The following is a 69,882-nucleotide window of genomic DNA, read 5'->3' on the forward strand; positions in this document are numbered from 1 at the left end:
CTCTAATAATTAGTGATGTTGAGAATCTTTTCATGTGCCTCTTGGCCATCTGTATGTCTTCCTTGGTGAAATGTCTATTTAGGTCTTCCACCCATTTTTTAACTATATTGTTTGTTTTTTTGATATTGAGCTCCATGAGTTGTTTGTATATTTTGGAGATTAATCCTTTGTCTGTTGTTTCATTTGCAAATATTTTCTCCCATTCTGAGGGCTGTCTTTTTGTCTTGTTTATGGTTTCTTTTGCTGTGCAAAAGCTTTTAAGTTTAATTAAGTCCCATTTATTTATTTTTGTTTTTATTTCCATTACTCTAGGAGGTGGGTCAAAAATATCTTGCTGTTGGGACTTCCCTGGTGGTGCAGTGGTTGAGAGTCTGCTTGCCGATGCAGGGGACACAGGTTCGTGCCCAGGTCCAGGAGGATCCCACATGCCACGGAGCAGCTGGGCCCGTGAGCCATGGCCACTGAGCCTGCACGTCCGGAGCCTGTGCTCCTCAACGGGAGAGGCCACAACAGTGAGAGGCCTGCGTACTGCAAAAAAAAAAAAAAAAAAATCTTGCTGTGATTTATATAAAAGAGTGTTTTCCTATGTTTTCCTCTAAGAGTTTTATAGTGTCTGGTATTACATTTAAGTCTAATCCATTTGGAGTTTATTTTTGTTTATAGTGTTAGGTAGTGCTCTAATTTTATTCTTTTACATGTGGCTGTCCAGTTTTCCCAGCACCACTTATTGAAGAGGTTGTCTTTTCTCCATTTTATGTTCTTGCCTCCTTTGTCATAAATTAGGTGCCCATATATGCGTAGGTTTATCTCTGGGCATTCTATCCTGTACCATTAATCTATATTTCTGTTTTTGTGCCAGTACCATATGGTCTTGATTATTGTAGCTTTGTGGTATAGTTTGAAGTCAGGGAGCCTGATTGCTCCAACTCCATTTTTCTTTCTCAAGATTGCTTTGGCTATTCGGGGTCTTTTGTGTTTCCATACAAATTGTAAAATTTTTTGTTCTAATTCTGTGAAGAATGCCATTGGTAGTTTGACAGGGATTGCACTGAATCTGTAGACTGCTTTGGGTAGTATAGTCATTTTCACAATATTGATGCTTCCAATCCAAGAACATGGTATATTTCTCCATCTGTTTATGTCATCTTTGATTTCTCTCATCAGTGTTTCATAGTTTTCTGAGTACAAGTCTTTCGCCTCCTTAGGCAGGTTTATTCCTAGGTATTTTATTCTTTTTGTTGTAGTGGTAGATGGGAGTGTTTCCTTAATTTCTCTTTCTGATTTTTCGTTGTTGGTGTATGGGAATGCCAGAGATTTCTGTGCATTAATTTTGTATCCTGCAACCTTACCAAATTCATTGATTAGTTCTAGTAGTTTTCTTTTAATTAATTAGTTTATTTATATTTGGTGTGTTGGGTCTTCATTGCTGCACGTGGGCTTTCTCTAGTTGTGGCGAGCAGGGGCTATTCGTTGCAGTGTGCAGGCTGCTTATTGCAGTGACTTCTCTTGTTGCTAGAGCACAAGCTCTAGGTGTGTGGGCTTCAGTAGTTGTGGCTCACAGGCTCAGTAGTTGTGGCACATGGGCTTCCACAGCATGTAGGATCTTCCCAGACCAGGGTTTGAACCCGTGTCCCCTGAACTGGCAGGCAGATTCTTAACCACTGAGCCACCAGGGAAGCCCAGTTCTAGTAGTTTTCTGGTGGCATCTTTAGGATTTTCTATGTATAACATCCTGTCATTGGCAAACAGTGACAGTTTTACTTCTTTTCCAATCTGTATTCCTTTTATTTCTTTTTCTTCTCTGATTGCTGTGGCTAGGACTTCCAAAACTATGTTGAGTAAGAGTGGCTAGAGTGGACGTCCTTGTCTTGTTCCTGATCTAGTGGAAATGCTTTCAGGTATTCACCACTGAGTATCATGCTTGCTGTGGGTTTGCCATATATGGCCTTTATTATGTTGAGGTAGGTTCCCTCTATGCCCATATTCTGGAGAGTTTTTGTCATAAATCGGTGTTGAATTTTGTCAAAATCTTTTTCTGCATCTATTGAGATGATCATATGGTTTTTATTCCTTAATTTGTTAATGTGGTGTATTACATTGATTGATTTGCATATATTGAAGAATCCTTGCATCCCTGGGATAAATCCCACTTGATCATGGTGTTTGATCCTTTTAATGTGCTGCTGGATTCTGTTTGCTAGTATTTTGTTCAGGATTTTTGCATCTATGTTCATCAGTGATATTGGTCTATAATTTTCTTTTTTTGTGATATCTTTTTCTGGTTTTGGTATAAGGATGATGGTGGCTTCATAGAATGATTTCAGGAGTGTCTCTCCCTCTGCAAGTTTTTGGAAGAGTTTGAGAAGGATTGGTGTTAGCTCTTCTCTAAATGTTTGATAGAATTCACCTGTGACGCCATCTGGTCCTAGGCTTTCGTTTGTTGGAAGATTTTTAATTCCAGTTTCAACTTCATTACTAGTGATAGGTTTGTTTATATTTTCTAATTCTCCCTGGTTCAGTCTTCGAAAATTGTACCTTTCCAAGAATTTTTTCATCTCTTTACGGTTGTTCATTTTACTGGCATATAGTTGTTTGTAGTAGTCTCCTGTAATCCTTTGTACTTCTGTGGTGTCAGTTGTGATTTCTCCTTTTTCATTTCTAATTTTATTGATTTGTGTCCTCTCCCTTTTTTTCTTGATGAGTCTGGCTGAGGGTTTATCAATTTTGTTTATCTTCTCAAAGAACCAGCTTTTAGTTTTATTGATCTTTGCTATTGTTTTCTTCGTTTCTATTTCATTTATTTCTGCTCTGATCTTTATGATTTCTTTCCTTCTACTGACTTTGGGTTTTCTTTGCCCTTCTGTCTCTAGTTGTTTTACGTGTAGGGTTAGATTTTTTATTTGAGACTTTTCTTTTTCTTGAGGTGAAGTTGAAGTGCTATAAACTTCCCTCTTAGAACCGCTTTTGCTGTGACCCATAGGTTTTGGGTCGTCGTGTTTTTGTTGTCATTTATTTCTATGTATTGTTTAATTTCTTCTTTGATTTCTTCAGTGATCTCTTGGTTATTAGTAGCGCACTGTTTAGCCTCCATGTATTTGTGTTTTTTACAGTTTTTTTTCCTGTAATTGATTTCCAATTTCATAGCATTGTGGTCAGAAAAGATGCTTGATATGATTTCAATTTTCTTAAATTTTCTGAGGCTTGATTTGTGACCAAGATGTGATCTATAGAATGTTCCGTGTGCACTTGAGAGGAAAGTGTATTCTGCCACTTTTGGGTGGAATGTTCTATAAATATCAATTAAACCTCTCTGGTCTATTGTGTCATTTAAAGCTTGTGTTTCCTTATTTATTTTCTGTTTGGATGATCTGTCCATTGGTGTAAGTGGGGTGTTAAAGTCCCCTACTATTATTGTGTTAGTCCATTTCTCCTTTCATGGTTGTTAGCATTTGCCTTATGTATTGATGTACTCCTATGTTGGGTGCATAAACATTTATAATTGTTATATCTTCTTCGATTGATTCTTTGATCATTATGTAGTGTCCCTCCTTATCTCTTGTAACAGTCTTTATTTTAAAGTCTATTTTATCTGATACGAGTATTGCTACTCCATCTTTCTTTTGATTTCCATTTGCATGGAATATCTTTTTCCCACTTCAGACCTAGGGACACATACAGACTGAAAGTGAAGGGATGGTAAAAGGTATTCTATGTCATGTGTTTTTTACCACAACTTTTTTAAAAGTGATTCCTATGGTGAAGAGGCTGATCCTTAGCCTTGGTTAACCCAACCTTCCCCACACCTGAACTCCAAAGGGGATCCCACCCTGTTTTGCTCCAGGCTACGCATGGTACCCTTGGCAGCAGCAGGTGCATGGTGAAAGCAGCCAGAGGCAAATCCAAGAAAAAAGGGAGTGACTGCTCTGGGGTTAAGATGCGGGTGCAGCCCCAGGCCTTCCCCAGTCATTGCAGAATTAAGTTGGTGTGGATCTAGTACCTTTCTCCACAAGCAAAGGGCACTTCCATTCTTGAGCTCTTACATGGCTCCAGGCTCTCAGCCCGCTCTCCTGAATCCCACCATCCTCTTATCCCATGTCTCTGCTGATGCCAAGTCATGTGCCTGGACCACTGTGAACACAGCGGTGCTGCTCAGCAAGCTCACCCCTTCAGAACCTGTTGGGAGCTTGGCTTAGAGATGGCAGTGAACTTGTGTCTGTTAATCGGATCCCAGAGGAACTGGGTTTATGTGGCTCTAAAGTAACTCTCAGTTCATCCCCTGTGCTTTTGCAGCTGGAAGGAATGCTCCTCCAGGAAGTACACAGTGAAGAAATGCAAGCATCCTTATCTCCAATTGACAATTGACCACACAGAGGCCCAGAGAGGTTGGCAACTTGCCCAAGGTCACGTAGCTAGTTAGCCGCAGAGCTGGGACCAACTTCAGCAGGTCTGGCTCCAGGCCTGGTGTCCTTTCAGGTGCATGCACACAAATCACCATCACTAGCCTCCACCCAGTTGATTCTCCATAATAAGCACCCACAGGCTCTGGGGCCTAGTGCTCATGAGCTTTGCAAAGGCCCAAGAAAATGTGTTGGTTCCTAAATTCAAAAAGAAAATACCAAAATCAGTAAATGTTGGAAATCCCCTGGTGGTCCAGTGGTTAGGACTCCGTGCTTTCACTGCCGAGGGCCCAGGTTCAATCCCTAGTGGGGGAATGAAGGTCCCACAAGCCACATGGCACGGCCAAAAAAATAAAAAATAAAAAAATAAAAGTAAATGTTTTCAAACTGTGACACTGTCACCTATTCAATTGCAATTGAGCTCAACTATTTTTTGTTACTTTTCCATTAAGTGGAATGAGGCATGTAGGTACATTTTAATGTCTTTGCTGTGGTATGCAGTGGAGCCTCCAAAATCAGAGTGCTGGGCCTCTCATAGGTCTTCACACAGACACATGGTGGTAGAACGCTGTAGGGCACAGGCCTGGGTGCGCCAGCTCCAATGTCCTGCCTCTAAGATAACTGTATTATTTGGTAAAATGACACCAGGAAGCCAGACAAGAGAGCACTTGGCAGAAACTCCTCCTGTCTCCAGTGAGCCCTGGGGCCACAATCCCACTTAGAAACACTCATCAACTCCATCTTCTAGGTTTACTTAAGCAGCTATTTAGAATCAGACACTCCAACTGACTCAGGTAAGACCCAATCAGACAATGCTTGTGAAATGGAAGGGCTGGGGGGGTGGGGGGAGTGTGTGTGTGGCATGTCTAACATTACCTCTGGAAGAAGAAGAAGATCTGCAACACTGGATGCTATTGGAAGATAGCCTGAGGATGAAGCTCCACAGATGGGAGCAGATCCCAGAGAGAATCACAGAGAAATAGGGGCAGAGGCCTGATGGAACCATGCCTGAAACCCATCTTCTCTTGATCTCTCAGCTACAAGAGCCAACAAATCCCTTTTGTTGCTAAGCTAGTGTGGCTTGGGTTTTATTACCTGAAATCAAAATCATCCTGACTGATGTAGACCTCCCAGCTTTTTCATCCATCTGATCTCGGAGAGACGGCAGTGGGCAGTCCTGAAGAGAGATCTCAATTCCCTGCCCAGGAATTGAACCTGGCTAGCCTGGATGAAAACCAGGACTCCTAGCCACTAGACCACCAGGCACTAGAGGCTAGAAGCAAAGTAGCTCTGGCTCTTTCCTCGGTTTGAAAGAATGTTGCAAGGAGGCAAAAAAAATGTAAAAAACAGGTACAAAGTTTATTATTAGACACAGCACAAAGTATGGGAGAGCACACAGAGAAGCAGTTTATTTATTTAAGTCAGAAGCTAGGCAGAAATACACACCCAGAGAAGAGTGCAGGAGTCCTGAATGAGTGCAGTAAAGGGGTGATTTAAATCACTTATACAGGGCAGTCCTTCTGGTCTTTGTTTACTTTTGGCCAATTATCTTGTTTCTTTTTTCACGCCTGACCTGTCCTAGGACTCTCCCCAACATGCGTGCGCAACTTTTCGCTAAGATGGATCCCACTGCAGAGGCCTGTGGGGGGTACGTCCACACTTATTATGGGGTGGTGCCCCACCCCTTTTTGACCCCCAAGGAGCCTTCCTGTGCATGTGCAGACAGGGAAGTTTTCCTTGACCTCAAGAGTGGTCACTTTATCTCTTTATTCCAGCAGAGCGCAGCTTCTGCCACTAGCTTTGTCCTTAGAGTGTCTGGGTGAGAACAAACTTAAGTTTTACTCCACTTGACAAACACCAGCTGTCCAGCCCAGGGGCGCATCTATATCCTACCTACCAGGTATAACCTCAGAAGCCTCCAGAGTGTTTTTCCCTGGAGTACTTTCATAGGGGCTGGCCAAGAGGCAACTGTACTCATGCCCTCTGATCTTACACTAACAGTGACAAGAGCCTATCTGAAATCTGGGAACTTTTCAGAAACATCCCTTTCCTTAGATGTGGCAGAGAGTATCAGCGTGTCCAGGAAGCTGGGCTTGGGGTGGGAGTGTTTGTGCTGCTGGACCCAGCATTTTTGTTCTTCCCTCTCATGCCCTCCATACCCTCCTAGGGATAACCTGGGTAAGCAGACAGAATTCCCAAACTCCATTCACCTGTTCCATAAGCACTTACTAAACCTCTGGGTGAGACACCCCATGATGGACCCTGGACAAACAGAGTGGAGTGACGAGCAGAGAACGAGTTGGAGCAGAGGGATGAGTGATCTGGGCAGTGGAAGGGGGATGAGGAGCGGTTAAGAGTGTGGGCTCTGGGAGTTCCCTGGCGGTCCCGTGGTTAAGACTCGGCACTTTCACTGCTGGGGCCTGAGTTCAATCCCTGGTCGGGGAACTAAGATCCTGCAAGTTGTGTGGCCCAAAAAAATTTTTTTAAAGAGTATGGGCTCTGGATCCTAACTGCAGGTGTCCTTGGGCAAGTTACTATGTAGTTCGGTGCCTCAGTTTTCTCATCTGGCAAATGGCATGCCTGGCATATCTAGTAAGGGCTCAAAAGTATTAGCTTTTATTATTAAGTATTTGTTTTTATTATTGAGCATTAATTTTTATTATTATTGGATTCATTTTAAGAAAGGGAATTGACTTTAACCCACCTGGCTGGGTGGAGCTTGGGCCTGAGGACCCCTTACCTTGGAACACAGGAGTTTTCAGCTAAAGGGCTTCAGGCAGGGACGTCCCTGGTGGTCCAGTGGTTAGGACTCCGCACTTACACTACAGGGGGGCACGGGTTTGATCCCTGGGGAACTAAGATCTTGCATGCCTCGCGGAGCAGCCAAAATAAAAAGAGGGAGGGTGGGTTCAGGCAAATTCCAGAGACCCATTTCAATTCCACCTCTGAGGTTCCCATTGTGGGCTCCTAAGGAGAAAATGCAGGAGGGGTCCTCCCTAACCCTTAGTTAAATGCAAAGAACCATGTCTGAGGGAATGAAGGACGCTCCTGGGGCAAGGATTCCTCCTTTTCACAACAATTCAACTACATCCAACCAGAGTTTGCACTGAGCACCTGCAGTTTGCCAGAGCACGGGCCTGTATACCAGGAGCACAGAAGAAACAAAGTTCTTGTGTCCACTGAGCCCTCGGTCTCCCAGTGGCCATGGAGGGATGGTGATGCAATGGCACAAGTGCCTACTGTCACTCAGTAAAAGCTGAAGGGACCAATGTCAGAGGAAGAAAGAGATTAGCTCCGAATCCTGGAAGACTCCTCGGCAGAAGCAGGATTTGGACTGGTGTTAGGAGGAAGGGTAGGTCTTTCATAACTCGAAGGGCACAGCTTTGGGAGGAAAGACGTAAGCAAAGGCACAGAGGTGGGGCCCACACAGGACCTGTGGGGCACTGCAGGGACGGGTGTGGATGAGGCAGAGAGCTGATGGGATCTGCAGGAGGGACGCCAGCAGGGACTGAGACCTCTCTCTCGCATCCTCAGCCTGCTCTGCCAGCTGTCAGGCAACTGTGCCTGGCACGCAGGGCAGCTGCTGGTAGCAAATGCTGTGAAAGGTTAGTAAAGCTCAGAAAGACAAGAGTGAGGGACTTCCCTGGCGGTCCAGTGGTTAAGACTCTACACTTCCCCTGCAAGGGGAACTGGTTCGATCCCTGGTCGGGGAACTAGTATCCTGCATGCCACAAGGCGTGGCCAAAATAAAAAAAGAAGAAACACAAGGGTGAACCAGATTGGGGGGTCCGGGGCAAGGACCCTTGACGGCCCCTCCACAGGTGCCTAATTGGTTTGATAACAGCTCCCCTTTCCCTCTGACTCTTGGATAGAAACACAGGGCATCTGGAATCTGCTCTGATCAGTTCTGAGCAATGTTTCAACAGGCCCCATTCCACAGCTGCTAATTGCTGCTTGCTTGCCCCGGGGCCCCACAGGGAGGTGACATCTGGGCTCAGTGCAGCCCTTGCAGCCAGCAGGTATGGCAGGCAAGGTGGTCATTACAGACATTCACAGGGAACGTTGTCAGACACGGCTGGAGCTCCTGAGGGCAGACACGGAGTCCCACTTGTCACTGTATTGCCACGGCTCAGCCCAGTACTGAAAGCATAAGTGAATTGTTCAGTTGTTTCCTTTAGTCATTCTCTACAAGGCAAGGGGTGTGTGTGTGTGTATGTGATTTTCATGTGTGTGTGTGTAATTTTCATGTACATATGTGCTGAATTTTTCATAAATGTAGTTTTGATCATGGACAGCTCTTTATTTTCTCCTTTCTCCTTCTTCTCTGTCCCTTTCTCTGCAGGCTTTACCACCTCTGCTTTGCCCAGAAAGCGGTGACCACTGCTTAGCATATAGTCCTCCATCTTTTTCACACTCACATATCCATGTGCAAACACTGCCACTGGGATTTAATCTTGGAAAGCAGAGGAACATAATTAGAGAATGCTGTCTTGGGGGTCAGAAGGCCTAGGTTCTGGTCCTTGACTCAGCCACAAACTTTCTGTGAAACCCTGAGTCAGGCCCCTCCTCTCTTGAGGTCTCAGTCTCTTCATCTAGGGCCTGGCCCAAAGCCGGCATTTTAAAATGTTGCTTGAGTGGCTGAATGAAAGTATTAGGTAGTCTCAAAACCAACTTCCTGGCTTGAAAATTCTGTGATCCATGAAGGAATTAGTTGCCCTTTAGGTGATTTAAAAGGTAAATTGACTGGAAAATGTGTTGCAAGTGACAGAATATGTGTCTTCCTCTGAATGTGAGCGGCAGAGGCCGTTCTAACCATAGTACAGGGCAGGGGCTGGAGAGGAGGAGATGTCTCCCCAGAGGAAAATCTGGATCTAGTACTCGGGGTGGGGGTGGGGTGGGGGGTGGATGTGAGGAAGTAGGTGTGGCTCTTCGAGAAATCACCAATTCCAGAAAACGCAAAATTTCTGGATTCTTGTCTCTACCACCACATACACATCCACAGTACTGAAAGGACAGTTGGACAGATGAGCAAGTTGGAAAAAAATTAGAGCTGCTGAATTCCAGCTAGTGATTCCAAAGAATTACAAAAGGCAGGGATGTTTGAAAGGGGGACACCTCATTGTGGTTTTGATTTGCATTTCTCTAATGATTAGTGATGTTGAGCATCTTTTCATGTATTTGTTGGCCATCTGTATGTCTTCCTTGGAGAAATGTCTGTTTAGGTCTTCTGCCCATTTTTGGATTGAGTTGTTTGTTTTTTTGATATTGAGCGGCATGAGCTGCTTGCATATTTTGGAGATTAATCCTTTGTCAGTTGCTTCATTTGCAAATACTTTCTCCCATTTTGAGGGTTGTCTTTGCATCTTGTTTATGGTTTCCTTTGCTGTGCAAAAGCTTTTAAGTTTCATTAGGTCCCATTTGTTTATTTTTGTTTTTATTTCCATTTCTCTAGGAGGTGGGTCAAAAAGGATCTTGCTGTGATTTATGTCATAGAGTGTTCTGCCTATGTTTTCCTCTAAGAGTTTTATAGTGTCTGGCCTTACATTTAGGTCTTTGGTCCATTTTGAGTTTATTTTTGTGTATGGTGTTAGGAAGTGTTCTAATTTCATCCTTTTATTTATTTATTTATTTATTTTTTATAAATTTATTTTATCTATTTTTGGCTGCTTTGGGCCTTTGTTGCTGTGTGCGGGTTTTCTCTAGTTGCGGCGAGCAAGGGCTACTCTTCATTGCGATGCACGGGCTTCTCATTGCGGTGGCTTCTCTTGTTGCAGAGCACGGGCTCTAGGTACGTAGGCTTCAGTAGTTGTGGCACACAGGCTCAATAGTTGTGGCTCACAGGTTTAGTTGCTCTGCGGCATGTGGGATCTTCCTGGACCAGGGCTCAAACCTGTGTCCCCTGCATTGGCAGGCGGATTCTTAACCACTGTGCCACCAGGGAAGCCCCTAACTTCATCTTTTTACATGTAGCTGTCCAGTTTTCCCAGCATCACTTATTGAAGAGGCTGTCTTTTCTCCATTGTAGACTCTTGCCTCCTTTATCAAAGATAAGGTAACCATATGTGCGTGGGTTTATCTTTGGGCTTTCTATCCTGTTCCATTGATCTATGTTTCTGTTTTTGTGCCAGTACCATACTGTCTTGATTACTGTAGCTTTGTAGTATAGTCTGAAGCCCAGGAACATGATTCCTCCAGCTCTGTTTTTCTTTCTCAAGATTGCTTTGGCTTTTCCGGGTCTTCCATACAAAATTGCGTGGCACATTTTTTAGTAGAGAGAATCTATCCTTCTACTCTTCCTCCCTGGCCCCTTGTGACCTCCCACAAGTTCCTCCAGTCAAGGAAACACTCTGTGGCCACCGACGCAGGCAAAGGGAACCGGTCAGCAGAGCAGGGAGCCTGTGACCATGGCGTCACTATTTCCATTGCCCAGCTGGTCACAGACTGCTCTGCCTTGTAGTGTTCTCAGTGTCCTCAGACCCCAGAGAAGCTCAAGTATTCTGTCTTCCTCGTGGGGAGTAGGAAGAGCTAGTCTTACCTAAGTAAAGATGGAAAAAGCAAACCTATGAGGCAAGGGGTGGGGAGGCCTATCCATCAATAACAGGAAAGGTGAGTAAGAGCTGGACTCTTAAATTAATCCAACACACAGTTCTCAGTAGTCTGGGAGCCTGGTGCTTTTTGGGTACCGAGGTGGGGAAGGGGAGGCACTGCCAAGGTCAATAGGGCAGGAGCTCCCCTTCCGGTGCGGGAGGTGGGTACAGAACAAGTCACTACAGTACTTGTGGCCACAGAGAAATGTTCAGAGCACTGGAGCGCACAAAGAATGGAAATTCTCACCTCTGCAGGGGGAGGTGAGGGAAGCCTCACAGAGGATATGTGAGCTGGGTGTCGAAGGCTGGGTTGTTTTCAGGCAGAAAAGTCAGGGCAGTTCGTGCAGAGGGACCAGATGTACCAAGTCCAAGGGGACCGCCACTGGGCTGCGGGGAATAGCTGAAGAGGAGGCCCAGGAGGAGAGTGGCTGGCAGATGAGCAGGGCCTCTCACTGCATGGTAGACTGGACTTTTATCCCAAAGGCAGAGGAGAGCCTGGGAGGAGTTTTAAGCGGAGGAGTGAAGTGCTTATCTTTGCATTTCATAAAGCTGGGACAGGCAGAAAAGAGACTACAATCGTCCCTCCATATCTGTGGGTTCCATGTCCACAGATTCAACCAACTGGATTGAAAATACTAAAAAAAAAAAAAAAAAAATCTAGAAAGTTCTGAAAAGCAAAATGAATTTGTCGTGTGCCTGGCATATTTACATAGCATTTACATTGTATTAGGTATTATAAGTAAGCTAGAGACAATTTAAAGAATACAGGAGGATGTGCATAGGTTATATGCAAATACTACACTGTTTTATACAAGGGACTGGAGCATCCTCAGATTTTGGTACCCACAGGGGTTCTGGAACCATGGTAGTTAGAGAAGGGCCAGGCTGCAACTGGTAGTGCAGGGAGGAAATACAGGGCCAGGGACACTGGTAACAGCCAAAGGTTGACCAGGGCCTCTTCCACGATAACGGTGAGGTCTTTTGGGTCCTGACCCTCTCCTGGAACACTCAGGACTCCCCTCTGCTGGCCACTGGGCCCCATCTGCTTGCTCAGCCAGAAAAACTAGCTTGCCTGGAGCGCACGCACCTATGGACCTTCCTGGGAAAGCCAGAGAGTCACTCACTCCCGCTACATTCTACTGCCTCCCACCTTGGTTAGCCCCCAGCTGCCCTCCACTTCAGCCTCCCCTCTGCCCCGGGCCGCTGGCCTCTCAGATTCCTAACAAGCTTCTGTGTCCTGTCCCCCACTCCCCCACCCCCGGCTCAGTGCAGCCTGAAATTCAAGCTTCTGCCTCAATCCTCAACTTCCCCCAGCAGACGTGGGAGTGTGCTCATGCAGCCTCCCCTGGGTGTGGGTGAAATGCGCATCCACATGGTGAGAGCAGAGGCAGACACCAGTGTCTACTTCCTGGCTTCCCAGCTCGGCCAACGCAAGCACACTACTCTACTCATTCCCCTTCTCCTAGGCTGCCCTTTGCTGAGCCAGGCCTCTCCTGATTTGGCCAGGGTGGGCATGGCTGAGCCTGGACTGGGTGACGTGGGCATGCCGTGTGGCTGGGTACCAGCTCATGGGGTGCAACATGAATCGTGGTGACAAGGGCACCCAAAGTGTGTGTGTGGGGACACCCAGGGTAGCATGGGGGAGGACTAGCTCCAGAGACCGTAAATAAATATAAGAATCAAAGTTCAGAAAGGCCAGGTGACCTCATTGAAGCTTCCAGAATGTGGGCACATAACCAGGGGGTCCTTTGGAAGGATATAGCAAGAGACAATCAAAGGCCAGATCCTTACTTCCAGAGGCCTACAGTCTGAAGGCAGAGATTAGGTATTATTCCACTGGGCCTGATGATTCCAGAGGAGGGCCCTAGGGCTGTAAACTGCTAGAACCAGAAGGGCCCCGGATTGTGCTAGGGTCTGGTGACACAGGTTAAAATGGAGCTCAAAGTCCAGGGGGAAGGCAGACAAGCAAACAACAGCAAGGGTCCATGAGATAAAGTCTCTGGCAGAGGTGCGGTGTGCTGGGCTCTCCCGGAGGGAACTCCCATGGATGTGGTAAGGCCTGAGTTGCCTTAAAAAGTGGGCCTTCTTGGCTTCCCTCGTGGTACAGTGGTCAGGAGTCCGCCTGCCAGTGAAGGGGACACAGGTTCAAGCCCTGGTCCGGGAAGATCCCACATGCCACAGAGCAACTAAGCCTGTGCGCCACAACTACTGAGCCTGCGTGCCACAACTACTGAAGCCTGTGTGCCTAGAGCCCGTGCTCTGCAACAAGAGAATCCACCGCAATGAGAAGCCCACGCGCTGCAATGAAGAGTAGCCCCTGCTCGCCGCAACTAGAGAAAATCTGCGCGCAGCAACGAAGACCCAATGCATCCAAAAGCTAAATAAATAAATAAATAAATAAATAAATAAATAAATAAATAAATAAATTTAAAAAGTGGGCGTTCCATTCTCAGTTATCCTCAAACATCCCAGGTCATGGCTCTTGACCTTAACCTCCCGGAAAAGGGGAAACCTGAGTACCTAGACTGCTGGGTTTTCAAGAAATGCCTTAAGGACAAGCTCTCTGAATTATGGCTGCATCATCTAGAAACGCACCCAAATCTGATTCAGTATTATTTTTTCCAATTTCTGAACTCTGATTTCCTGCACACTTCACTTTACTTAACTTCAGGGAAAACCCCAGACACTTAAAACACCAGCTCTTCACTTAACCCATTCTCTCCCAATCCTCCTCTATGCTTCCAGCCTGGTGATTCTTCTTCATTGTCATCAGCTCTGAATGAATTATTTTGGGCTCTGCTTTTTCATATAACATCATTTCATATACACTTTCCAGCAACAAATTTATCCATTTTAACGACCCCACACCGTATGCCCTCATGTGCCTTGTCCTTCATTTTCAGCTTGTGTTTCTGCCAGTGATGATGGCCTTAGGCAAGCCCTGGCCTTCTACGGGCCTCTCACCTCTTTATCTGTAAAATACAGTGATTTGGAAACTCTGAAGTTCTTTCTGAGCCTTAACATTCCAGGGCCTATGATTTTCCAGCTGTGGAATCATAACCCCATAGCAACAATCCCTAGAAAGGAAAGAGAGACCCAGCATCTGTTGAGAACTCACTGTGAGGCAGGAAAGCACTGAGGAAGAAACAGGCACAGAAAAAAAGAAAAGGGAATTCCCTGGTGGTCCAGTGGTTAGGACTCTGCGCTTTCACTGCCGAGGGCATGGGTTCAGTCCCTGGGCAGGCAACTAAGATCCTGCAAGCCGAGCAGCGAGGCCAAAAAAAAAAAAAAGAAAAGAAGAAAAGAAAAAAATATTAAAAAAAAGAAAAACAAATAAACAAACAAAAAAGAAACGGGTGTGTGAAAAGTGACACCTTCCCTTTCCTGCAGAAACACTATCTGAGGCCTGGGTGGGTGAACTAGATCCCTTTGTTCCAGGTCCAGCCAGGACACCCGGACACACTACCAAATGTGGCTTACCCTATAGTAAAGCCCTCCAACGTTCCCCTCCCCCGGATGACAGAGCACTTTTGGAGGCCAAGCCCAACCCCTCCAGCCCAGCAGAATGCTGAGTCACGGTGGGGCAGCAGTTCTCCATCCCATCCCCCACCTCTGCCCCCTCCCGGGTGAGCTGGATTCCTCCAGAAACCACAGGCCTGGCTCTTCCCTAGCCTGAGGCTCCTCCCGCAGAGGCAGCTGTCCCCAGGGAGGCCAGCCAAGCTCCCCACCTTCTCAGAGGAGCCGGGGCTGGAGGGGAGGGAGGCAGAATCCTGGTCAACAAAGGTCCAAAGACCAGGCCAGGGCTTCGGAAGAATCTAGAGGCTTGGAGATGGCAGTTCGGACACCCCAGCGTTCCCAGAAGGTGTGGAACAGGCCCAAGCACACACACACACACACACACACACACACACACACACCCCAGCACAAGATTGCCCTTTCATTTTTCCCAGCCGCCCTCCCCCAGTGGCCTTCTACATCCCAAGCTGACCCCCTCAGTTTTGCCGTGATGGTCACTGCAGCTGCATGTGTTTTAACCAAGCACGGAGCCAAGAAACCTCCTTTCTGCCCCAGAACAACTTCCTTCCGGTGAGTCCAACTTCATGTTGGCTCTGTCCACCTGGGTGTCCTGGAGGCCCTGAAACTCAGCAAATCCAGTGCAAAACCAAGCTGGCCTCCTTCAGCAAACTTCCCCCCAAACTGCATTTCCTTCTGTGCCCCCATCCTCAGTGAACGGCAGCAGCAACTCAGCTGCCCGGGCCAAAAAGCTGGGGGCTCTCTTGCCCACCTGCCACCCCCCCGTACCACCCCCCTCCACAGCTATCCGATCAGTTACCTCATCCTGTCTGTTCTGTCTTCTCCATATCTCTCAAATCTGCTTTCTGTCTCTTCTACTCACTGAGAACTAGGGCTGTTACCTCCCAACAGGTACCCAGCCCTCTTGTCTGACTTTAAACTATCCTCCACATTCAATCATGCATCCATCCATTCATTCAACAAATACGGAGGACCAAGTTACAAGTATCTGGCAAAATGCTTGAAGTGCAAGATGGAGACTACAGAACTAATGCCTGCCCACCAGGAGCTTACAGTATACAGCAGCAGGGAAGACAATATGTCTACAATATACGGTTATACATACGAATATATATTGTAGAGTATGGTTATTAATTTTCACTACTTAGCAAGCTACAAATGCTAACTTAATTGTCATTTATATTTTAACTTTGTTTACGGCATCTTTTGTCTTACAGCTTTTCATTTTTGTTGTATGATTCCATCCATATGAAATTCTAGAACATGCAAAGTTAGTTAATCAATATCAGAAGAGTGCTTTTCTTGAGGGGTATGGGGGAAACCTACTGGAAAGGGGTACAAAGAAACTTTCTGGGATAATGGAAATGTTCTGCATCTTGTTTCAGCTGTATTCAAGTGTCAAAACACATTTAATGAAACACCTGAGATTCTGCATTTTATTTATGTTAGTTACACCTTTATTTTAAAAAATTAAATCACTCATTTTTGCAAAGAAAAGAACAATTTTGTTGGCTTTTTACCTACTTGATACCAGTTAGCTTCATATTCCAATAACTACATTCACAATATTTTTCTAGATATGCCTCTCTCAAAGATTTAACTCCATGTATTTTGAATTCATCAAGCTCTGGTGGGACCACACCCTTTGCTCTTCCCCCCGCCTCCCAGCGCTTGATCCAACTGAAAGGACTTCCTAGAAACTACCTTAATCCATTCAAAAATTTTAACAAACTGTGTGACAGCCATGCCCTTGATTTGGTCATTACCCTGAGGATTCATCTTAATCAGCCTTTGTTACTCAAAGCATTTCTTGGTTTCATGTTTTACTGGTTGAAAAAGACAAAGAGTTCTAACTTCAATACTACAAGTCCCAGAAATTTTGGATTCCCTATTTTCCTCTTCACCCCCACTGCCAAAGGGGCCAGTTCTGTTCTAAATTTATCTTTCCTGTAATCAAATGCACCTGACCTGATAACCAAGGCACTCTAGTAACATTCTGTTTTGCAATCTTGTTTCGTTTTGGAGCTCTTTCAGGAACTGTTAGTGTCATCGATTTTCTCTGCTTTGGCATATACTCTTTGTTTTCTGAAGACTTGGACTTCACTTTTTCTTTGGCGTAGTTCAAGAGTTGGTCCTTCTTGCTCTCCCATCGTCCAGATTTTCAAGTAGTCATATCTGCCAGCTGGCTTCCTTTTTTAAGGCAGCCTCAGAAGAACACTCCCTACCCCCAAACTCTAAAAGATAATTTTCTATATATTCTTCTAATGACTTTATAGGTTGTTTTTTTTTTTTAAGGCAGCCTCAGAAGAACACTCCCTACCCCCAAATTCTAAAAGATAATTTTCTATATATTCTTCTAATGACTTCATAGGGGTTTTTTTGTTTTGTTTTTTTGTTTTTTAAGGCTTGGATCTTTAATCCATCTGGAACGTATTTTTGAAATGCTGAGTCATTTTTCACCACATGACTATTGTTTCACAATCATTTGTTGAACCCATTCTTTCTCTCCTAATTGAAATGCCACTTTAGCATGTACCAAGTTCCCATTCATATGGGGGTAAAACTGTTTAGTTGCATTGATCTACTAACCTTTTCCTGTGCCAGTACCAACTGCTTTATAATATTATATTTATACTTTTTTTTTTATATCAGGGAGGACAAATCTAACCTCATAACATTTTTTTCCCCCAAATGCTTGTCAGCTTTTCTACACACTCTTCCAAATGAACTTTAGAATCATTTTGTCAAGGTTCCAAAAGACCACTGAGTTTTACAGAAATTGCACTGAATTTATAAGTTAATTTGGGGAGAATTGACATCTTTGCAAAACTGAGGTTGGCTATGTAGAAACATGGTGTCTCTTCATTTATGCAAGTTTTCTTTTCTGTCCAGCAGTAAACATTTATAGTTTTCTTCACACATTTGGTAACTTTATTCCTAGATACTTTAAGCTTTTGTTGCCATTGTAAATGAAGAAATTTTTTCTTTCACTTCATTGTCTAACTGGTTACTGACACATAGGAAAACTTTGCATCTGGTAACTTTGCCATACTCTTACCCTAATAGTTTTTCTGTTGATTCAGTGTAAGATTTCTAGAAACAAAACTAACGTCGTTATTTCTCTGGCTAGAAATCCTTAAGGGTCTCCATGTCCTCCAGGATAAGATTTAACCCCTTTTTACCACACACAACCCTTCCTGACCTTGCCCCTATACTACCCTTCCAGGCTTCACAAACATGGACTCTACTTTCAGGCCAACACATTTTCTTAAGGTGCCTTGGATAGGCCATGCATTTCCACACCTTATACCTTTACATATGCTGCTCTCTCTGCTTGGAATTCCCTCATCTCCTTCCTCCCTTTCACCTTTCTTTTACTTTTCCTTCTTTTACTTTTCCTTGAACTAAGTGACACTTAGTTCAAGTGTCACTTTTTCTTTTTCAATATTTATTTTCCTTTTTTTTTTGGCTGCATCGTGTCTTAGTTGAGGCACACAGGATCTTTGTTGAGGCATATGGAATCTTTTCATTATGGCCCTCAGTCTGCTTGGGTTTCTCTCTAGTTGCGGCTGTCGGGCTTCTCTCTAGTTTTGGCAAGTGGGTTTTCTCTTCTCTAGTTGTGGTGTGCGGGCTCCAAAGAGAGTGTGCTCTGTAGTTTGTGGCATGCGAGCTCAACAGTTGTGGCACGCGGGCTTAGTTGCCCTGCAGCATGTGGGATCTTAGTCCCCTGAACAGGAATGGAACCCACATCCCCCGCATTGGAAGGTGGCTTCTTTACCACTGGACCACCAGGGAAGTCCCCCTCAAGTGTCACTTTGTTAGGGAAGCTTTCCCTGACTTCCTATCCCAGACTGGGTAAGGCACTCCTTGTCTGTATTCTCCCACCATCCTTCTGCTTATTTTATCATATGTAGCTCTAGCCCCACTAAAAATTTTTTTCCTTAAAGTAACACATGTTCATTTTGAAATGAGTAACAGATGCAAGAGAGAAACTGCCATAATTCCATCAGCAACTTAATATTTGAGTAAAGTTCCTTTTTTAAAGTTTTTTAAATTGAAATAGTTGATTTACAATGTTGTTAATTTCTGCTGTACAGCAAAGTGATTCAGTTATAGAGACATACATTCTTTTTTTTTCATTCTTTCTTTTTTTAATTGAAATTTTAAAAAAATGTTTTTTAAAGGTTTGGAAGTCCAGCTTCCAGTTGCATGTTTGTGAACGTCCTGAAAAGGTACTTGGGTAGGTCTCCCACCCATGTGTTGAAGAACCTGGCTAAGAATAGTGACCCTGAGGAGAGCAGGCTGGGGCGCAGGCGCTCGGCCTAGCTCCGTCCAGTTCTGCCATCCACGAATTCACACCCATTCAGTGCTGGGGACACTGCTGCAAGACACACGCAGTGCCCCTGTGTCCCCACCCCCCCAAGGTCCCTGGCATCTGTCGCACACATTCATTCAGCGCCATTAGCTTCTCTCCAAGGACAACCTGGGGGTGGCTCCCTGTAGGGCCTGCTCAGCCCGAGGCTCCTGGGACTGGGGCCAATAAAAGAGGCCTTTTCAAAATGGCCTCGCGGCATTGGCATCCTTTCCAGACCCAAGCGGCTTCTTCTCTATTTTCTAACCCCTAGTCTCTGAGCTTTAAGCTACCAGCGATTTCCTCAGAATTTAATGGCTCATCCCCACGGTTCCCTCGGGAAGGCGGTCTCCGCAGTCTCTTGGGAAACACGGCTCGCCCAGCCTTTGTTGTATCAAATGCACGAGGAGCCATGTTTGCTTTCAGCAAACGGCGGACCGGGTCGCCGGAGCCGGAAGAGGGGTCGACCCGCGACAGGCCGTGGGCCCCACCCCGCCTGCATTCGGTCCCTTTCTAAGCTTTGAGGAAGAGAAATTGAGCCCTTTCCCAGCCCGACCTCTGACTCACTCGGCCTCCTCGGGCCCGCGTTCACCCTCCAGGTTCCCTATTTGCATCACGAAGTAATCACCTCGGGGTGTGGCAACTGCGGCTCTACCGCTCTGATTTTTAACGTGCCCTTGGCCAAGAGTCTCAGGGTGCCTTCTGGGACCTCGGAATCGCCCTGACGCCCCCGGGGCCAGGGGCAGTTTCCTGTCGGTTTCAAGACCCAGGACGCCACCGGGGTCAGGGCTCCGAGCTGGGCTTCCGGCCCCCGCTCAGGTTTTCTCTCCAACCCCACGAAACGAGCCCCACGCTCCAGGGAACAAGCTGCAGCCTCCAGGCAACCCAAACCCACCCCTCCTTCCCCCACCCCCCAGCGGGGCGGGGGCCGCGCGTCCACCGGAAGGGGCGGGGCTCAGTTCGGCGGGCGGGCGGCGTGATTGGCCGCGGCGGGCCTGACGCCCATTCCCGCTATAAGAGCCAGGCAATAGTCACCTGCGCCACAGTCCTCGCGGAGAGTCGCCGCGGTTTCTTGCTTCAACAGTGCTTGGACGGAACCCGGCGCTCGTTCCCCGCTCCGGCCGGCCGCTCAGAGCCTGCCCTCGCCACCATCTCACAGCGCCCTCCGACCGCCCCAAGGTCCCGCCGCCGTTACAGCGCCGCGCAGCCACCGCCACCGTTTCACCTCAGCCGCCCGCCATGACGACCGCGTCCCCCTCGCAGGTGCGCCAGAACTACCACCAGGACTCGGAGGCTGCCATCAACCGCCAGATCAACCTGGAGCTCTACGCCTCCTACGTCTACCTATCCATGGTGAGCGCGGGCGGTCCCACGGGGGGCGGGCGCGGCCTCCCTGGCGGCAGGGCGGGGATGTGGTTACCGGGAGGGACCCCCGCCTCCCGCCTCCCGCCTCCGTGCGCCCTTCTGGAAAATGGAGGCTGGTCGGGGTCCTCTAGAACTCCTGCGCAGAAATTCTGAGCAGTTGGCCCCTGGGAGTGCTTCCTCGTGGGCCAGGGCCGCCTCTGCGCACCTCAGTTTATTTAAAAAGAGCTGAGTTTTCTCCCGGGGTTGCCACACTTGCCACCAGTACGACCGTTTAGTTAGGAAGGTGGATTTTCGCATTTCCATCCCTTCTGCATTCGATCACGTGATGGGGGGCGGTGCTGAGGAGGTCCGGCTCCCATCCCCCTGAGCCCGGCGGAGCCTGCTGGGTAATGGTGTCCACCTATGGGGGCTGGTGCGAAGTGGTTTATCTCTCGTGGGCCGAACAGCCGCCTCCACCTCTCTGCTCTGCTTATCTCTTTAAGTCCCGCTTGAATTGAAGCATATTTCTAGAAATCTCCCTTTCAGCCGACACCGAGTTGTCTGCCACTCGTATTCTTTATCTTTTTTGTGTCTAAGGGTTGTGGCGTAATTGAACCTTTAGTTCTTGGATACAGTCCATCAACAGTTACGGGGCCTGAAAATTTTCCATGCAGTAATCGGTGGAATCAGTTTTCCAAAATTCTGGTTTTAATCGGTGTGGTAGGAGTTTTAGTTATAATTGTCTTATTACGTTTTGCAAATCATCCAAGAATAGACGTGTTCCGGATGGGTTTGGAATACGCCTGGATTTCTATGACTGTCATTGCATTTCAGGAACAACTGAATACAGCAAGGGGGTAAAAGGGACTAAAATTTTTGCTTGCTACTGGTAACATATTTACATACGTTGGCATTGCCCACAACTGTTATCTTGCCTAGTGAGTTAATTTTACATATCCATCAGCCTGCTGTGAGCTGGCAGCTCATGATTTTTTTGTTTGTTTGTGGTACGCGGGCCTCTCACTGTTGTGGCCTCTCCCGTTGCGGAGCACAGGCTCCGGACGCGCAGGCTCAGCGGCCATGGCTCACGGGCCCAGCCGCTCCACGGCATGTGGGATCTTCCCGGACCGGGGCACGAACCCGTGTCCCCTGCATCGGCAGGCGGACTCCCAACCACTGCGCCCCCAGGGAAGCCCGCGACTCATGTTTTAACATGGATTACCCAGGGAGGAGGGAGACAAGGCACTAACAGCGCAGGGTAAATACTCCAACATCTCTTCAACCAAATTTGACAGGGGCTGTAAGAACTTTACTCTGCACTTAAACAGATGCTTAAGATGTTCCATGGTGGAGGCAATTCCCATGATATTCTAACGGTTCCTTGTAGCGAAGTTTCAGTTTCAAGGACCAAGTTTCGTTTTTGTGTTTCAGAGTAAAAACTAATTACTGTCATGTTCAGTCCAGGAACACACCCTGCTCCAGTCTTCCTATGCTCAGACCCTTTCTTGCTGGGCTTTGAGAAGGAAGCCTAGGCTAGCAGACTGCCTTCCTTTGGGAATCCCTAACATGTTCATGTACTGCTTTCAGTCGTACTATTTTGACCGCGATGATGTGGCTTTGAAGAACTTTGCCAAATACTTTCTTCACCAATCTTGTGAGGAGAGGGAGCATGCTGAGAAACTGATGAAGCTGCAGAACCAACGGGGTGGCCGAATCTTCCTCCAGGATATCAAGGTGAACGGAAGATCCTAGGGTCTTCATGCCGCATCTGTCTAGCAGTCCTCTGACGTCAGAAATCACTGAGCCCAGCAGTTGCCTTTATTAGATGAGGGTACATTGGGTTTTTGTCTTTTGCGCTTTTTCGGGCCCACTGTCTAAGCTAAAGTTGGCGGACAGTAATGGGCAAGGATATTAAATTGGAAACGGTTGTCAGGGGGAACTTGGCTGTTCCTTTTGCCAAGCGCGGTTGTTACACATTAGATGCTTGCTGATTTGTGGTTTAAGTGGTGGAGGTTGCAGATGCACTGACTTAATCTCCTCTCATTCAGAAACCAGACCGTGATGACTGGGAGAATGGGCTGAATGCAATGGAATGTGCGCTACACTTGGAAAAAAGTGTGAATCAGTCACTACTGGAACTGCACAAACTGGCCACTGAGAAAAATGACCCCCATGTGAGTATTGGCAACCTGGGAGTAAATGGAAGAAATCATTTGTCTTAGGGGCTGGGGAAGCTTCCCAATAACTTGTTTTCTTGTTCTCTTTTCTAGTTGTGTGACTTCATTGAGACTCATTATCTGAATGAGCAGGTGAAATCCATTAAAGAATTGGGTGACCACGTAACCAACTTGCGCACGATGGGGGCCCCCGAATCTGGCATGGCACTGTATCTCTTTGACAAGCACACCCTGGGAAATAGTGATAATGAGAGCTAAGCCTTAGGCTGGCTTCCTGTAGCTACAGGGGTGACTTCCCTGGTCACCAAGGCTGTGCATGCATGTTTGGGTTACCTTTACCTTTTCTGTAAGTTGTACCAAAATATCTACAAGTCTTTTCCTTAGTACCATTCCTTCAAATAAAGTAATTTGGTACCCAGCTGTTGTCTTTGAATTCTTGGGTTGGGCTAGAAATGTATCTAGGCCATCTTCATTAAATTTGTAAGTGCCACCGTGGTTCAGTCACACTAATCAAAGTGAAACGCTTAGGAGGGTTTGTATTTACTTACTAAATTCCTTAGTTTGGGAAGGATACCAAAGCTTGAGTGTTTTGAATTCAGACAGGACTTAAGGATTCCTGATTCTGAATTAGGTGTTTTTATATGTTTCCAGTAGTTCTGGCTTTCACAATTTATATGTACAAAAAGCATTTTAAGGCTTAAAGTAGACTTGAAGCTACTGATTCTTGTTCTCCATTAAGGTAACCATTTAATTCAGGCTGTTGTAGGGACATATTCTTCAGTGTGGACAGCTATATGGCTATGACTGGATCAGTGTCCTGCTGGTGTACACGCAGGTAGGACCAGGCCGGTGAAGCATCCCCCTTGGGAAGCAGGCTAGGAATGTGCTTCATCCCTAGTGAGAATTTGAGCAAAGTTTACATGAGTATGGAAAGATACCTTCATTTCAATAGGAAAATAGCTGCAGTGGGAGGGAAGAGGTTGAGAGATCTTGAATATTAACCAGTGAGTAGTGTTAGAAGACTGCGGAGCCGTCTGGGTCCTTGCTAACCAACTACATTAACATTGTTTCCTAAACCAGCCGCAGGGATTTGTAAGTTTCCATCTGGCCCTTGGAAGTATGACAGATGTTAGGCCTTTTCAGTTTTCAATACAAAGCTAGGTATTCTGACCTCAGAATAACTGTTTGAAAATCATTAGAAATGAGAAGTTACACTTCCTTTTCACATCGTGATTGGGGGCTGGGGTTGGGGGGGTGGGTCTAATTGGGTGAGTGAGTGTCCAGGGAACCTGGAATAAAGGCAAACATCTGGTGGTACTGTGACAGCTTTAGGTTGGCCTCAAAGGTGCATGAAGAGCTCATTTAAGTTCGGAAGTCTTTTGGTGAGGTCCCCAAAGCAGTAAGATACCGCAGGGGACCTGGATTGCCCCACCTTACCATCTGCCAGTTCCCAGGAGTGTGGCATCCTTTCCAGGAGTGCTTCAGGACCACCACTGGTTATGGGGGAGTGCTCATATGCGGCCTCCCAGCTAAGCCTGGGCAGTAAGTTGAGTTCTTGGGCTACAGTCTAGAGTCCCGAGTTCTGCCTGTATTTTTATGTCTGCCACCCCTGCTTAAGGTGAGCTGGGCCCACTGGTAACGTCAGCCCATGTAAGCCTGGCTTAGTGGCCCTTCGGCGTTACTCTTGTCGGTGCAACCTCATCTTCCTATACCTGGGCCCCAGAGAAGTCTTGGTGAGTCAGGCTCTTGGGTGAAATAGGCAGAAATGGCCAACACTTCCCTAGAGCCCCTGCTGTGGCGGCCAGGTGCGTGCCCCAAGCCAGTGCTGGGCATGCCCTGGCTGGCAGCCACAGGACCATAGGAAAACTGGAAGTAGGGTGGGCTTCAGAGCAAGGGAAGCTGGTGGGGACCACCCCTGGTGGGCTGGGGTGTTTAGTGACCCTGGTTTGGGTAGAGGACAGACCTGTTTTCCAAGGCCCAATAGGGATCGCCACGATCTTTGAGTATAGTGTGTATGTTGCTTGTCGACTGTCCCAAATGCGGTTCTCTGAGATGTTCAGGGGCCTCTGACATGTCCGTTAGGTTAAACTCAACAGTTTTCCTCCTCATGTGACTCACTTCCGGGTGCTCCGTTGAGGCCCCAGCACTCTCTGGGAGCAATTCAAAACTCTTCTTGGACCTGGGAGTTGCAGGCTGAAGGCTTTGGTCTTTGACAGTGTCATCTATGCCTGAGACTTTGCAGAGGCTTGAGGGTGCTGACTGTCCAGGTGGGAAGACCATAGGGGTGTGGCTGAGGGGTGTCTGGGGGGCACTGTGGTAGCCTGACCTCCCATATAGCACAGCGGACTTGAAGGCATCCTCCCCTTTCCAGGCCTTGCTGTCTTCCTGATCACTGGTGTCCCATCCGGCTCCCCCGAGATTCTTGGGCTGGCCCTCATAGGAAAGGATTTCTTTCTTCGGCCACAGTAGTTTGGTCTTTGAGTTTGTCCTGGGGGGCTGGCGGTCATGGGATTGCAGCCCTAGGAAACGGCCAGTGATGCCAGTGTGAGCACCCTGCTCCTCCTCCGGATCTGCCTGGAACTCCATATCCTCCTTACCCAGACTAGAAAGAAACAGGAGACTCGGGTTAGTGGGCGGACAATGGCCTGAAGCCTGACCTGACTTCTCCCTTACCCTCTCTTCTCCCTCTGGCCCAAGGCCCAGGACACACAGTCTTCCTCACCTCACCTTTGACTCACCTCTCTGCTGATCCATCCTGTACCTCTCAATTAATCCCTCCTGGCCGAGCTCACCTCACTGTTCTGTGGCTCCCTCCCTAGCCTGGTATTTAAGGGCTTCCTCTTCAGCACCCACATTTTCCCTTTGAAACCCCTCACTTGAGGCAATCTGAACTACTCTTCCCCAGGTATGGATGGTCACGTGAGGCCCAGGAGTGACTCTGAGTAAGCCAGGGATTTGTGGTTCCACTGGGGAGCAGTATCCCCCCAGAGAGAAGTCTGGCTTCCCGGGAGCCTAAAGCCTTTACTCTGCAAGAGAAAGCCTACCCACCCCTGAATGTGGCCACCTTTGCCCACGTCCAAATTCTCCCCATGCTTCAAGGCCCAGCTCCAGATCCAGCTGGAGGCCACCTCTCAGGCAGCCAAAGGCGATCTCTGTTCTATACTCTGTACCTTGCCCAGGCATCCAGTACTTTGTACCTTGTATCCAGAGTCTGGGCCCTGGGTTTGAGCTCCCTCACTACATTGTGTGTTTCTTGGAGGCAAGGTCTATGTGTTATTATTCTCTGTTACCCTCCTTCCCCAGCAGCTGGGCTACAAACCATGGAAAACTCAGAGGCGACCTCCAGCAATGTTTCTGACCTAAGCAAGCCTCCATCCTTGACCATTTGATCACTTATCCAAACCTTCCTCACACCAACTAGAGACTCTAGCTAATTCTAATTACAGCTTAATAGGATATTCGGTTCTTAAAAAGAGAACAGTGCTTTTAATACTGTGGAAGAAAACCTTGATGGGATAGACCCTGGGATGCAGCAAACACTCTCCAAAGTCCCCTCCACTCTGTCATCCTAGGGAGAGAGAGCTGTCTGGGGCGGCCCTTCAGCCCGCCGTGGCCCAGCTACAGCTCAAAAGGGATTCTAACCAAATCAGGGAAAGAGGACCCATGTGGGGGAAAATGTGGCTGCTGTGGGCTGACCTGAGGCCCGTACTCTGTAGCAAGAAGTCTACTCCGAAGGTACCTGTGATGACCCAGCCTCTTGCTTGCTCCCTTGCCCAGGGAACCCCACTCCCACTCCCCATCCCAACACCCTGGCTTATCAGGAAACATAGCTCTGAACCAGAGTCAGGAACCAGGCCCTGACATCCCAGCTGCATCACTAATCGCTGACTGCCCTTGAGTAAGTCCCTTCTCTCTCTAAGCCTCAGTTTCCAACTCTGGATAAGGAGTGGGGCTTAGATTGGAGACTACCTAAGAGCCCTTATAGCTTTAAGAGTCCTTACACAGCACAGGGTAAGGGTTAAGGGTGTGGAGTTGGACCCAGACATACCTGGCCCACCTGTGCTGCTTGCTAGCTATGTGACCTTGGGTTGGGCAACTGACTTAACCTCTCTGAACCTGGACTTAATCATCTGAAAATCGGAGATAACAAACCAAGGTTATTGGAGCGGGATGGGGGGGGAATAGCTAATATATGTAAAGAGCTTAGTACAACGCCCAGCACTTAATAGGCACCCAATATGCATTAACTAATACTATTCTAAGTTCTTAGGCAGGCCCTTGCACTTGGGGTTTTCTATCCACCGAAGTGGTTCCCTGGCACTTCCCACCTGATGTTGAAGGTGGAGCCGAAAAAGGAGGGCCGACGAGACTGGGCAGAAGCGGCTGTGTAGGGGGGATGTGGTTCTGGCTCATTCCAGTACATATCTCGCTCCATCGGCGGCAGGTCCTGGTGCATCTCATCTACAGCCAACAGGGACACCTGGTCATTGGGGACAGAAGGAGAAGTCCAACAGAAAGGTCAGCCCAAGCAGGACCATGAATTTGCCAGGTGACTTGGAGAGGTCACTTGTCTCTCTCTGGGCCTCAGTTTCCCTTCCTGTGAAATGGAGAGACTGATGCAGCCTGTAGCCTCAAAAGTTAGGCTGAGAGCCCCTTCCAATGAGGATACAATGAAAAGCCTGCAATCCACAAGAAAGCCCTTACTTGACCATGCTGTCACCCTGATCTCAGACTTCCAGACTTCAGAACTGTGAGAGCTTCTTAAGTTGTCCACATACTGCTGGATTTGATCTTGCTCACAGGAGAGGAAGGAAAATGTAGAAAACTAGAGGTGTGCCAAGACCAATCAATGGGGAAAAGAATAGTCTCTTCAGTGAATGGTGCTGGGACGATTTGATATCCAAACATAAAAGAATCAAGTTGGAACCCTACCTCATACCATATACATAAATCAACTCAAAATGTATCAGTTAACTTAATATAAGATATGAAATGATGAAAAAAAAAAAAAAAAAAGTTAGGCTGAGAATCCTGTGAGTAAATGGTTGGGCAATTCACTGTGAGGCCTCCCTACAGAACTGTGGGGCCCCCTTCCTGGGTCCAGTTTGGGGAGGGGCCATGGGACAGGCTCTCTTCCTCCCCTCATACCTGCAAACTCCTGTCGACAATCCAGTTGGTCTCAAAGTCATCATCATCCTCTCCGAACGGGTTGATGAGCTGCTCTGCCACCTTGGGGGTAGGTGAGGCTCTGGAAATCCTCAGGTGGAACCCCTTGCAGCCTTGCTCCCACCCTTAAACCTTGGCTCCTGCCATGTCCCCCTCTCCACCCCCCTCAGTGATGCCCTTCCCGCCTGACCACTGTCTCCAAAGGCACTATGTAGGGACCCTCCTCTCCTAACTGGCCATGACTCCCTGGGCCACAGCTGGCCTTGTCCCGGGGAGGCTCACCTTCAGCCAGCCAGCATAGAAGAAGAACTGCAGGAATGTGAAGAGGGGTACAACGAGGTCCATCTCGTGGCCGGGGTAGGCCTTGGCTGGGTTCAGAAACTGCCGCCCAATCAGGCAAGCCAGGAAGAAGCTGTATACTGCCACGGTCACCACCTGGGAGGGAAAGGAGGTGTTGGCGGAAATGGGCTGGTTGGGGACCGTGGGATCAGGAAGCTCCCTAGGCTGGGAGGATGGGTCTTGTTCTGAGTTGCACACTTGTGTGACTTTGGGTCTCTGTGGTCTCCTCTTTAAAATGGGGATGATCACACTGCCTCCACCACCTGGACCAGGCAGGGACCTGGACTCTTTGAACTTGGCACTAGAGACAACCTGCCAAGTCCAGACCTGACTCCCAGGGTGAGCCTCTTCTTCAGCCTCTAAGTGAGCCCTTCCATCATAGGCTGCTTCCCGGGTCCTCCTCAGTTTCCCAAAGGGGCAGCTTCACCAGCCTAGTCCTCACCTGAGTGTACACCAGTGGGATACTGATCCAGTCGTAGGCATACAGCTGTCCACACTGAGTACGCAAGGTGTTCATTTCCTAGGGGGGCAGGAGGGAAGTTTGGGCTTTTGACCATCACCGGCTCTCCCAGGCTCACCCCCCAGCTCTTCCCCAGATACCAGGGTCTTGTGTTCATGGTCCAGCCCTGGCTGTGTGGTCATGGACAGCTCACTTAACCTCTCTGTGCCTCAGCCTCCTCAACTATCAAAAAGGAACCAGGATATCGGAGGTTCACTTTAGAGAGGGGAGGGGAGGGGAAATTGGAAAGGGGCCACCTTGGGCTACGGAATCCTGCTGGAAAAGATCCTACAGTCCCAAGTCAGGCTCTGGGAAGACCCTCAGAGGCTCAAACTTTCTCTTTGCACAAAACCTGTTCCACGTGGGGCATGACCCTCCCCGCTCTGCAGCAGCCCCATGTGTGCAGCGGGCTCACGTTGAGCAGGCTCTGGAGCAGGACAGGGTCCCGGATTCGACCTCCAATCCAGGCCTTTGTTGACAGGTTGGCAAACCACACCCAGGGCATCCAGAATGGGTTGTGTGGCAAGCTCAGTTTTTGTAAGTGCTTGTGTTCCGAGGGGGTCATAAAGCCTGCAGGGTAGAGTGGAGAAGACAGCGGGTAGCGGAACCTGCAGAAGGGGTGGCTGGCCAGGCCCTGCTGGGTGGGACCCAGAGTTCAAACCAAGTCCCTGCTGAGCCCATAGGGACCTCAGAGCTCCTTTGCCATCCTCTTTCTTTCAACAAATTATCACTGCGTGTCTACTATGTGCTGCTCTGGGCTGAGCACGTGAGAGGGATCTGTCTTACTAACCAGGATCAGGTCAGGCAAGGCCAGAGAGTGAGACTGCTGACGTACAGACTGGAAACCGGAGAACAGGAAGGGGAAGGGCAGTTCCCAGTTCCCAAAGCCCCACTCTGGCCCTCAACCCTCACTCTTCCCTCATCCCTCAAGAGTCCTTAGCCCTATCTCAAAGCCCTATCTTCCTAGAGTCTGTTCCTGGCCTCTCCCAACCTTTAGACCCCTGACTTCGCCCCGTCCAATTCAGATACCGCCCCCCCCCCCACCGTCCCAGGTCTCGACCCCACTCCGCTCCTGGTCCCACCCAATCCTCAGCCCTGGGGCCTCTGACTCCACCCATCTGCAGCTCCAGCCCCGCCCTCGTCAGCCTCTGGCTCCGCCCACTGCTTCGCCCGGCCCCGCCCACCTGCTTTAACCAGGTGTTGGGGGCTGGGAAAGCGTTTGTAGACCGCAGCACTGACGCTACGCAGGATGAGCACGTTGCCCAGGTTGGCGTAGCGCATGAGCGTGCGCCGCAGCAGCCGGCCCTGCTCGTCCTTGCCCTCGACGAAGCACGACACCAGGTTCATGAGGCGGTCGGGCCATGGCAGGTTCTCATATTGGTTCCACCAGCGGGTCACGACCAGTGTCACGTAGAAACCTGGGCAGGAGGGGCGGGAGGGGGGCGGGGGCGCGAGGGGCGAAGGCCCACGCTGCGGCCAGAGCCCAGCGAGGGCGACGCCTCGGTTTCTCCATCTTTCTAATGGGGCTGGGCCCAGCACCAGCCCTCCTGGAGGGCGCTTGGGAAGGGGAGACCATCAGAGCTTCGCATGAAGGCACGAGAGACTTGAGTTCTCTCTCTGGCCCCGCCTGCTTTCCCAGAAATCCCCCAGATACCTCCCCTCCTGCGCAAGGCTCCAGAGACTACTGTAATGTCGGCGCTGCCCTCAGAAAGTGGGGTCTTAGCAGAAACTAACACAGCAATGTAAAGCAATTATACTTCAATAAAGATGTTTAAAATAATAATAAATTTTTAAAAAAGAAAGTGGGGTCTTGAGTGCTAACAGCAGGACAGCCTTCCTAATGTCTAACTTCAGTCCCTCTGGCTGCAGGCTCCCCGTTTCCCTGAACCACCGAGAGGCACTGATGTGCCACTGGCCTTCCCCAGCTAGCTCTTCCTGATCTGCCTGTCTGGAGCCTGGAGCAGCCACTGGGACCCCAACACGCGGAGGGGGGAGCTCACCCAGCACGAAGGAAATGGGGATGAGCTGGATGTAGCTGTCACAATACAGAGTCAGCTTCTCAAAAATCACCTGCTGGTCGTCCGTCAGGGCCATCCTGGGGAAGGCGAGGGGTGGGGGGAAAGATGTGTAGACACTGGGAGGAGATGGCTGAGACCAGTCCCAGGTCCAGCCAGGCCCGGGGTAGGAGAGTGGCAGCCTCACCTCCCTATCCCTTTCACTGGCCTGCCTGGGGCCCCCCCTGTGGCCTGAGCCAGGTCCCCCTCTTTCTCCTGCTGCCCCGAAACCCCAATGGGCCTTCTGCTCCATGCCTGGAGGAGAAACCCTCAGGAGGTTTTCTATGAGGTGGAGGAAGGCAGGTCCTGCTGAAGGGGTCAGCTTTAGGCACCACTGACCTTTTTAAAGGATCCAAAAGACAGTTGTTTGAAAGCAGGTTGAAATAAGGAGTGTTTGGTCTTTAAAAAAAAATATCTGGTAGGGAGGGATGAATCGGCAGAACACAGAGCAATGAAATTGTTCTGTACAACACTGTAATGGTGGATACAAGTCATTATACATTTGTCCAAACCCATAGAATGTACAACACCAAGGGTGAACCCTAAGGTGAACTATGGACTTTGGGTGACAGTGACGTGTCCGTGTGTGTGGGTTCATCTGTCATCGCAAGTGTCCCACACTGGGGTGGGATGTTGATAGTGGGGGAGGGCTGAGTGGGTGGAGCAGGAGCGGTGGGGTATATGGGAACTCTCTGTACCTTCCACCCAGTTAAGCTACGAACCTAAAACTGCTCTAAAAAATAAAGTCTTAATTTTTTTAAGTATGTTGATACCCTAGTAACAACCAAAGAAAATGAACATGCTTTGTTATTAGTATTTACATTATGAACTCAAGAGTTTTATGTAGTTAATATTTTTTAATGCATTGCCGTCATTAATGCTTTTCCGTTAAAAATGCTGTCATATATTCTGTGGTTTTAGCTGTCTTTTATTGTTTAAATACACATTTTTATTGGGAAAAAAAAAGTATGATATGGGCCTGTGAGTCTGTGTGGGATTCAGGGAAACAGGCTGACTGAGTGGGACTAGGTAAGGCCTGGGTTCCAAGGCCCCTCCCTCGGTTTGAGGAAAGGGTGTTTGAGATGCTCCGACCTACATTGAGTTGCCCCCCAAGGCTGCCTCCTTTTCTCTCTTCCCCAGCCCCCAGGCCTCAGGCCCCACGGTTTACCACAAGCCCAGCTCAGCCTTATCTATTTCTGGGCATTGGCCCCCTAGATGGCTGGGAGGCACCCAGGAGCTCCAAGCCCTGGCTTGTCCCCCTGTACCTGTAAATGAAGCGGATGATGTAGTAGCAGATTAGGAAAATGAGGAACTCGCCGTAGAGCAGCTTGTAGATGCTGCCTCGCCAGCACAGCAGCAGGCGGGAGAAGGAACCTAAACGGGCATTAGCCACTTGGCTTGAGTAGGTGACGGTCATGGCCAGGCACTGAGCTGCAGCAGGTGGGCTTGGGTGCTGGTGAACAGACAGAGAGGGATACTGATGGGGGGGGGGGTGGCCAGGAAGGAGCAGGGACCTCTTCAGAATCTGTCCAGGACCCATGAGTGACCTTTTCCAGGACCCTTCCCTTCTCTGGGCCTCAGCTCTCCCATCTGGACACTGGGAGGGGGGCGGTGAGGTGACCTCCAAGAAGCCAGGAAAGTGAGCTCAGGGACTGTCCATAGCCTTGGCACAGAAGACACAGAGAGGTCTGTGCCCTTAAATTGTACCACAAAGGCAACAACAGAAATGTCCTCATGCTGGGCTCCTTCCTGAGTTATGAGCCCATCACGTTCAGTAGCTCCCCAAGCTCCATCAACCACCCTGGAGTGAGAACTGGTAAGGGGCATGGTCAGCCTTGGCACCACCCTGTCCCGCGTGCCCAGAACAGAGCCTGGCTGGTGGAGATGTTTACTGAATGGTGGCCCCAGGGCCTTTCCACCTGCTGATCCTCCTTCCTGGGGATGCTCGTCCTAATCTAACTGTATGGCTCACTCCCACTTCAGATCACCTCCTCAGAAAGGATACCCGCAACCACCCTACCTGGAAATAACACCCTAGTACCACTGGCCCTCTCTTCCCCTCGCCTTGCTCCATTTTTCTACATGGCACTTATCATGTTATAACTGCAATTATATTTTGCATGCTACCTGCTTGTTTACTGCCTATTCCCTCCTGGGAATGGAGCTCCTATTGTGTACTCATATGTGGTGCTCAATAAAAATTTACTGAAGCAATGATTGGCACCCCATCCTCCCCCTACCTGCTCTGATGCAGCCACACTGGCTGTCTCTGTGCTTGGTGTTCCCTAAGTTCATTCCTACCTCAGGGCCTTTGCACAGACACACAGGTGCCCACACACCTGCACATGTGCTGCCTGTGTGTATCCATTGTGTGCACATGTACAGGTTATCTACCCCAAAGACCCTCAATGTCCCAGCCCAGCCTTCTGGGGTAGCCCTTACTCACAGTTGGGGCTCCAGGCTGGTCAGGCGATCCCACAAAAGGTCTGGCCAAAGGACTGGTGGGACTCTCTGGGGTCCTCTGGCCAGTGTCCCTGCCCACTTAGGGGTTGGCACTGCCCACGTGTGTGCTAAGTGGTCACTTGACTCCCTAAGCCAGGGCCTCCACAAAGGAACCCTTGTCTTGGCCCCCTTCTTGTAATCTGCCCATAAGCAGCAGGCAGCACATTCTGGCCTCTAATTCCTTCCGGGGGTGTGGGGCGTTGAGCTGAGACCAGGGCTGAAATGGAGGGCAACCGCCCCCACCACCTTGGGCCCTGACTAGCCTGCCATTTCCTTTGGGCCCTAGACTCCGGAGATTGAGGCATCTGTTTCTGACCCCTGAGGTCTTGCAGGGAGAGCTGTGGGGAGGAGGGGCCAGGGCCTTGGACCTCATCTCCTGTGTCAGGAGCCATCCAGAGAGGGGAGCCTCTGCCCAGGCCCTGTGGGCTTTGGCAGCACTTTGGGCACCTGAAAGAACATTGGACCACAGGCAGAAGTCCTGGCTTCTAGTCCTGGCTCTGCCACCTGGTGAAGTGACCCTGCGTGGGCCTCTTCTCCCCTCTGTACCTCAGTGTCCCTCTGTGAAAAGGATGGCGTTGCTTTAGAATTCCATCACCTCATTAAGATGACAGAATTCAGCATATACTCGTGAGGAGCTCTGATTGGCTGCTGGTGACATCATAGGTTATTCGGGCTGTGATTGGCTGGCAGGATCCAGTGAGGTTGGTTTGTAGTTATGGAAGGAGAAGGGGGGCAAGGGGGCTGCTGCGAGGGGACCGGGCCTGGCGTGGGATGACACAGCAGTGTTTCTGCTGCTGGCTCCCAGCTAGCCTGTGCAATAGGGAAGTATGTGCCCAGGTCCCCAAGGGCAGCTGGTTGATATCTCAACAGCGGGTTTCATACATTTTAATACATCAGTCCATATGTGAGAACCCTAAGTCGCTAGAAGTGATGGCGGTCTAGGATGTATCTCCTCTTGTATTAAGTGAAAGCTTGAAGCAGCAGTGGCTCTTGGTCTTCAGTGGCTGTAAGAACAGCCTGGAATGTTTGTTAAACATGCAGCCTCTCAGGATCTTTCTCCAGAGTCTGATTCTGAGACCTGAGGGATGCTGCATTTCTAGCAAGCACTGCGGAGATTATAATACCAGTGGTCTCTGAACCGCACTTCCGAAGCCCTGATTTACAATGTGACCTTGAGCCTTACAATAAATCCGCTCCTTCCCTCCTCCCTCCCTCTCTCCTTCACTCTCCCCTTTACTGCCCGTCCCCACACCCCCACCCCATACTCCTCAGTGTTAACAGTGCTGAGATTGCAGGCGATTTTTGTGCACAGTATTTTGCCTTTATAATTCCCTGTCTGAAAAAAAAATTATTTGACAACAACCTTGGGTACTTTTCTCATCACAGCAAACAATCACACCATTACTGTTATAAGGGAGTCTCTTCAGAGATCAGGGACCATCTTTTAGGAGTATTTGCTGCATCCCTGCTGCCTGTGCTGTGGGAGACTTATTTCCCACCACTGTCCTTAACTGGGGAAAGGGGCAGGTTCACTTGAGCCTCAGTCTCCTAATCTGTGAAATGGGAGAATAACGCCTACCTCAGCAGCTGGGTGAGAATGAAGGACGGGAAATGTTTTAGTCAACTCCCCAAACCAGAGAGTTCTCGTGCCTGTTAACTCTTCCTAGGGAACATCTACAAAACCCTGGTGCCTCTGCCACACCCTCCAGAGTCAATTGGTCTGGCTGGGGCCCAGTGGTTGGTGTTTTTCAAGTTCCCCAGGTGAGTCTAGTTGATGGTGTAGGTTGAGGATCGTTGCTGTGAGGGAATTTCTCCCTTCCTTGTATTCCCTCTTCCCACCCCCCCACCACCAGCACATATCGACACTCAAGAGAGAGCTTTCCATTTACCAGATGATTAATAAGTATATTTTATTTTATTGTTTTTTTAAATTTATTTTATTTATTTTTACTTTTTTGGCTGCATTGGGTCTTCGTTGCAGCGCACGGGCTTCCTCTAGTTGCGGCAAGCGGGGGCTACTCTTTGTTGCGGTGCGCAGGCTTCTCATTGCAGAGGCTCGCGGGCTCAGTAGCTGTGGCTCACGGGCTTAAGTTGCTCTGCGGCATGTGGGATCTTCCCAGACCAGGGCTCAAACCCGTGTCCTTTGCATTGGCGGGTGGATTCTTAACCACTGCACCACCAGGGAAGCCCAATAAGTATACTTTAAAATTAAAATTGAAACATGTGCCCAACACCACACCTGGCATGAAGATGTTCAATTAGGTGGAATAAATGAACCACCTGCCTTTGTGGTGTCAGGTTCCTGCCTCCCCTGTGGTGGCCACTGGAGGGCGCCCTTGGCCAGCTGGCTTTGGCCTGGAAAGCCTGGTCCACTGGTCAGGGCCTGGGTGGATGGTGAAACTGGCACTGGATGGCAGCTTCATCTCCTTGAGCCTGACAAGCAGCTATAGAGAGGGAGTTGGGAGACACTGGAGTCCTCCCTCCCTTTCCCTGAACCACAGGTTCCTTGGCAATTCCCCCAAATCCCAGCAGGACCAGATGACTGTGCTACCCCAGCCCCCTTCCCTCCCAGATGCCCCAGGATATCCCCAGAGACACCCCATGAGCAGCTGCTCCTGGCCACACCCCACTGCTAAGACAGGCACACCCCAGACATGTCACTCTCTTTCCCACTGGGTCTTGGCCATGAAAATGTCCCCAGCCAGTCAGGCATGGCTCAGGCACACAGAAAGGCCACAGCAAACACTGATTGACTCAAGCCATCTTGGACAAAGGCCCTAGGATTGACCCCTGCAAGGATGGGGCCCAACCCCATCAGTGTCGGTCTCTTCTGCTTTCCATTCCGCAAAGTAGTCAACAAACTATTTCCAACGCCAGAACTGAGCCTTATCTGTTTCCTGCCTCCAAGAATTCATGGTTAATGAAGCAAGTCAGACCGAAAGTCAAATACCATATGATATCACTTATATGTGGAATCTAAAAAAAAGGCTACAAATGAACTTATTTACAAAACAGAAATAGTCACAGGTGTACAAAACAAACTTATGGCTACCAAGGGGGAAAGGGTGGGGAGGGATAAACTGGGAGATTAGGATTGACATATATATATATAACTATATATAAAATAGATAACTAATAATAACCTACTGTATAGCACAGGGAACTCTACTCAGTACTCTGTAATGACCTATATGGGAAAAGAATCTAAAAAAGAGTGGATATATGTATATATATATAACTGATTCACTTTGCTGTACAGCAGAAACTAACACAACATTGTAAATCAACTATACTCCAATAAAAATTAATTAAAAATTTAAAAAAAGAACTCATGGTTAAGTAAAAACCAGGAAAACACTTAAATAACTAACACAGAGAGGCAAGGCCTACTATCTGTGCCAAGTGCACAGAGGTCAGGGAAATTTTTTCAGAGGTGGGAGCATTTTAGTTGGGTCATGAAGCATGAGTAGGAGTTTGAGTTGAGAAGGATGGAACAGCACTACACATCAGGGGTACAGCCCATGAAAAGTCACAGAGGCATTACTGAGGGACAGTTAAGTATGGCATTATTATCCACATTTTATAGAGGAGGACACTGAAGTTCAAAGCCCACCTTTTGTTTTGTTTTGTTTTGTTTTGGCCTTGGCCACGCGGCTTGTGGGATCTTAGTTCCCGGACAAGGGATCGAACCCCGGGCTTTTGGCAGTAAAAGTGCAGAGTCCCAGCCACTGGACTGCCAGGGAATTCCCAAAGCCCGCCTTGTCCAAGGTAACGCGGTCATAAAGGGCCAGGTTGGAATTGGAATCTGTGTCTTCTGATTTTGAATCTGTGCCTTTTCCACCACCCATCATCGCCTCTCCAGTGGAGGTCAGTTTCTGAGGGGGACAGTCTTACTGGTTAGGGTAGTGGTCTCTGTTGGGGTTGAAGGGAGGCCCAAGGGATGGGGGATGCATGGAAGAGACTTTGACTGCAGTAGAGCCCATGCTCTCCAGCCTCCCAGCAGAGAGCCATCTCCGGCGGCAGGCAGAGCAGAGCTGGTCAGATGGGTGGAGGTTCCAGAGGCAGAATGCTATGGCCTTCTTATCTAGGATAACCATGGCAACAGGAGCATCACAGAGGGCCTGCCACTGTGCCCTTCCAGGCCCTGTCTCAGCCGGGCAGGAAGGAGGGGACCCAGCTTGGCTGGGGGCAGTGGCAGGGGGCCCTGGGGTGGGCCAGCCAGGCCTGGATGCTGCCCAGGCTCTGTGTAGGGCAACTGCCAGCCCACAACCCTCTCTTGGGCCAATCACAGTACAAACAGGACAGAAGCCAAGAAAGAAAAGAAGAGGTCTTGGCACAGCTGAACAGGGGAGGTGAGGGAAACTGCCAGCCTGGGGCCTGGAATCAAGACAGACAACACCTCTACCCTGGGGCCAGGCAGCCCTGATCCCTGAAGGGCCAAATAGACTCAACATACAAAGTTATGGACACATGAGCTCTGATTCCTGCAGGAAGACGACAGGGACCAGGAGAGGCAGGGAGAGGCTGGGACACGACCAGGTCCAGCTTCACCAAGCCCAGTCCTGCCGAAGATAACAGAATAGCCAGAATAGGAATTGTGGAATAGGCCAGAGCTGACCCAACTACAGACACAAGGTGAGAGGATTCACCACAGCCTTTGGGAGAACACTGGGATCTCCAAGTTACCCCATCCCCATGGACTCTACCCCCCTGAGGCCAGCCAGGTGAGGCACAGATGTCAACCACACCCCCAGCCCACCAGCTCAGGACCAGGGCTAATGGGCAGGGGAGGAAGAAGAGGAGCGTCCCAGGGCAGGGCTCCCCGAGAGAACTGCACTGGGTGTGAGAGCACAGGATGCTGTCATGCATTCACCCCAAGTCAGGAGCCTCAGCTTTCCTCATCTGTCGAATGGGCATGTTAGCAGTTTCACATGCTGTAGACAAAGAAACCAAGGCATAGAGGCAGAAGTTGACTTGCCTCGAGTCACAGAAATTAGAGTTGGAGCTGGGAGGTATAACACATCATGGTCTAGGTCAGAGCAGTGTGTCTTTTCACTGTTCCAGCAGGTTCCTGAGTTTCAGTTCCACAAGCAAGCACTAAATGCCAGCTGAGCTTAGTGCTGTGCTGGGTATTGTGGGAGGAAAAGGGAACAAGAAACAATGGTTTCTCCCATGACTTGAGCACTTACCGGGTGCCAGGCAGTGCACTAAGTGCTTTTTAGAAATGATCTCAGCTTGGGACTTCCCTGGTGGTCCAGTGGCTAAGGCTCCCAATGCAGGGGGCCTGGGTTTGATCACTGGTCAGAGAACTAGATCCCCCAATGCCACAACTAAGAGTTCACATGTCCCAGCACCCTCAGCTAAGACCCAGTGCAGCCAAATAAATAAATACTTAAAAAGAAAAGAAAAAAAAAAAAGAAATGATATCAGCTCATCATCAGAACTGGGGAATAGGAAGTGTTATCTACCTGTGACAGGTGGATGTCGAGCCCAGAAAGAAAGTAAGTAACATGCCTAAGTCTCCACTCAAACCCAAGTCTGCCTGGTCCCCAGCCCTAGAGGTAATGACTGTGAAAGCTGCCTCCTGGCCCGAGGTTGCTGACCACCGGGCCGCCTGGGGTAAGGCCGCCTGTCAGGGTTGCCCTGGAGGGGGATTCCTGTACCAGGTGGGAGACTGGACCAGGCAGCCTGCTCTGCGTCTGTGTGTCAGCTTCCAGGGAAGCCTTCCTCAGGGGACAGCCAGACCCAAGGGCAGTGGGGGAGGACAGCACAAGGGCAAGCCGTCGAGGAGTGAACCATGGGGGTGACTGTCTGCTGGGCCAACAGGACGGCCAAGCAAGCTGCCTTGAGCTGCCTTCATGGGCCTCAGAAACAGGTTGCCTGGCATCCCCAGCTCCAACTTCTCTCCACCCCAGGCCAGGGCTCCAGAGTTAGCAAGTAAAACTACAGGACAGTCAGTGACATATGAATTCCAGATAAATAATGAATAACTTTTTAGTGTAAATATGTCCTGCACGATGTAAGCTCCCTGGGGAGGGCATCCAGAAGCAATGGTCCTTTCTGTGCTGGTCCTCCTGCTGCTGACTTCTAGAGCCTCGCTGCCTGCGGGGTGGGAGTGGAGGGTTGGGAGGTGTCTGTGGCCCAGTTGCAAAAACATCATTTGGAAGCTTTTTTTTTTTTAAAGAAGATGTTGGGGGTAGGAGTTTATTACTTTATATATTTATTTTTGCTGTGTTGGGTCTTCGTTTCTGTGCGAGGGCTTTCTCTAGTTGCGGGAAGCGGGGGCCACTCTTCATCGCGGTGCGCGGGCCTCTCACTATCGCGGCCTCTCTTGTGGAGCACAGGTTCCAGACGCGCAGGCTCAGTAGTTGTGGCTCACGGGCCTAGTTGCTCCGCGGCATGTGGGATCCTCCCAGACCAGGGCTCGAACCCGTGTCCCCTGCATTAGCAGGCAGATTCTCAACCACTGCGCCACCAGGGAAGCCCAGCTTGCTTTTTTTTTTTTTTAATAAACTTATTTATTTATTTTTGGTTGTGTTGGATCTTCGTTGCTGCAGGCTTTCTCTAGTTGCAGCGAGCAGGGGCTGCTCTTCGTTGCAGTGCGTGGGCTTCCCATTGCAGTGGCTTCTCTTGTTGTGGAGCACGGGCTCTAGGCCCGCGGGCTTCAGTAGTTGTGGTTTGCGCAGGCTCCGTAACTGTGGTGCACGGGCTTAGCTGTTCCGCGGCATGTGGGATCTTCCCGGACTGGGGCTCGAACCCATGTCCCCTGTATTGGCAGATGGATTCTTAACCACTGCGCCACCAGGGAAGCCCAGAAGCTTTTTTAGAAATGAAATAAACTAGACTCCCAGAATCCCAGGCCCCACCCTGGACCTACTCAATTAGAATCTGTATTTTTTTTTTGCGGTACGCGGGCCTCTCACTGTTGTGGCCTCTCCTGTTGCGGAGCACAGGTTCCGGACGCGCAGGCTCAGCGGCCATGGCTCACGGGCCCAGCCGCTCCGGAGAATGTGGGGTCTTCCCGGACCGGGGAACGAACCCGTGTCCCCTGCATCGGCAGGCAGACTCTCAACCACTGCGCCACCAGGGAAGCCCTAGAATCTGTATTTTAGCAAGGTCGCCAGGAGATGTGCGTGGACATGAGAGTTTGAGAGGCTAGCTTCAGACGATGACAACAGAGATAAGGGAGATTTGTAATTGTACTAAGTGTTTATTGTAAACACTTAGGAAAATATAGAGCAGCAAAAAAACCCGCAAATCACCAAAGGTATCATTTTGATGTATTTCGTTCCAGTCTTTTTTTTTTAATATTGAGGTAAAATTCACATACTACAAAGTTCACTATTTTAATCATTTTAAGTGAACAATTCAGCGGCTTTTAGTTTATTCAACCATCGCCACTATCTAATTCCAGGACATTTCTGTCATCCTGAATGGAAATTCAGTGCCCATTGCTCAGTCACTTATTCATCCTTCTCTCCAATCCCTAGCAACCATTAATCTGCTTTCTATCTCTATGGATTTGCCTATTCCTGACCTTTTATATAAATGGAATCAGACATATTTGTCCTTTTGTGTCCAGTTTCTTTCACTTAGCATAATGTTTTCAAGATTCATTCGTTTCATAGCATGGGTCAGTGCTTCGTTCCTTTTTGGGTTGAATAATATTCAGTTGCATGGATGTACCACAATTTATTTATTCATCAGTTGCTGGACATTTGGATTGTTTCCATTCTTTGTCTATTATGTATATTCATGTACAAGTTTTTTTTTTAAACTTTCGTCTTCAATTCTTTTGGGTATGTACCTAGGAGTGGAATTGTTGGGTCTTATGGTAATTCCATGGTTAATTTTTCAAAGAACTACCAAACTGTTTTCCACAGTGACTGTATCATTTTACACGCCTACCAGCACTCTATGAGGGTTCCAATTTCTCCACATCCTCTCCAACACTTGTTATTTTCCCTTTTTTTTTTTTAAGTAAAGCCATCCTAGTGGGTGTGCAGTGGTATCTCATTGTGGTTTTGATTTGCACTTCCTTAATGACAAATGATGTTGAGCATCTCATGTACCTGTCATTTGCATATTTTCATTGGAGAAATGTCTATCCAAGTCCTTTGCCCATTTTTCAATTGGGTGATGTCCTCATTGTTGAACTGTAAGAGTTCTTTGTATATTCTGATTACTAAACCCTTATAGGATGTATATGTATCTCATAAGATTTACAAATATTTTCTCTCATTCTGGGTTGTCTTTTCACCTTCTTGAGAATGTCCTTTGATGCACAAAGATTTTAACATTTTGATGAAGTCTAGTTTATTTTTTCTTTTGTTGTTTGTGCTTTTGGTGTTGTATCTAAGAAACGATTGCCAAATCCAAGGTTATAAAACTTTACCTATAATAAGTGTAAAATATTAAAAAAAATAATAATCCTTAAGGTTTTTTTTGAAGAGTTTTAAAGCGTTAGTGCTTACATTTAGGTCTGTGACCTATTTTGAGTTAATTTTTGTATATGGTGTGAGGTAAAGGTCCAACTTCACTCTTTTGCATGCAGATATCCAGTTATTCAGGCACCATTATTTGAAAAGATTATTCTTTCCCCATTGAATGGTCTTGAAACTCATGTTGAAACTCAGTTGACAGTAGTTGTATAGGCTTATTTCTCAATTCTATTCCTTTAACCTAAAAATCTATCCTTATGTCAGTACCACACTGCCTTTATTGTGTAGCTTTGTAGAAGTTTTAAAATCAGAAAGTGTGAGTCTCCAACTTTGTTTTACCTTTTCAAGAATGTTTTGACTATTCAGGTTCCCTTGAAATTCCATATAAATTTTCAGATCAACTTGCCTATTTTTGTAAAAAAGGCAGTTGGAATTTTGATAGAGATTGCATTGAATCTGTAGATCACACTGCTTTCTTTTCAATATTGTCTGCCACTCCATGAGCATGGGATGTCTGTTATTAAGATCTTCTTTAATTTCTAGGCTTCCCTGGTGGCGCAGTGGTTGGGAGTCCGCCTGCCGACGCAGGGGACATGGGTTCGTGCCCCGGTCCAGGAGGATCCCACATGCCACGGAGCGGCTGGGCCCATGAGCCATGGCCACTGAGCCTGTGCATCCGGAGCCTGTGCTCCGCAACGGGAGGGACCACAACAGTGAGAGGCCCGCGTACCGCAAAAAAAAAAAAAAGATCTTCTTTAATTTCTTTCAACACTGCTTTGTAGTTTTCAGTGTATTTGTTAAATTTATTTCTAAGTATTGTATTATTTTGATACTATTTTAAATGGAATTGTTGTCAATTTTAAATGAGATTATTGTCTTAATTTTAAGATTGTTCATTGCTAGTATAGAAATATAACTGATTTTTGTATGTTGATCTTATATTCTACAACTTTGCTGAATTCACTTATTAGGTATAATAGTTTCTGTGTTAGGATTTTTTTAAAAGTAAATTTATTTATTTAATTTATTTACTTTGGGCTGCGTTGGGTCTTGTTGCTGTGCACTGACTCTCTCTAGTTGTGGCGAGTGGGGGCTACCCTTTGTTGAGGTGCCCGGGCTTCTCATTGCAGTGTCTTCTCTTGTTGCAGAACACAGCCGTAGGCACACGGGCTTCAGTAGTTGTGGCATGTGTGCTCAGTAGTTGTGGCGAGCGGGCTTTAGAGCACAGGCTCAGTAGTTGTGGTGCATGGACTTAGCTACTCCGCAGCATGTGGGATCTTCCAAGACTAGGGCTTGAACCTGTGTCCCCTGCATTGGCAGGCGGATTCTTAACCACTGTGCCTCCAGGGAAGCCCTGCGTTAGGATCTTTTTTTTTTTTTTTAATATTTACTTACTTATTTTGGCCGTGCTGGGTCTTAGCTGCGACAGGCGGGCTCCTTAGTTGTGGCATGTGAACTCTTAGTTCCGGCATGCATGTGGGATTTAGTTTCCCGACCAGGGATCGAACCTGGGCCCCCTTCATTGGAGTCTTAATCACTGTGCCACCAGGGAAGTCCCAAGGATTTTTTATATGTAAGATCATGCCATCTGTGAATAGAGATAGTTTTACTACTTCCTTTCCAATCTGGATGTCTTTTAATTCCTTTTCTTGCCCTAGTTAAAACTTCCAGTAAAATGTTGAATAGAAGTGGCAAAACCAGACATCCTTATATTGTTTCTGATCTTAGGAGGAAAGCTCTCAGTCTTTCACCATTAAGTATGATATTAACTGTGGGTTTTCAAAGATGTCCTTTATCAAGCTGAGGAAGTTCCCTTCTAGTCCTAGCTTTATGAGTATTTCTATCATGAAAGAGTGTTAGGTGTTTTCTTCCCCACCTTTTTTTATTGTGGTAAAATACCTTAACATAAAATATACCATCTTAACCATTTCTAAGTGTACAGTTCAGTGGTATTAAATATATTTATAACGTACAACCATCATCACTCTCTATCTCTGTAACATTTTTCCTCTTGTGAAACGGAAACTCTAAACCTATTAAACAATAACTCCCCACTCCCCCAATCACTGGCAAACACCATTCTACTTTTTCTCTATGATTTTGGCTACACTGAGTATTTCATATAAGTGGAATCATACAGTGTTTGTCTTTTTGTCACTGGCTTATTTCACTCAGCATAATATCCTCCAGGTTCATTCATAAGGGTGTTGGGTTTTATCAGATTATTTTTCTGTATCAGTTCAGATGATCATGTGGTTGTTTTTCTTCATTCCATTAATATGGTACATTACATTGATTAATTTTTATATGTTGATCCACCCTTGTAATTCCTGGGATAAATCTCACTTGGCCATGAAGTATGATTCTTTTAATATGTTGCTGGATTCAATTTCCTAGTATTTTGGGGCATTATAGTGGTGGTGGGGGGGAAAGAGTTATTATGGGATTATATGAAACCATATGTGTGAAACTTTTGAAAATTGTAAAGCACTATAGAATTTAAAGAATCTTTTATTCAATTTAAAAAAGAGGGGCATCCCTGGTGGTGCAGTGGTTGAGAGTCTGCCTGCCGATGCAGGGGACACGGGTTCGTGCCCTGGTCCGGGAAGATCCCACATGCCGCGGAGTGGCTAGGCCCGTGAGCCATGGCCGCTGAGCCTGCGTGTCCGGAGCCTGTGCTCCGCAATGGGAGAGGCCACAACAGTGAGAGGCCCGCGTACTGCAAAAAAAAAAAAAAAAAAAAAAATTTAGAAGTTTTCAGCTATTATTTCTTCAAATATTCTTTTCCCCCATTTCTCTTCCTCCTCTCTTTCTGGGACTTCCATTATGCATATGTTAATAACGTATGCTTGGTGGTGTCTCACAGATTAGGCTCTATGCATTTTTTTCATTCCTTTTTTTCCTTTCTGCTTCTCAGACTGCATAATCTCAATTGACTTATCTTCAAGTACGCTGACTCTTTCTCCTACCTGCTCAAATCTGCTGTTGAACTTCACTAGTGAATTTTTCATTTCAATTAGTATTCTTCAACCCTAGAATTTCTATTTGTTTCCTTTTTATAACTTCTGTCTCTTTATTGATATTCTCTATTTAGTGTGATATTCTCAAGGTTTCCTGTAGTTCTTTGCACATGGTTTCCTTTAGGTCTTTGAAAATATTTTAAATAGTTGATTTAAAGTCTTTTACTAAATTCGATATCTGTGTTTCCTCAAGAACCATTTTATTTCCCCCATGTATAGGTCATGCTTTCTTATTTCTTTGCATGCATCATAACTTTGGTTCTAAACTGGACGTTTTTAGTATTATAATGTAGCAACTCTGGAAATCAGATTCTTTACCATGTGAGGCCTTGTTCTTGCTGCTTGTAGTAGAAATTGTTTGTTAGTTAATTAACTTTTCTGAACTAATTTTGTAAAGTTTATTTTATGTTGTCTGTGGCCACTGAAGTCTTTTCCGTTAGCTTAGTGGTCAGCTAGTGATTTGACAGAGATTTCCTTAAATGCCTGGAACAACAGCCATAAAAGTCTTTGCAGATGAGCCTGTATGTATGTTGGGACATACTTTTAAATATTCAGCCAGGCAGTTTACAACTGCTTTAGCCTTCATTTCCTGCTTGCTCAGAGCCTGAAGATCAGCTAGATGTGAGATCTTAGAGCCTTCTCGTGTCTTTTCTGAGCATGCTTCCAGCCCTGGGCAGGCATGTGGACTTCTAGTCCCATGAATAGGTAGGTGCTTTTCAAAGCCCTTATCCCTAGAGCATCTCATTCCCCAGCCTTTCTTCCTAAGCTTTTTGGTTTGTTTGTTGTTTTCTCCAAATGTTACCCAGATGACAGCATCTAATACAATAGACTTTATATACTTTCAATAAATGCCCCCAAAGTAACAGAGAGTTCTGAATTCGGAAAAATAAGGTTAACCCTTTGAGCCAGACCTCCAGGGAACCACCAGAGAGGTCAAAACAAACAACCACAGTTCTTTCAGTAGAAGGTCCATTCCACTCCCTCTAATGCTAAGAACAGGAATGCAGGCTGTTGTCTTCAAGGCTACCGCAGAGCTGGGGAGTGGGGAATGGGCCAGGGTAAGTTAAAATATCATAAAGTTCTCTTACTGAAATTCAGCTACTTATTTCTTGATTAAGTGTTCACCTGGTTGCTGTAAACTTTATTTTGTTTCCAGAGTTCTGGTAAAGTTGATTCTGACAGTTTTGCAGTTTATTAGTTGCTTTTGTGAAGAGATGAACTCTTGGAGTTCCCTACTCCATTTTCACTGACATCCTTAGTTTTTTTTTTAAGCACAGAATATTTTTACATAAAAATAATTATTTGGTATTAAAATTTTTTGCATCTTTTTCACTTAATGTTATACCATAAATATTTCTGTTTACCTGTATTATTCTTCATTATTATCCATTTTAGTAGATCATTTAACAAATATTTATTGGGTACCACTTACCTGGTGGTCACTCTATGGGGACTGAGTATACAGAAATGAGTAAAACAAGGCCCTGCCCACATGGAGCTTATATTCTAGAAGGGAGAGAAATAAGAGTCATATAAATATTCATTCCTTTTTAATGCTGTATAATATTCCATCATAAGAACATAACTCTGATAGGATGAAAAATGTCCCCCCCCCCCCGTAATATCAGGTCCTAATCCCAGAAACTTGTAAATGTTATCTTATATGGAAATGGGGTATTTGCAGATACGATTAAGTTAAGGGTCTTGGGATGTGGAGATTATCAGGATTATCAGAGTGGGCCCTAAATGCAATCACATGTGTCCTTTTAAGAGGGAAGAAGAGGGAAATTTGACATGTACAGAAGAGGAAAAGGCAATGTGACAATAGAGGCAGAGACTAGAGTGAAGCCAACAAATGTCTGCAGCCACCCAAAGCTGGAAGGAGCAAGGAACGTATTCTCCCCTAGACCCTCCAGAGGAACACAGACCTAGCAACATCTTGATTTTGGCCTACTCACACTAATTTTGGCCTCCAAAATGGTGAAAAATAAATTTCTGTTGCTTAAAGCCACCTAGTTTGTGGTAGTTTGTTACAGTTACCATAGAAACTAATACAGAATTTTGGAACTGAGAGTGGGGTGCTGCTGTAACAGATAGCTAAAATCTGGAGATGGCTTTGGAATTGGGTAATGGGTAGAGGCTGGAAGAATTTTGAGAAGCATGATAGAAAAAACCTAGATTGCCTTGAACAAACTATTGGTAGAAATATGGATGTTTAAGGCTCTGCCAGTGAGGGCTCAGACCAAAATGAGGAAAATGTTACTGGAAACTGAAGGAGAGGTGATCTCTGTTATACAGTAGAAAAAGTCTAGCTGAATTGTGTCCTACAGTGGTGAAGAGCAGCATTTTAAGTGATGAACTTGGATTTTAGCTGAGGCAACTTTGAAGAAAAAGTTTAAAGTGGTGGCCTGGTTTCTTCTTGCTGATTATAGTAAACTGTAGAAAAAAATATATTGAGAAAAGAACTGTTATGCAAAAAGGAACCAGTACTTGATTTTGGAAATTTGCAGCCTATCCAGGTTGCAAAAGATGTTAAATTAGGTGATTTACTGTTAGAAAACTGTGCTCTAGAGAGAAGACCATGGGCGTGGTTGGACAGCCTTCTGCTGGTGCTGAGGATATTAGGTGTATGACCCATGGATGCACTCAACTATCTCAGCAGAAGCCAGGGATAAAAGATGATAATTTCCAGGAAAGATCTATGGGAGACTCTAATGATGTGAGTCTCTGTGACATACAAAGGAGACCCATGAGGCCTTGGAGAATGTTATACCAGTAGAAATGCCACCAGCTTGAACTGAAAGGAGCAGAGGCAATGAAATGAAGGAAGGCTGTTGGACTCCCAAAATTCTACAGGCAGGAGATAGGTTTATAAAACTACTCAGCTTCAGTCATTTGCTTGCCTTTAAGAAAAAGGAAAAATGACTCAAAGGGAAGAGTCTCAGGCCCAGAGGGCAGAGCCTCAGGCCTAGAAATCAGAGCCAAGGATGCAGAGGCTGGAACTGTGAATGACAGATTATTCCTAGGCCTTGAAAAAACTAATGAAATTTGCCCTTTCTCTCTTCCATTTTCTTTCTTTTGGAAGAAGAATGTCTATAACTGTTATACTGTGCCTGTCCCACCATTGTATTTTGCGAACAGACAACTTATTTCTAGTTTCACAGTTCCAGAGATGGAGAGGAATTTTTTTCCCCAGAATAAATCATACCCAGAGTCTCACTTATTCTCTTGGTTTAGATAATGAGATTAGGGATTCTGAGCTGATTATATTTAGATGAGATTTTGGATTTGAGTTGATATTTTGATGGATTAAGACTTTTGAAGATGTTGGGATGGGTTAAATGTATTTTGCTTGTGTAAAAGGAGAACATTTTGGGGCCAGGGGGCAGACTCTGGAAGGGGGAAAAATACCTCCCTCCCAAAAGATCCTAATCCCTGAAACGTATTAATGCTGTTATATGGAAACAGGGTCTTTGCAGATGTGAGTCAGTTAAGGATCTTGAGAGGTGGAGATTATCTTGTGTTATCAAGGTGGGCTCTGAATGCAATCATGTGTGTCATAAAAGGGAGGCAGAAGACAGACAAAAGAGAAGGCAATGTGAAGATGATGGAGAAATGGTGAGGCTGTGAGACAAGAAATGCCAACCACCACCATAAGCCAGAAGAAGCAAAGAACAAGTTCTCCCCTACAGCCTCCAGAGGAAGCATGGACATACTGACATCTTGATTTTCATCCAGTGATACTAATTTTGGACTTCTTGCATCCAGAATGGTGGAGGACTAAATTTCTGTTGTTTTAAGCCTCTGTAACTTTTTAGAGTTGCTATAGGAAGCTAATATGATACCACAATGCATTTCTTCAGTCTCTGTTCATTGGACATTTGGATTGCTATTATGAATAGTCTTGTACATGTTTCCTGGTGCAAATGTGCTTGAGTTTTACCAGTTTACACTCCTACCAACACTATAGTTCCTGTTGATCCACATTTTGTTTATCATTTGGTATAATCAGATTTCTTAACTGTTGCCAATCCTAGTGAGTATGAGATAGTGTCTCACTGTGGTTTTATTTGAATTTCCCTGATTACCAATGTGATTAGGCTTGAGTATCTCTTCAAATTCTTATTGGCCATTTGTAATGACTCTTCTATGAAATGCATGTTCATGTCTTTGCCTATTTTTCTAATGAATTATTTTATGTATTTTTATTGACTTATAGGAGTTCCTTTTATAGTCCAGATATTAAAATTTTGTTGGTTATGGCTTATCTTTTCACTAGCTGTTCCTTCTGGGCTTTACGCATTTTCATATTGCTAAATAACATGTGTATACTGACAACTTTATTTATTTATTTTATTTATTTATTATTTTTGGCTGCATTGGGTCTTCATTGCTGCACGCAGGCTTTCTCTAGTTGCGGCGAGCAGGGCTACTCTTTGTTGTGGTGCACGGGCTTCTCATTGCGGTGGCTTCTCTTGTTGCAGAGCACGGGCTCTAGGCACGCGGGCTTCAGTAGTTGTGGCTGGTGGGCTCTAGGGCGCAGGCTCAGTAGTTGTGGCGCACAGGCTTATTTGCTCCGCAGCATGCGGGATCTTCACGGACCAGGGCTCGAACTCGTGTCCCCTGCATGGACAGGCGGATTCTTTTTTTTTCTTTTTTTTTCTCTGCGGTACGCGGGCCTCTCACCGCTGTGGCCTCTCCCGTTGCGGAGCACGGGCTCCGGATGCGCAGGCTCAGTGGCCATGGCTCACAGGCCCAGCCGCTCCGCGGCATGTGGGATCTTCCGGGACCAGGGCACGAACCTGCGTCCCCTGCATCGGCAGGCGGACTCTCAACCACTGCGCCACCAGGGAAGCCTGACAACTTGTTCTTAATTGTTTAATCTATTGACTTATTTAGTAGATGAGGATTTAATTCTCTGATACCTCTGCGGGTTAAAAATTAGTGTTTAAGTGAATATTTGGCGTTTATATATTTATGCCTACTCAAATATTATTCATAGCTGAGCACTAATATGAGTATATTTTGTACTTTTAGTTTTCCCTAAAGTTAGTATGTTATTTTTAAAAATTGTTCAGGTTTCTTTGTACCTAGTGCTAATTCTTCCCACACCTTCCAGTATTTTCAATCACATCAGTTAATCTATCCATTCCAATGTTTTTTCCTTGGAGACATTATTCCTAGTGACCATGGTTCTCCTCTGTCTAGGCTGGTTACTCTCCATCCTGCTACACAGCCATGGTCCTGGGGCTTTGCCGCTGTCCTTGGAATAATCTTCCCCATTCACCTGGGTTGGAGTCCTTGTTTTCCTGTATCCTCTTTCTTTCTTATGGTTTTACTCTTCTGTTTTGGTGGAACACACCCTGTAAGAGTTCATGAGTTCAAAGTAGTGGCACAGTGGCAGACGGCATGGTGATGATTGCTCTTAACATACCAACTTCTTGATCTTCTCTCTTCAAGTTTGGTCTGATTGCTGTCGTTGCCTACACAGAATCCCAGCATCTGCTCTCACAGTCATCCTGAAGATTCCCTTCCCTTTAGTCCTTTGTTGGCTTTCAAATCTCCTGACCTATAGGGTTTTTCTCCTTGGTTCCCCCCTCATTTTGCTGAAGTGCATCCTTCAGTGGTTCTTGAGAAAGAGTATGTGAAAGTTAAATGTTTCAAGACCTTGCATGTGAACTTGAATGACAGTTTAGTTGGCATAGAGTTCTGGGTTGGAAACAGTTTTCCTTCAGAATTTTGAAGGCATTTTTCTCCATTGTTTTCTTGCTTCTGGTGTTGCTATTGAGAAGTCAAAATCCATTCTGATTCTAGGTCTTTTGTTGTGCTTATTTTTGTGTTTCTGGAAGCTTGTAAAATCTTCTTTTTGTCCCCAGTTTCCTGAAAATATACAATGATGTATCTTAGTGTTTTCATTGACTCTACTAGGCACTGTGTGGGCCTTTTCAGTTTGAAAAACCATATCTTTCAGTTTGGGGAAGTGATCTCAAATTATTTATTTGATGTTTTTATCTCCATTTTCTTCCGTTCTCTCTTTCTGTAATCCTTGTAATGCAGATAGTGAGTTTCCTAAATTTCGCCTTGAATTTTCTAATCCTTTTTCTATTTCTTTATTTTTATTTTATTTCTTTATTTGGGGGGATATTCCCTCAGCCCCTCTTCAGAGTTTTTCTTTTCAGCTGTCATATATTTTTTAAAAAGGTTAATTTCCAAGAGTTCTTTTTGTTCTCTCAACTTTCACTTGTATAAAATCAGGTTCTTATTTCATGAATGCAATACCTCCTTTTGCTCTCTCTGAGGGATATTAATGATAGGGGGGATTTTTTGTTTGTTTTTTGAGGTTTTTTTCCTTCTCAGAGTCTCTGTTTCCTGCAAGTTGCTTTTTTTCTGCTTTACTAGGTTTGATTTCCTTCATGTTAGAGGTTCTCCTTCGTTGTCTTATAGTCTTTGGTTGTCTGCTCATTATTATTTTTTTTAATACTTTCTTTCTTTCTTTAGGGCTGCGTCAGCTCTTACTTAGTTGCAACAAGCGGGCTTCTCTCTACTAATGGCGTGCGGGGTTTTCTCTTCTCTAGCTGTGGCGCACAAGCTCCAGAGTGCATGGGCCCTGTAGTTTGCAGCACGCGGGCTCTCTAGTTGAGGCGTGTGAGCTCAGTATTTGTGGCGCACCAGCTTAGCTGCCCCGCAGCACGTGGGATCTTATTCCCCCGACCAGGGATCGAACCCATGTCGCCTGCATTGGAAGGCAGATTGTTTACCACTGGACCACCAGGGAAGTCCCTGTCTGTTCATTATTAAGAATGGGAGCTTAAAAATTGATGGGAAGCTCTAAGCATGTTGACTTTGACCTTCACAGTATGGTGTTCTGATGGGGCATTTCATGGGTAACACTAATCTTAGGGTCTTTAGTCCTCTCTTCTTGGGCTGGACTGAGTCCCCAGGGAAGGTTCATCCAACCTGCTGCCTGGAGGATAAAAATCTGGCTGCCACTATTCTGACTGCTTGGTAAGGGAAGAGGGTTTGGAGTGGGGGAAGGGGGTGGTGTCTCAGTTTTCAACTTGTATGCAATCACTTAATCCCCTTAGTCAGCTATTGTCCCAAAGACTCTGTTTTACCATCTCCAGAGAACAAATTTCCAGTCTTATGTTAGACTCAGAAAGGGGAAGTTGCTTAGTGGCATGAAGTAGGGGAGAGGATACAGGGATCTAATTTCTTCTCAATCAGCTTTGATCTAGAGCTTCATGTTTTAGCCTTTACTACCAATGCTACAGGTCTCTGTTGCTGCCAGTTTCTGATATTTTGCTTCCTTAAATCTACTCATAACTGAGAGAGATTTGTTGATACCTCATACCTCACATTAGATTTGTCTAATTTCCCCCTATAACTTTAAGGATTTTTGCTTTAAATTTTTTTTTTTTTGCGGTACGCAGGCCCCTCACTGTTGTGGCCTCTCCCGTTGCGGAGCACAGGCTCCGGACGCGCAGGCTCAGCAGCCATGGCTCACGGGCCCAGCCGCTCCACGGCATGTGGGATCTTCCAGGACCGGGGCACGAACCCGTGTCCCCTGCACCGGCAGGCGGGCTCTCAACCACTGCGCCACCAGGGAAGCCCTGCTTTAAATATCTTTAGACTATCTTATTAGGTGTATACTAATATAGAATTGTTATATCTTTCCTGGTGAATTTAACTTTTATTTTACTTAACATTGTCTTCACTTCATTATTACTTCATAGTGACTACCTTTAATAATACTTTTTGTCTTAAAGTTCAGTTATTAATATAGATATACCACCTTTCTTTTGCTCTGTATTTTCTTCATATAACTTTTTTCTTTTTAATAATATGTTTTATTAAAGTATAGTTGATTTACAATGTGTTAATTTCTACTGTACAGAAAAGTGATTCAGTTATACATATATACATATATATACATATGTACATATATACATATATATACATTCTTTTTCATATTATTTTCCAGTATTGTTTATCACAGGCTATTGAATATAGTTCCCTGTGCTGTACAGTAGAACCTTGTTGTTTATTCATATAACTTTTTTCAGTCTCAACCTTTTCATATTCTTATGCTTAGGTGGGTCAGGTGTGTGGGTTTTTTCAACTGCTTTAAGCATTTAAATGTACAGTTTAGTGACAATAAGTACATTCATATTGTTGTGCAACCATCATCCATCTCCAGAATATTTTCCTCTTCCCAAACTGAAACTCTGAATCCATTAAACAAATGTTGATGCCTATCTGTGCTTTACTTTCTTTTTTCTTTTTTTTTAAAGAATCAATTTTATTTATTTTTGGTTGCGTTGGGTCTTCATTGCTGTGCTCAGGCTTTCTCTAGTTGCGGCGAGCAGGGGCTACTCTTCGTTGTGGTGCATAGGCTTCTCATGCGGTGGCTTCTCTTGTTGTGGAGCATGGGCTCTAGGCGTGCAGGCTTCAGTAGTTGTGGCACACGGGCTTAGTTGCTCCGCAGCATGTGGGATCTTCCCGGACCAGGGCTCGAACCTGTGTCCCCTGTATTGGCAGGCAGATTCTTAACCACTGCATCACCAGGAAAGTCCCTGTGCTTTACTTTCTATTCTTGGATTTTATAGACCTCATAAGTCTATGCTCTATATCTCTTTTCAACTTCTTTTTCAAATTTTCCATATCTGTGTGTACTTTTCTGTTACTTTTTGATTATTTATATATATTTTCCAGGACTCGAATTCTCTCTTTAGCTCTGTCTAATCTATTTAACCCATTCTTTTGGAGATATATATCTATATGTATACTTCATTTGGTCATTCAAAAATCTGTTTGGTTCTCTTTAATAATCACTTGTTTATTTATCTTAAGTTCATACAGAACCTTTCTATATTGTACATAAGACCTGAGTATCTGGAGTTCTATAGCATCTAAATCTGTTATATGTTGTTTCTTCTGATTCTCACTCATAGTGGCTAGCCTCCTTCCGTGCTGGCGATCTCTGATTGTGAGCTCATTACTTGGTATTAACCAATGGGAATCTTCATACCTATATTTGGACACTTTCCTCCAAAGGGGATTTGCATCTGCTTCTGCCAGGAGCCAGAGGGTGCCACCAACATGGAACACTTCAGTCCTCCTTGAGGGCCTTGGCTTCGTATAGCTGCCCGAGATGCAGCTCCCCCAACTCCTCCTGGCCAACCTCCCAGCTTCATTCTAACTTTTCTTTTGGAGTCAGGAAGTGGGTTTTGGAGATCCTGGAAGACAACAGGGCCTCAAGGAATCATGGCCTCTCTTTGCAGGATATTCTTTTTCTGTAGCAAGAAGTTTCCTCACTGCTCTAAGTCCACCAAATAAGAAGAAGCAGAAATTCTCCAATCCAGGGACTTCCCTGGCAGTACAGTGGTTAAGGCTTCGTGCTTCCACTGCAGGGGCACAGGTTTGATCCCTGATTGAGGAGTTAAGATCCTGCGTGCCGCAAGGCCAAAAAAAAAAAAAAAAAAGAAATTCTCCAATCCATTCCACACACGTCTATAGGAGCCATCACACCCCTGCTTAAACCCTTCAATGACTCCCTTTTGTCCTCAAGTATAAAGTTTGAACTCCTTGGGAATTCCCTGGCGGTCCAGTGGTTAGGACTTGGTGCTTTCATTGCTGGGGCTGGGTTCAATCCTTGGTCGGGGAACTAAGATCCCACAAGCAAAAAAGATAAAGTTTGGGGCTACTCTGGTGGTGCAGTGGTTAAGAATCTGCCTGCCAATGCAAGGGACACAGGTTCGAGCCCAGGTCCAGGAAGATCCCACATGCCACGGAGCAACTAAGCCCGTGTGCCACAACTACTGAGCCTGCGCTCTAGAGCCCATGAGCCACAGCTACTGAGCCCAAGTGCCGCAGCTACTGAAGTCTGCACGCCTAGAGCCCATTAAATAAATAAATTTATTTTTTAAAAAAAGAAAGATAAAGTTTGAACTCCTTGCCCAGCTTACAAGGCCCCATGTACTTCCCATCCTTGTACCTGTCACACTGTTACAATTAGATGTCTGAATCCCCCAACACACCCCTCCCCCAAACCGTATACTTCATGAGTGTAGAAACTTTGTCTTGTCCACTAATATCTCCTTGGCACCCGGCACAGGTGCTTATTAAATATTTGTCGAATGAATGAATGAATGAACACATTTACTGGGTGCCCAGTGTTTTTCTTACTGGTTTCTGTGAGTTCTTTATCTTAAAGATGCTAACATTTTGCCATTCGTTGGGAATATTTTCCCCAGGCTATCTGGCTTTTAATTTTGGTGATTTTTTGGTGGAGGGAGGAACATAGAACATAGATAAGTTTTACATTTTCATGTAAACTGATCTTTTTCTTTTGAGGGCTCTTCAAACGCTTCTAAGTTTGGAAAGGCTTGCCCTCTCTGGATATTTGATGTGTTCCCTTCTATTTTCTATGCACACTGCCGTCAATTTCTTCTTCCCAAAGCTGAGCTCCAATCATGTCACTCTCCTGCTTAAAAATGTTTAACTGTCTCCTTGGAGCCTTTAGTGTAAACTTCAAACTCTTTAACTTGGCCTCCAAGGCTTTTCATGATTCATCCCGAGGCTGCCCATCTGATCCTTTCTTTACTGTCCCCCAGCTCAGCCTGAGCAGAATGAAGGGATTCCGTCTCTCTGTACCCTGCTCTCTCCCACCTCCCAGCCTTCCTGGTGCTCCCCCTCTGCATCGAATCCCCGTCTATCTATTTAATAATTATTTATTCTATATATTCATAATTATTACATATTAAACTCCTGCTTATTCTTCAAGCCCTATTTTCTCTAAAAAGCCTCCCTTTACCCCTCCTCCTGAGAGGATGAATGATGGAGGGATAAGAACATGAGCTTTTGGAATCAGATAAATCTGGATGAAAACCCTAGCTCCTTCCCTTGTTCACTGTTACCAAACCCTTTAAACTTTCCACATCTCAGTTCCTTCATCTTCGTTTTGTTTGTTTGTTTGCTTGTTTTTGGCTGTGCTGCATGGCTTGCAGGATCTTAGTTCCCTGACCAGGGATTGAACCCTGGCTCCCTGCAGCAGAAGCATGGAGCCATAATCACTGGACCACCAGGGAATTCCCCCCTCCTTCATCTTTTTTTTTTTTTTTTTGCGGTACGCGGGCCTCTCACTGTTGTGGCCTCTCCCATTGGGGAACACAGGCTCCGGACGTGCAGGCTCAGCGGCCATGGCTCACGGGCCCAGCCGCTCCGCGGCATGTGGGATCTTCCCGGACCAGGGCACGAACCCGTGTCCCCTGCATCGGCAGGCGGACTCTCAACCACTGCGCCACCAGGGAAGCCCCCTCCTTCATCTTTAAAATGGGAACAGAAAGCAATGAGAGGACCAGATGGGTGGTTGCCAGGGTGAACTAAGTCTGATATCATGAATGCAAAGATCCTAGCATGGTCCCTACCCCACACGCTGCCATTTTGGAAAGGAGTCACCTGCTGCCCTAGGGTCATACTCTCCCCCTCTAATCGTATTTGTCCCTCAAGGTTTGGCTGTTTCTAATTCCATTAGGTGGCTGAGCTTTCCTGCTCTGGAGCAGGTAGTGGGCAAACAGGTTCCCAGAACCCAGCCCAGGCCCCCAGGCACCTTGGTGGGACACCCACACCCATCTGGAGCAAAAGGAATCCCCTCCTTCCTTTCTTGTGAGCTCCAGTGGTTTTGTCCCTGGGAAATATTTAAGTTTCCAAAGAGGCCCGCCAGCCAGCGCTCTCTGCCCCTTGCCATCAGCACCCAGGATGATGATGAGTCAAGTAGAGCAAGAGTAATCCTCCCAGTTTAAAGGTGGGTAAACTGAGGCTCAGGCTATCTTCCAAATAGCTGGGTCTAGGACTTGTGTGTCTTCTCAAGAGGCTCTGGGAGGCCTGGACGGCTGTGGTGGGGAACCTGGGGAGAGCTCTGACCCCAGAGTAGGAGATGGTACAGGGACCGTGGCTCTCATGGCCTCCACCCCTTGTTCTCGATGGGTTAGTGGCACTCCCGGAGGCTGGTGGGGAGCTCAGTGTCTGTGTATGCTTCGTGAACCTAGAGTACTACGCTTGATAGGTTGTTTTGTCTGTGTTGTCTGGGGAGAACAGGGATGACAATTCATTGGCTGGAGCGTGTGTGTGTCTTGGGGGTTGGGGGTGAGGGTGGGGACACCCTGGACAGAGAGAAGAGTGAGCTTAGGGTCAGGAGCCCTGGGTTGCAGCTGGGTTGCAGTTCTACACCCAGCATGCTGTCACCTGGGATGAGCGCCTGCCCCCTCTGGACACCAACTGCCCTATCTGTAAAATGGGGGTGGTGGTAGATGGACCAATCGCCGCCAGGGGATCAAAATGCTGCCCTGGGCCTGGCTCCTCCCTGAGCCCAGACTGTCTTCTGGGCCTGACTTCACCCGATTGGCCCCCACAAATCTCTGACACCATTCTGCTGCCTCTTCCCTCTGTCCTGTCCTTCCCCCAGTGGCCTGGACCTGACTCTGGCTCCCCACCATGGCGGGGGCGGGCGGAGCTGGGCAGGCAGTGGTATTGGTCAGGCCTGGGCGGGGGGCCTCCAAGCCCACAACTGACCTCTTGGGCCTCTTCCTGGAGCCAGCATCCTCTCCTCCCTCCCTCTTGAAATCTGAGCCCAGGGATCCAGGGATCAGTCTCCCTGCAAAACATTCCATCCAGTTGTCCAAACACTCTGCACAGCTGGCGGAGGGAGGGGCCAGAGCCTGGCTTTCAGGGAAGCCTTGGGCTGTTGTTTTCATGGAAATGGCTGAGTCCTTACTCAGAGGGCCAGTCTGGGATGCTCTAAGTGGGCTTGCAGGGCTGAGAGGATAAAGAGCCCCCAACACGCCCTCCTGGGCTTGCCCAAGGCCTCCCTCACCAGGGCCCGGCCCCTGGTGGGAAGGATCCAGGTACGCTCACCCGCTGCCTCACGGCCGATGGGAGGTGGCAGCGGGGCGCTGGCCGCCTTGTGAGTGTCCCCTCGTGACTGGGCTTGGTGTGGTGGCGGGGGAAGGGCAGGCAGGAATGACAGAGAGCTGCCTGAGAGGTGACTTAGGGCAGCAGCTTTCCTGGCAAGCAGTCCCAGACCTGACTGCCTCTTGGTTCTGACCCACCAGTGACCCGGGATGAGTCCCCAAGCCTCAGTTTCCTCACCTGCAACAGGAGGGGGTTGGGTTCCTTCTGCCTCTGATATTCCTAAGTCACAGCCAAGGACAAGGTCCTCATAGCTTCCCATGCAATCCCAGCTGTGCCTAAATGTCCAGAAAGTAGCCAGATTTTCTAGACAATCCCCAGAACAACTCTGACTCAGTTTCCCCTCTGAGAGGACAGCTGGGGCTTGGCAGGGAGGGACCATAGCCTGTACACTTTGTCACCAGCCAGGCTCAGCCCCTTCACCTCCCGCCACGTCAGGGTGATGGGGAGACCCCCCCCTTCCCTTCACACATCCTGTTTTTCATTCATTGTTTCCAGGTGGGCCCAGAGGAAGGTGGAGGCAAGGGAGAATTTAGCAGGAGGATCAGCGAGGAGCAAAAACAGGAAGGGGTTGGGAGCAGCTCATGGAAAATTCACTGCCAGGAAAGAGAGGCCAGCATCTGGTTTGCATTAGGCTGAGAGAGCTTCAAGCCCAAAGCTTGAGTGAGAGATATTGTTATCCATGCGCAGGGCAGGCGGGGTGTGACCACCAGTCAGGAACTGGCAGCTTCTCCCAGCGGGAACTCAGAGGCTGACAGGAAAAAAGAGGGAAAGGCGAGGGAGAAGGGGACAGGAAACTCAGTCTCCACTGTGGCTGCCACCTCATGAATGTTATCTTCTTTGATATTCACAACTTCACAGGGCAGAATTGTTCCCATTTTTATAGTTGTGGGGATTGAGTCCCAGAGAGGTTAAGTGACTTGCCCAAGGTCACGCAGCCAAGGGAATGGCAGAACTCCCGATTAAAATTCAAGCCAAATGAGATAGGGTGGAACACTCAAACCATCCCACGGGTGGATTGAGGCTGACTGCGTGTCAGGCAAGGGGCCACTGAGGATTTGGTGATGAGTGCGGGCCAGCCTCCGCCCATGGGGTCACTCAGTTCATGTGGGGGGGTGTCTGACAGTGCCGTGGGGCACTTTTCATGACACAAGGTGGACCACGTGTCTGAGGGCTCCAGCCCAGTGCCTGCAGAGGAAAAAGCAATCCAGAGGGGAAGGCTTCCTGGAGGAGGGGGTATGAGCAAAAGAGAATTTTATCAGAGGGGGTGGGTTGGAGTGGAGGATGCAGAGAGGGGATAGTGTGAGGAAAGTGGGAAGAGGCGGGTGTAGGGCATGTCTGGGCAATAGCAGCTGGCCTGGTGTGACTCAGAGGGAGAGATTCCAGTTTATAGTTGGAGAAACTGCAGCACAGAGAGCCTAATGTGCCCAAACGTTCACAGTCTGGGAGTGGGGTTGAATCCAGCCTCTCTGACTCCATCCAGGTCTGCGTTCGTAACTGCTACACCATCTGGTCCCTTTTTGCTGGTAGTTAATAGTTTTAAGGGGATATTGAGACCAGGGACCACAGGGCAGCGGGGGCCTTGCCCAAGGCCACACAGCCAACTAGTGACAGAGTCAAAGCTGGATGGGCTCTTTTCAACTTGCCAACCTGAGTGGGGAGAGGACAGGCAGCCCCATCCATGGGCCCCGTAAGAACCTGGGGCCTTGGGTATGTAGAGGGAGGCTCCCACCTCCCTTCAAGGTATCTCACCTTCCTTAGGAGGGGGGCCCAGCATCATCTGCTGCCCGCTGAGCCACGGGAGTTAATAATTACTGGGTTTAAGGAGATAGAGGCCTGTCTGGGAGGCGCCTCCCCCACAGGCCACTGCTCCTCAGAGATAGCAAAGGTTAGTGTGAGTCTCAGCCTGGGAGTGGGGAGAAGGCTCCTGACACCTCCCCGCCTGGCAGTCTCCAGAGGGACTCTCGGTCTGGCCCTCCAGCCATGGACCCCGCTAAGGAGCGCACTAAGTGCCCTGCCCGAGAAAAATGCCCTGTGTTCCTGGCAATGAGCTCAGGGACTGTCCGCTACGCCCCATCAGGTTTGGGCCTTGCACTCCACGGCAACTTGGGAGAGCAGCCCTGGGACACAGACAGGTGAGCGGAGGGGATGGGGGAATCTTGCCACTCAACAGGGGCATTGGGGGAGGGGTGAGAGGTGGGGCTCCAGACGGGGGACTGGCATAGAACTAGGAGGAATTTCACGAGCATTCTACAAGGTCAGCACCAGGAGTGGCCCTGATTGTCTTGTCCAACTTGGTGGTTGTACAGATGTAGAATCTGAGGCTCAGAGAGGGCAAGACACTCATTCTTGGTCACACAGTGAACTGAAGCCTGGAATCAGGGCCTGGGTCATCTAGGCTGGCAGTCTTCTGGATGGGTCTGTGGCCAAGGCTGCCAGGCTGGGGATAAGGATGACAGGGGTGAGGGGGGAAGTTTTGGAAGGGCAGTGGCTTGGGGGCAGAGGACACACCTTTTATTTTTTCCTCCCCACCTGCCGGTCAGGCCCCTAGTAGGCTCCTCCTGTCGCCCGACAGCATGTAGCTGCGGCTGCCAGAGAGCCCTCTGGTTTCTGGGCTGTCTTTTCAGAAAACCGGTATAAGGGGTCACAGCCCCTCCATCCCTGGCTGTGTGACATTGGGCAGGTTCCGTAACTTCTCTGAGCCCATCCTTTTCAACTGAGGAGTTGTGGGAGGAGCTAGTGAGGCCTTGGGAGTCCTAAGCAGCTGCATAGATCATGGGATATTTTTGGCTAGTAATGGGGGTGGTGACAGTGACCCCACACTTGTCCTTCGAAGCCTCGCTCAAGAGTCTCCCCAGCCCACCAGTCCTCCCGGACTGAGGACTTTTCCTCTGGGGCCATAGCCCTGGACTGACACCCCCTCCAACCCTTATCTCCCACCAGTCCGGGTTACCACGACTTGGACCAGGTCTTATCTCCCGCCTGGGCTGGTGAAGACTTGGAGGGTAAGCGCCCTGTTCTGAGCTCCTTTTGTGTCATCCCCTCCCCATTCCTCTAAAGAGTGAACAGAGCAAGGTCCAGGGAGACAGCAGTTGCTCAAGACTATTTGGAGAAAGATTCGTCAACAAACATAATGACATCTGCTTTGGGCCAGACCCTGGGATGGGCTGGGCTGCCGTGGGTGGAGAAACACAGCCCCAAGGAGGACCTGGTCCCTGCCCTTGGGAAACCACAGCTGTGGAAACAATTGCCCTCAGAGTGAAGGAGGTCTGGGCGGAATGAAAAGGACGTCACAGAGGGCTGTCCAGGCTGTGCACTGCACAAGGTACCAGCCAAGGGGGCATGAGAGCCAGACATCAAGTCTGGCTTGCCCTCCACTCACCAAGTCCTGTACCTTGGCGTGGGCCATGCCCACTTAGGAAAGGAGTACCGTTCTCTAGTTTGAACTAAGACACCATTCACTTCACAAGGTGTGCCCTGCGCAGGCAGTGGCCCTGGAAGTGGAGGTCCCCACCCCACATCTCTCCACCGTACTGGAGCCCCAGGAGGACAGAGCCTGTGTCTATGCAGTTTCCTTTTGGGTCCCCAGCCCTTGTATGGCCCATAGTTTGTGCAAAGAAGGGGTGGTTGAATGCATGCATTCAAAATGTGTGCCCCAGATGAAGACCTGACAAACTCAAGCCTGGGGCCCCAGCTCGGGCTCTGAGGGTAGTGCCCCAAGTTCTAGCAATATCTGGAAGGGAAGTACTTCCTCCCATCCTCCCAGGCCTCCTCTAGACACGGAGGCTGGGAGCCATGGTCCCTGGCAGGAGAGAAGCGGGGTTATGCTCTCACTGGCTCAGCCCCAGGCTGAAGTTGAGGCTGATGGTCAGGGCTCAGGAAAGGTGACAGAGGGACAGAGGGGTTGAGGGACAGGCTAGACCAGCGTTCAGGGAATTTGCAGAGGATGTGGGACCTGACAGGTGTGTGTGTGTGAGTGTGTGTGTGTGTGTGTGTGTGTGTATGTGTGTGTGCGCGCGCGCAATTCTCCCAAAGAGTAGATGGTGGGCAAAGGTAAGGATGGGCAGTATCTGTTCAGAGCAGGAAGGGAGGCCCCTGGTTGAGGGGGGAGGGGCGGGGTTGGGGTTGGAGACTTGGGCCAAAGGTGGGGCCTCCCTCAGAAAAAGCACTCAGTAGGAGGGAGAAAACTAGTTTTGGGGTCAGCCCCCCTTCTCACCAGGAGGGAAGCTGCCCAGAGACAGGCGCAGAGCAGGGAGGCCAGGGAAGGAGTGAGGGCCGGAGGGCCCGGTGAGGGGGTGGGAGGGTGTCTGCCGGCCTTGAGTGACTGTCCGCTAAGAATCTGGGAGCTGAAAGCCCGGAACCATGGTAGGCTCTTGAGCAGGGGTGGTCCTGGGAGACTGCTGCGCTGCGCCGCGCTGGGCGCCGGATGTCTGGAGCAGAGTAAGCTGGGAGCGTCGGAGAGCAGTGCTGGCCGCAGGATGATGGGGACCGGCTCCTCCCCCACTCGGGCCGTCGTACTGTCCGGGGCGGGCGGCCGGAGCAGGGCTGGGCCGGGAGCGCGCGCGAGCTCTCCGCGTCGGCCGCCGGAGGGGCGGGGCAGGGCACGTGTCCTCGGGCCACCCCTCGGCCACGTGACCCGCCGAGGGCAGGGTCGCGGAGGGACTGGGGGCCGGGGTGCGAGCCCGGGCCGCACAGACCCACAGGCAGCGGGCAAGACTGACAGGCGGCGGGGCAGCCCGGCTGGCCCGGGGCGGAGTCGGCTGCGGGCGGGGACGCGGCGGGGGCGGCGCGGGGAGATCGCTGGGCGATCGCGGCGGCGGCGCGGGGAACCGACGCCCGGGCGCCCCGAGTCGCCAGTATGTGGAGCGGGTAGGTCCGCGCGGGGTTGAGCCGCGGCTGCCTCCGGGGGTGGGACGGTGAGGGCGGGGGGGTGTCCCTGCAATGTGTGCACCCCTACCGGGAGGTGCTCTATGCCCGCATCCCTGTCCGTGCTGTAGCACGAGGACTGGCGAGCCTGTTCGCGACTGGGGTGGAAGGACATTCGGCATGGAAGGTTCAGGGCGTCTCTCTGGGGGCAGGAATTGTGAAGGGTGGGCTGCTGACCGTCCCGGAGTGAGAGCGCCAACTCCTAGCTTGTCCGGAGCGCAAGTGAGATAGAGGCAGGGGGGTGTGCGGCGGAGTGCAAGCCAGAGTAAGCCTGGGATAAGCACCTAGAGGAGGGACCCTCAGGCTGAGTGAACCCTTGAAAAGCAGTGCATTTGCGAAAGGGGGGACTGGGTCTCTGCCACATTCGCTTGCAAGTTAGTGAACTTCCATCTGGGGCTCCTGGAACCTGCTGAGCTCAAAGGTGGGTGGGACCTCCCTGCAGCCTGGAGGGGTGCAGCGCAGACTCTGGGCCCTGGACTAGTGGCTCCAGTACCCATATCTGTTCCTTGATTCTCAGGGGTGGTCCCAGTCCCTGGGCAAGCAGGTGTGGGACCCTTTTCCTGTATGTGCAAAAAAGCTGTGGCCTTCTCATGGAGTTGGGTAAACACTTCTTCCTCCCCATAGCCTGGAAAGACTAGGTCCTGGCAGAGATGTGGCCAGAGTGGGGGTGGGTTGTACTCCTGGAAAGAACGGGGCCAGATGGGTGGTCCCAGGACAGGGCTCCTCCCAGCCATAGCCGGGGAGTGAGGGAAGCCCCACTGGAGAGGCTGGCAGGCTGGAGAGTTCTGATGCAGGCTGGAGCCACTTTATTCCATGGCACCTAGTCGGAGTTCGAGCTGAGATGCTAGGGGAGGGCTGGGGAGTCATCCCCAGCAGGGGCTCCTGAGAGAATGGGCTCCTGGTAGGGGTGAGGTGTGGAGACACGTGAGACTCTTAAAGGGAGAGAGTTAAGCAGAGCCTGGATTCTTGTGGAATTGCGCCCTGGGGGAAGGAGACTGAGCTTATGGAGAAGGTTGAGGTGGGTTGGTGACAGCTGGAGAGGTCAGGGCGATCCCACCTGGGGTAAACCGTGCTTGAGGAGCTTCTGGAGGAAGCTCGTGACCCCTTGTGTTGGGTGCACCCAGGCAAAACACAGCCACAGAGTTGCTGTGTGATCTTGAGAGTATGGCCTCACTGCCCTGAGCCTCAAGGTGAAACGTGCGGGTTGTGTGGTGGAGGTAATCCAGGCCCAGAGAGCGTCCTTTCCTGGAGGGGTCCAGGCTGGAGCCAGACAGACAAGTCTGGGAGGTGCCAGTAGATGGATGCTCACTTTAAAGACTGGATCCAAGAGTCCCAGGACCCTTCTTGGTGGACCAGGCTACCAAGCTGACCCCCGCCTGATCCTAAGTGTGGCTTACTTGGATCCCCCAGGGTGTAGCTGGGTGCAGAGCACATAGTAGGTGCTTCATAAATGCAGAGGGAAAGCATGAGGGGCAGAATGAGGAGCTGGGCATCTGGGGAGTGAGAGGCAGAGTTTTGGGGTTACCTTGAGCTCTGCCTTTTCAGGGCCCCCTTACTTGGATGTTGGAGGCAGGGGCCAAGCTGCCAGCACCCGCTGGGGTCCTGGGGTCCTAGGAGCTCACGCAGACCCCAGCAGCAGCTGGGAGGGATGCTGCTCAGGTCGCACCTGCCCAGGTAACTGACTGAGCTGCTGTGACAACTCTGGGCGAGTGCATACTTGGGATCCTTCCTCCTAGACTAGGAGGGGTGAGGAGTTGGTGACTCTGGCTAAGCCATTGATGCCCATGGGGCTTGGTTTCCTTACCTGGAAGACAACAGAGATATGTCTCTTGGGTGACTGCTCTGTTAATGGCCAGGTCATAGTGCCAGTTCACCTTCTTGGCCCTGGACCCAGGGCTGCTCCCCTGGGGTGGGTGGAAGTGGCAGGACTCTACAGGAGCTCAGGTGGACCCTCTTCCTTGGGACTCCTTGAGTGTGGGCCCTGAACTCAGAACCCAGAGGTGGCTCCCCCAGAACAGGACTGCTCCCCTCCCCCTCCCCCTCCCCCACAGTGTCCCCTGTCCGTAGTCTTGGGTGCAAAGCCAGCTTCGTGGTGATGGGGTGAGGATGGCGACTGGGGTACTTCTGCTGCTAACACAGTGCTGGGCACTTGAGACTTGGTGATCAGAGCCGAGAGTTTGGGTTCTGGGCTCGTTTTCTGCCACTAAGTGGCCACATGACGTTGGTGTAGCCCCTCAGTCTCGGTTTCCCCATCTGACAGATGGGGCTAATCATACCTCCCTAGAAAGGGAGGGATAGGCTCTGATAGACTGCCCAGGAATGAGAAAGACCACCCCAACCTCCCAGGGATGGGGGACTGTGTCTTTGCTGCAGGCAGGATGCTGGGGAGCTGCAGGACTACAGATGGGCTGTGAGATCTTGAGAAAGTCACCTAACTGTTCTGGGCCTTGGCTATCCTAAGGAGCTTGGATCTGTGAGGTCCTGCCTTTAAGGAGTAAGTCACAGGGAACTCCAGGCTCTGAAATGGCATCTGAAGTATGGCCTAGGGGCTCCAGGGTCAAGAGCAGGAGAAAGGGGTTGTGCGACCTTCACTGTCACCTCCTCCTGGAAGCCCTCCATGATTTAACTACCTCCCGCCTCCCCCTCAACAGATGGAAATGTCTTTCCTGCTGTCCCTTAATCAGCACATCTGTCTGTGGCGCTCAGTAGAGTCCTGCTTGTCTTAGACTCTCCCCACACGGGATTTGTTCCCAACAGGGTGGGGGAAGGGAAGCAAAATGAATTCAACTGTGATGAGAAGGGGGCTTGGTGATGTGGCTGCCAGAATCTGTGCACATTGGGTGGGTCCGGGCCGGTGGAGTGCCTGGCACACGGTAGCTGCTCACTGCATATGTGTTGGATGTTTGAGGGCTTGGGGTGTCAGATTCTTCTAGGACTGAACAGGCAGATGTGAGGTGTGTGCCACGTGCCCTGCTCTACCTCAGTAGAGGAGGGAGCCCTCCACCCTTTCAGGCCTTGTGCCACCTCCGGTGGAGACACAGGGCTGGATTCTCTCCCTCATCAGGGCTGGGCTGCGCTGGGCTGGGCTGGCAGGCCTGGGGCTATGGCAGGGAGAGGCTTGGCCTGGCCCACCTGCCTCAGGTGTTCTGACCTCCCCGCTTACCACCCTGAAGCTGTTCCTGACCTCCTCCTCCCTCCTGCTGTCTGTCCTGCCAGGCACACACCTGCTTCCCCCTTCCTGGAGCGGTCCAGGCCCACCGTCTCCTATACTGGGGGTCCCGCTCGGCTCACTTCCCGGCATTCTTCTGTTGCCACGTATGACACTGTTCTCCCATTCTTCTGGAACCCTCCCCTCCAGCCCCTCTGATGGCTCCTGTTCAGGTCTCCAGGTTGGCTCTCTGGCCCTCAGCTCCTCTCTCACCCATCCCTCATCCAGGCTCAGGGCTGCAGCTGCTCCCTCTGGGCTGGTGCCTACCCTCAGCCACCACTTCCCAAATGCCTCAGCCACGCCCCTTCCCTTCCCTGAAAGACCCCCTTCCAGTCCCACAGTCATGTCGTGGGCACTGCTGTTCTCATTCACCTTGTCCTCCGTTTTTCATTATATTAATTACTGCAACTTTTGTTCTGTTCCTCTCTCCAGCCCCTGGTCCTCCCCGATTTCCTCCCCACCCCCGCCCAAGTCTTTTGTCTCTGTGTGTCCCCTCTGTGTGTCCCCTCCCAGTCCAGAGCCTGCCTGGCTAGAACAGCAGCCTTGGGTGGAACCGCACCACCACCACTTGAGCACTATCTCAAACTTCCTCAAACCCCCCGTCTGCATCCTGCCTCACTTCTCTGAAACCACCATTCATCCCCTTTCCGCCAGTCCTGACTTTTTTGGGTGACAGTTCACATGATGCACTAGTGCCTGGACTCTGGGTTCAGTTTCCCCACTGCCACTTCCTTGCTGTGTGTTCCAGCCAGGTCACCATCCCTCTCTGAACCTCGGGTGCCTCGTCGTTCAAACTGGGCTGGGGAGAGCATCTCCCTGTAGCAGCGTCGCAAATTAACACATGATGACGTCTGTGGAGATGTGGAGTGGTGGGCTGGCGTGGACGTGAACAGGAGCTTGAGAATCTGATCTGTTTGTGGGTCTGGAGCTGAAGGCTTGGCCACTCCGTAGGCTGAGCCTGGCTGGGCTTGCTGGTTGGTCGGGGACCCAACACACGAAACCTTTCCTGGGATCCCTTGGCCTCTGGACGGGAGTCACTTGCCTGTCAGCCTCAGTGTCCTCAGGGCTTACTGGACCGACCATAAGGGTATGAGCGTGATTCTGAACCGGGCCCCTGTGCCATGGCTGTTCCTGAGCTGGGCCCTGGGTCAGAATTCCTGCAGACCAGACCAGCTGTAGTCGCCCTGGAACCCGGGCTTGGTGGCCCCAGGCAGAGGGTGAGGGTCCCAGTCTGCCCTCCCAACCCTCTCCTTCCCCCGGTTTTCAGTGCTTCCCTCACTGGCTTCCCCGCTGCTTGCTTAATGAATCCACTGTGCCTGTTAGCACAGGGGAGGGGTCTTTAACTCAAAGAGGTGACCTGGGCACTGGGGGGCAGAGAAGGGGAGGTTAGGGCAGGAGGACCCCATGGCTGGCTGGTTGGGCTGGGGCTGGGAAAGGGTATGCAGGACGCTACCTGGGTCCTTCTGGCCCCGGGAGTGGGCTCCGTTCAGGCCCTCCTGGCCCAGTGGGGTTGCTGGGTGACTGGGGACCATAGAATCCAGGAGTGGTCCTCATTTCGCCATTTTTTCTGCTTGGGGACAAAAGCCCTGCTGGCCCTCCTAGGGGTGGCCTGGGGGGTGAGGATTGAGGTTACTGCTTTCCCCTGACTTGTGTGTTTCCTGGGGAAGTCACCCAGTGGGGCCTTTCCTGTATGAACTGCCCTGGGCTCTAGGCTGCAGAGCTGGCTTCGGGATGGGGGATGTTGGCTGCCCCCACCTACCTCTGACCTTGACTCTTAGTATCTCCCACCCCCCTAACTGAACAGACCCCTTCCTAGCCGGCCCTGCTGCGTGTCCTGGACACTGAACTCTGTGTCTGCAGGGAATGGGGTCCGAGAAGGCTTGTGCACAGGGCCGTGGACCTGGACTGGAAGGGGAGGCGCACAGCAGCAGGACTCCAGTGGTAACCCGTGCTCGCCCAAGGAGTGAGCTCCCCAGCCCCCAGGCGCTCACACCCGGATTTTCGGGCCTCTGGGCTAGGAGACTGAAGTGTGTGGAAGATAGCGGATTCTGGCTTGGGTGGACCCGAGGGGCCTGGGGTCCCTCCTTCATCTGAACTTTGAGTCACAGGAGCTGGCCTCATAGCCCAGAAGTGTGAGTGGCAGGGTCTGCAGATTTCAGTACAGGGTGGACCCTCCTTCCCTCCAGCTTCTGCACCCCTGGCCCAGGCATTGGGCATTTGGTGACCACAGGGTGGTCCTGCTGTTCCCATGCCTTCTGCCATGAGGATTTGCTCGTGGGCTTTTCCCCCAGGGAGCGGGGAGGGTATCATGCTCTGTCTCAGGCCTCCCTGGACCACTGTTTCCTCTGGCTGCAAAATAGGGCGCCATCCCCCCAGAAGTAGGCCAAAGTGAGCCTGTTAGGAAAATGATGGGGGCTGTCTGGACGCACCCCCAGCCCGTGCCCTTGGGACCAGCTGGAGAGTCCTTCACTGTGGCCAGAGGCCAAGACCACACTGGTGGACGAAGCTCAGGCCTCTTGGGAGGGGCTGGTGGCCTTGTTCCCCTAGGCAGGAGGTGTTGGCAATGTCAGGGTGGTCCTTGTTATGGGGCTAGGTGTCTGAGACCTGGGATGCTGCCCTGTGCCCTGTGCTGTCCCTGAGTCAACCCCTGCCCTTGGCCTGTAGTTCCTGCTCATTCTTTTGTAGTGGGCAATCCCGAAATGGGGTCCCCACCAAGCCTAAGTGACTATGGCCATTCTCTCAACTGAGGAAGTGGGGCTGGGGCCCAGGCCTCCAGGTTCCCACAGTGGGTACATCCCCAGGGCCTGGGGTTTCAGGTGCAGGACACAAGAGCCTGGGCAGGGATGGTGGAGGTGGTGGAGGTACCTGGCAGATAGCCCACTATTTACCTGGCGCTGTAGCCAGTGACTTCCTCATTGGATTCTCAGTGCGTCCCTGCAGGTTTTACCGCCATCCCACAGGCGGGGAAGCAGGTTGAAAGAATTTCAGCAACTTTCCCAGGGGCTCGCGTGGACCCCAGGTCAGAGGCTGGCATGGACCCGGCCGTGCCCGACTGGCCTGTGCTCTCAGCCACAGCTCCCCCAGTCCTGGCCTCCCTCCTGGGAGCCAGTTTGGGCTGGAATTGGGTCAGGTTTTCCTGTCACAGCCAGGGAGGAGCCTCCTGGATGCCCCTGGGCCCAGCGGCCCTTGATCCCAAGGCAGATGCAAAATTCTGTGGCCCACACCCCACCTGCCTGTCCGCTGGGCCTGGGCTGAAGACCTGGCCACCTGTCCCACCAGTGCCACCGACTAGCTCTGTGGCCCTGGGCAAGTCCCATTACCTCTCTGAGCATCCGTCCCTCACCTGTAGAATGGGAACAATACCACGAATGCTGCTTAGAGTTTTAAATGAGATAACACGGGCAGAGCACCCCCATGAGTCCCCTGGGTGCAGACCCCAGCCTGGGGCTGCCACAGTACTGCCAGAGACCCTTAAGCTTCAGGGACCCCCCCTTACCGACTAGACCCCCCCAAGCAAGGTATTAGGAAAGACCCCTGTCCTTCATAAACACTGTTGATGGAGTGGTGGGTGTGTGTTCCCACTTTATTCATCAAAGTCCCACGTCCTAGCAAGGCAGAACTCAGCCCCAGGAACCTTGAGGCCACACTCCAGGCCAGTTCCAGCAGACGACAGGCTGGGCTGGGCAGCTGGACAGGGCCATGCGGAGGGTCGGGAATGGGCTCATAGCTGGGGTCCCTGGCTGCCCTGTGTTACCTAAGGGCAAACTGAGGCTCCGGGGCTGCTTAGTGACTGTCCCAGGGTCCAGAAGACAGGGAGGTGGGACCAGACAGACCCTAGCCTTGTCTTACTTCCCCTCCGCGATCCTGAATTTCATGACCCCTTGGCCCTGTCTTTCCTCCCTCCCGTGTGGGCCCCTCTTGGCCCCCTCCCCTCCACTTCCCCACTGCTATCAGCAGCCCAGCCCCCAGCCTCGGCCCAGCCACTGCAGCTCAGAAGCTGCTGGCTCAGGAGCCGCCAGCTTTTGCTGAGTGAGCGAGTCCAGGGTGCTGTCTTGGCACAAACCACCACGGCCCAGCCCTCTCCTCCCCTCCCTCCTCAGGGTCTGCTGCGAAGGGGGGCGCGTGGATGGGAGGTGGGCAGAGGCTGGTGGCCCCCACCCTGCACCACCTCTAGGGTCTTCAGCTTCAGAGGGAGGAGGGTCCTGAGGCCCAGAGAGAGGGAGTGTTTGCCTGAGGTCACAAGGCAGACCAAGCAGAGAGCTGGGACTGCCCCCCTACACGGTCCAGAGGGCAGGAAGTGGGGCTGCCTTGCCCAGGCTGTTTGCAGAATCTTCCTGCCTCAGCTGGCCCTGCCTGCCCTGGCTAGGTCCT

At 49.2% G+C, this 69,882-nt stretch overlaps 3 protein-coding genes across 3 annotated transcripts in view; 2 read left to right on the plus strand and 1 right to left on the minus strand.

Annotated features, from left to right (window-relative positions):
* The first annotated feature begins 19,920 nt into the window (after nt 1-19,920).
* FTH1 (ferritin heavy chain 1) lies at nt 19,921-22,808 on the plus strand. The gene is made up of 4 exons (XM_079709034.1): nt 19,921-20,222; nt 21,801-21,947; nt 22,262-22,387; nt 22,484-22,808. Exons 1-4 carry the CDS (start codon nt 20,109-20,111, stop codon nt 22,646-22,648), a joined length of 552 nt encoding a protein of 183 aa, XP_079565160.1. The 5' UTR covers nt 19,921-20,108; the 3' UTR covers nt 22,649-22,808.
* A 1,514-nt stretch (nt 22,809-24,322) lies between these two features.
* BEST1 (bestrophin 1) lies at nt 24,323-31,892 on the minus strand (the record flags this gene model as incomplete). Its single annotated transcript, XM_079708565.1, has 9 exons — nt 31,714-31,892; nt 30,395-30,489; nt 29,579-29,812; nt 28,810-28,964; nt 28,338-28,415; nt 27,839-27,991; nt 27,539-27,619; nt 26,719-26,870; nt 24,323-24,992 (listed from the first exon to the last, which is right to left on the minus strand). The coding sequence occupies exons 1-9, from the start codon at nt 31,863-31,865 to the stop codon at nt 24,323-24,325; spliced, it is 1,770 nt and encodes a 589-aa protein (XP_079564691.1). The 5' UTR covers nt 31,866-31,892.
* A 27,468-nt stretch (nt 31,893-59,360) lies between these two features.
* Nucleotides 59,361-69,882, plus strand: part of RAB3IL1 (RAB3A interacting protein like 1) — a gene marked incomplete at its 5' end in the record, with an annotated part of 19,780 nt that continues 9,258 nt past the window's right edge. The window contains one exon of the mRNA XM_079708904.1: nt 59,361-59,512. Coding sequence (XP_079565030.1) covers nt 59,361-59,512 — 152 coding nt within the window. The remainder of the gene's footprint in view (nt 59,513-69,882) is intronic.

The sequence above is a fragment of the Hyperoodon ampullatus genome (assembly GCF_949752795.1).
Source record: "Hyperoodon ampullatus genome assembly, chromosome: 7".
Lineage (NCBI taxonomy): Eukaryota > Metazoa > Chordata > Mammalia > Artiodactyla > Ziphiidae > Hyperoodon > Hyperoodon ampullatus.

What these genes read in the sequence shown, in the direction of transcription:
- FTH1 (XM_079709034.1), top strand. Translation starts at nt 20,109, where the DNA reads ATGACGACCGCGTCCCCCTCGCAGGTGCGCCAGAACTACCACCAGGAC. An exon ending in CCTACGTCTACCTATCCATG is followed by an intron (nt 20,223 to 21,800) that starts GTGAGCGCGGGC and finishes TACTGCTTTCAG; the next exon opens with TCGTACTATTTTGACCGCGA. An exon ending in CTGAGAAAAATGACCCCCAT is followed by an intron (nt 22,388 to 22,483) that starts GTGAGTATTGGC and finishes TCTCTTTTCTAG; the next exon opens with TTGTGTGACTTCATTGAGAC.